Raw genomic sequence first — 60,948 nt, 5'->3', positions numbered from 1 at the left:
CAACTACACCTGAAGATATGCGAGAGAGAATTGTCAGAGTATGTGCTTCGATAAATGCCGACGTGATGAGGAATACCACTCAATCCATGATAAGAATATTGCAGCACTGCATTGATACCAATGGTCATCACTTCGAAATCTTTCTGGAAATGGACGTTCATGTCACCTTTGTGACCTTCGTTGACCTTTGAAGACCTTACTGTTACACATCATTGGATTGGTCTCGATAGCCGCTATCAGAAAATAAGTAGCAAACTATAGCATCCCATTTAAGAAAACAAAGTTGATCCTCTTATCTCTGACGCGATTCCACCCAGCTACAAAAAACCAACGTCATATTATGGCCCCCGTTGTCCCATGCAACTTTTGTCCCGCAAACTTTTCAGTTCCTATCATACTTGCGGAGTTATTCTTTGTGGCAATAGTTAGTGACTCACACTGTATATTTCTCAGTCATGTATTAAAATTTAAATTATCAGGACGTATTTTGTATACACTCCTGGAAATGGAAAAAAGAACACATTGACACCGGTGTGTCAGACCCACCATACTTGCTCCGGACACTGCGAGCGGGCTGTACAAGCAATGATCACACGCACGGCACAGCGGACACACCAGGAACCGCGGTGTTGGCCGTCGAATGGCGCTAGCTGCGCAGCATTTGTGCACCGCCGCCGTCAGTGTCAGCCAGTTTGCCGTGGCATACGGAGCTCCATCGCAGTCTTTAACACTGGTAGCATGCCGCGACAGCGTGGACGTGAACCGTATGTGCAGTTGACGGACTTTGAGCGAGGGCGTATAGTGGGCATGCGGGAGGCCGGGTGGACGTACCGCCGAATTGCTCAACACGTGGGGCGTGAGGTCTCCACAGTACATCGATGTTGTCGCCAGTGGTCGGCGGAAGGTGCACGTGCCCGTCGACCTGGGACCGGACCGCAGCGACGCACGGATCCACGCCAAGACCGTAGGATCCTACGCAGTGCCGTAGGGGACCCCACCGCCACTTCCCAGCAAATTAGGGACACTGTTGCTCCTGGGGCATCGGCGAGGACCATTCGCAACCGTCTCCATGAAGCTGGGCTACGGTCCCGCACACCGTTAGGCCGTCTTCCGCTCACGCCTCAACATCGTGCAGCCCGCCTCCAGTGGTGTCGCGACAGGCGTGAATGGAGGGACGAATGGAGACGTGTCGTCTTCAGCGATGAGAGTCGCTTCTGCCTTGGTGCCAATGATGGTCGTATGCGTGTTTGGCGCCGTGCAGGTGAGCGCCACAATCAGGACTGCATACGACCGAGGCACACAGGGCCAACACCCGGCATCATGGTGTGGGGAGCGATCTCCTACACTGGCCGTACACCACTGGTGATCGTCGAGGGGACACTGAATAGTGCACGGTACATCCAAACCGTCATCGAACCCATCGTTCTACCATTCCTAGACCGGCAAGGGAACTTGCTGTTCCAACAGGACAATGCACGTCCGCATGTATCCCGTGCCACCCAACGTGCTCTAGAAGGTGTAAGTCAACTACCCTTGCCAGCAAGATCTCCGGATCTGTCCCCCATTGAGCATGTTTGGGACTGGATGAAGCGTCGTCTCACGCGGTCTGCACGTCCAGCACGAACGCTGGTCCAACTGAGGCGCCAGGTGGAAATGGCATGGCAAGCCGTTCCACAGGACTACATCCAGCATCTCTACGATCGTCTCCATGGGAGAATAGCAGCCTGCATTGCTGCGAAAGGTGGATATACACTGTACTAGTGCCGACATTGTGCATGCTCTGTTGCCTGTGTCTATGTGCCTGTGGTTCTGTCAGTGTGATCATGTGGTGTATCTGACCCCAGGAATGTGTCAATAAAGTTTCCCCTTCCTGGGACAATGAATTCACGGTGTTCTTATTTCAATTTCCAGGAGTGTATTTTGCCAAGGGAATTTAGTAATGACTGACAACGTGTCTGGAGTGTTGATAATGACTAATATTTGGTAGACATACAAGTGCCCCTCGTAATGCGGTTTAGCTCCTAGCAACAGAGGTTAGGGGCGTGGCTCCTATGGACTAGCCTACAGGTGTGTAAGGCGTGCTGAAGGCTCAGTTTGTTCAGCCTATGGGTGCCCTACTGACCTCCACATCATCTTCACTTTCCACTGCTTACGACGAAAGGTATCATCGGAGTGGCTGAACCTCTGTTACCGAATATCAGTCTCTGTATCGCTCTATTGTGCTTAGCTGTATCGTTAATCAATGTTTAATATTGGTATTTTAACAGTGTTGAAGTTAATTTTCTGTTCATGCCATTGGTAGTTCTCTCCGACGTAGGAAGCTACTTTAAAAGCTAAGAATAAAAAGAAAAATAAGAAATTGTGTTGTGCTCAAGGCGGATCCTCTCCAAAAACAAATCTAAGTTAGCAACGTTTCTTCTTGTAAATTCATTGTGTCTGAGTTATTGTCAATTTTATATGCTTGTGAATAATTAAAACATTCCGTTAACCTGAAACCGCACATTATGGAGTAACACATTTAACTAATGATGTCACATTTCCCGACAATTAAGGACGTCAAACGTCACTAAAAGGGAAAGTGGCGGCTGCTCAGTTTGCCCCTGTCACCCAATTACAGCACAAGATCCGTGACGTCACGGAAACATCACGGTTTTGTCGAACGAACTGGTAAATACCTCATATTGAATATACATTCAAGAACCTGAAAACTCTGCACCCAGAGGGAATAAGGGTACAAACGCGAAACTTGTAAATAAGTACAGTGAGATCCGATATGAAAATGACCCAAGTTTGGTGCCAGTATGCATGGCCACAGACCCTGTAGTGCAGCTGCAGTTTTACAGGTGATTCCATTTAAAAGGTGCATAGTAGACGAATCATACAGTGACGATCATATCCCGACTCAAGGAGGATGTTAGTAGCAGCAGAATGCCAGGCAGGCGTGTTATGCGACATCTATGGATAGTTTGAAAGAGGTCTAATCATCGGCATGAAAAGCACGGGCTGATCGACACACCATGTGGTCCGCCAGGTCGATCGTTCAGAAAGTTCCATCAGATGATGTTGGGAGCGGTGGACACTAGATGGCACCCACATGAGACTTACTGGGTCTGGAGCGACCAGAAAGATGACGAGGCGAGGGGATCGAATGATCCTGCAGCAAGCGATCAGGGATCCTACAGTGACTCGCTCCACGAAACAAGCAGATGTATGGGTGCCAGTTGTTCCACAGACCATTTCCAGACACCTTGCCGATGCGAATTTGCAGCCGAGGTCAGCTTGTCGTGTACCACCGTTAACAACCCGACATCGGCGACTCCGACTACGATGGTGGCCAGCCAGATCGAAGTGGACTGCCACAGTTTGGCAAAACGTGGTGTTGAGTGATGAGTCCCGATTCGTTTTTGGGGACGGATGGTAAAAGCATACGGGTGTGGAGGCAGCGTCATGAACGGTACTGTTCCACCCATGCTCTCAAGCGCCACACCAGACGCACAGCCTGCGCATTGGTCTGGTGGAGCTATAGAGTATGACAGCTGATGAACTCTAAATCACGTGGAACCTTAACAGGGCAGCGTTATGTTGATGACACTCTTCAACCCCATGTGGGACCTATATAATATGGAGGTGGCTATTCAGGATTTGTGGGCCATTCTGCCTCAGGACAACTTCAGACATCTAATCAACTCGATGCCGGACTGTGTTGCAACATGTATTGCAGCAGAAGGTGTTCGAACTCGGTTTTAGGAAACAGCGGCCATGCGAGACACAGCTCGCCCTCTTTGTGCATGATATACAACAGGCTCTAGATACCAGCTCCCACGATGATGCCATATTTCTCGACTTTCGAAAGGCGTTCGACTCAGTTCCGCACTGTCGCTTGCTACAAAAAGTGCGCGCTTAGGTCTCTCCGATGACATATGCTGTTGGATAGAAAGTTTTCTAGCAGACAGGAAGCAGGATGTCGTCCTGAATGGGGTGACTTCAACAGAAAAAAGCGTAACTTCAGGTGTGCCCCAGGGCAGCGTAATAGGTCCTCTGCTTTTTACGATGTACATAAACGATCTGGTTGATGCTATTGACAGTGGCCTTAGACTGTTTGCCGATGACGCTGTAGTCTACAGGAAAGTAGTGTCACACGAAAGTTGTGAACAAATCAATGAGGATTTGCAGAAAATAAATGCGTCTTGTAATGACTGGCAGTTATCTCTCAATATTAGTAAGTGTAGCCTACTACGTATAACAAGGCGAAAATCTCCATTAATGTACGAATACAAAATAAATGCCCAGTCTTTGGAAGCGGTAACGTCCGTCAAGTATCTGGGTGTGACTATTCGAAATGATCTCAAATGGGATGATCAGATTACACAAGTAACGGGTAAGGCGAACTCTAGACTGCGATTTATTGGTAGAATCCTGAAGCGATACAGTCCTTCAACGAAGGTAATAGCTTACAATACGTTAGTTCGTCCAGTCCTGGAGTATTGTTCGTCTGTGTGGGACCCTTACCAGTTGGGTCTGATTCAAGAGATTGAGAAGGTCCAAAGAAGAGCGGCAAGATTCGTGACTGGTACATTTAGCCATCGCGAGAGCGTTACAAAACTCATAGAAAGTTTGAAGTGGGACACTCTTGCAGATAGACGGCGCGCTAAGCGGAAGGGGCTCCTCACTAAATTCCGAAATTCGATCTTCGCCAAGGATGTAGAGCATATATTAATACCACTAACTTTAAAATCGCGCAATGATCACGATTCAAAGATAAGGGAAATAGGAGCTCGTACTGAGGCGTTCAGACGTTTTTCTCTCGCGCGATTCGCGAGTGGAACAGAGGGCGGGAAATATGACTTTGGCGCGAATTGTGCCCTCCGCCACAAACCGCTCGGTGGCTAGCGGAGTATATATATAGATGTAGATGTCGATTGATGTTGCACTAGATCTGTCTACATGTACTCACTGCATTCGTTTACAAGTCTTAATTTTGGGATCAAGTGACTCTGTCATCTGTATCATTATGTCTAATAAATTTCATTTCCATCGGTGCTCCCCTCTTGGTGCGCTAGTTTCAATGTTCTTGAATGTATACAGAAAACAATGACATCTAATATTCGTAATCGAAAACAGAAAAAAAGTATTAGGCATGCAATGAATGTAACACACACTGTCTTAAAGATCTCCCTTTAGTGCGGTTTGTCGTCATAAAGCGTCGAAAAATAAGACTTCGGCATCTAATCATGCTACTTTTATATTTTAGCTTGGAATTAGCTTTTGGTATTATTTAATGGCTAGTTATGGAAAGGAAAGGATTTACAATGTGTAAACTTTTTAGAGGACCTCGGCACCATACCTATTGTCGATAAATGACAGCCTTCGAAAGTTTACAAACCTCGAACCACACCTGTTGACTGTATGTGATGTATCTGGGCTGAAACTGATGATAGGATTAAAATAAAAGAATGTTTATGTATAAAATCACCCTGTTATTACTTAACATCACAATACATTAATTAGTTTTAAATTATTAATTTGTGTACAACTTAAAATGATGAACTATGACGACACAGAATTTTACCGATACGATGTACTTGATTATATGAGAAGATAATTAAGTATTTTGTTGCATTTCACCAGATAAGCACCAATTTTATGTATGTCTACAATGCTTTCCTTGCCCTCCTCAGAGGAAGCACAGCAGGAATAGTTCACACTTAGCCGAGTGATGCCAACACCATATACCTTACTACAGGAGAATTAGGATTGTTAGGTAACTGACAGTTCAACAAATCGGGCAGAGGTGAATAAAGCCTATCGCTCACGGAGTCAGATTCTCTGGAGGGTTACTCGCTGTCTTGCGCGAGAGCTACTGAGCAGGGTCAATCGACAGCTACGCTGCTTCCTTGCAGGAAGTTTCACCCGTGATTGCTCCGGTGCTATTTCTCTTGCAGGGTTGTCTGAATGCTACCTGCAACGGCCGAACAGGAGTCCTGTGGGCGCCTGACGACACAGCCTGGAAGGCGCTGCCTCACCGCAAGAGTGTGACCACGTTAGGGAGAAGCTCGACGGGAACATTACCTGAAAGTGCCTTTTAGTTACCGCAGGTACCTCCACTGTGGAGCAAAGAAAGAATTAGTCCTTTAATTGATGTATCGAGTTCTCTTGTGGGAACTTCCACGGACGGTTTTCTTGGCTTGGTAAGCTTTCGTTTTTAATGTTAGAATCACTCTATCCAACGTGCTTCATGTGAATATTCCTAGAAGAGTTACTTTGTTCTTAGGCAGCTGTTTAGTGGAGCTTGATGTCGAATAGAGTGACGAAAAAGTACTGATAAAAGCATGACAAGTCTTGTTGTATCGTGGTGCTTCCGTTATTAGCCAAACGATAAGTCCTCAAACTTGAAGTGCTATATATCACAGATCATTTTACTGAGCTACAGTTTGAGTCTAGTTTACCCATTTGGGAGGTTAACGTGGTGTTGCATGAACCACCTAGCAAACTTGGGCGGATCATACAACGTGTCAGACGGATTTAACGATTGATGTCACCACTGTTTCCTATCTGCGAATGTCCACAGCGTTGCCTTTTAGCGACAGAGGGTAAATTACAGATTTTGTGCAATGTGGGCGCTTTGGTGACGCTTCTTTCACCGCCTATATAGCTGTCAGTCACAGTATCATAGCAACAGCAGTCACTCTCCAAAAAAATTCAAAACCGATACAATGTAAAAACACACACAGCTTTGTGATTGTTGAGGTTTTCCAGGCGTGATGCACATTCCTTACGATTTCGGGCTTGCAGCCGGATGACTTCGACAACTTGCCACTATATTTCGGCTCACAAACATTCTGCCATCTTCAGGTGAATTTTGCACTGGAGACTGCTGGTGCGCGTCGCTGAATTTATGCTAAAGAGTGGTATACGAGCGTAGGTTTTCTCTGCTTAACAGTCTTTTGCCGAATTTAGCGCCCTCTCTCGAATATTGCTCCATATGGAGAGCGGAAACACCTGCGGAATGGTGGTCAATTTCACTCCCTCTGTCGAATTTCTGGTCTCCAGAAATGAAATTCAGTTGCCAAAATAATAAAATTAACTCTCGCTTGACGTGTCATTAGGCGTGAAATTTTGTCTTTCTGATCGGAGGAATCACCGGGTCCCAAGTCTTACCACGTTAAAGCAGCCATCACGATTGATAAGGTCTTCCAGCAAACATATTTCTACAGATTCCTTGATAACTGAATCTCTGAACGATCTCGTGGCCAAGATTTATAGCACGTTCTATAAATTATTCTGTTACAAAAGTCTTGGCCACGACGAAATACTTCTGGGTTTAAATTATTAAGGAGTCGGTATGGAAATACGGTTGGTGGAAGATCTTAATAATATTGCTGGCGAATTTCAACTTGCTAAGGCTTCGGATATTTTCAGAAAGACAAAGATTCACTCTGACGCGTCGAGCGACTGTTAGTTTTAGAATTTTGATAACTGAACCTTAACTCTACATGCCAGCAGTTCGTGCGTGCGGTATTGCGTCGATTTTCGTCATAGAGTCAGCGACATGCACCATCAGTCTCCACTGTAAAATTCACTTGAAGATGGCTGAATGGTTGTCAACCGAAATATCGTGGCAAGTTGACGTCACCAGGCTGCAAGCGCGAAGCCCCATGGAATAAATAGACCTGTGTTCGTGACGTATTTCAGACGAGTATGAGGGCAGAGCACAGTGTCCAGGTACAGAGGGGGGCGTATCGAACGCGTTCTAGGTCGGTTCGTCGCAGCAGCGGCCGTCGCTGAGGAAGCGGAATCCCGGCGGGCAGGCGGCGTCCAGCTGCTCCCTGTAGCAGGATCCGCGGGTCTCCTGGTTGGGCACGAACCAGCAGGTGGCTGTGCGCCCGCTGGGGCCCGTCACTGAGAACTCGTACCGTTCCGAAGGCAGCCCTTCTCTGGAATCGCAGCCCACGTACGGAAAGGACACATCGGGAGGGCTCCAGCCGGACGGGTCCTGTGGACACAGAAAGGTTCCAGCTCTAACATCGCCCTCAATCAGCTCACACACAGGATCTCTCAGACCTTTTGGTCCAATAGAAACAGATGATAATGGGTCCACCACCGAATGCACTGAGATGACAAAACTCAGGGGACATCAATGTCCACATACACAGATGGTATAAAATGGCACTGCATTGACGAAACTGTCGTTTATACTCACGTGTTTCATGTGAGAAGGTTTCCGACGTGGATAAGGCTGCACGATGGGAATTAACACACTTTGAACGCGGAATGGTTGTTGGAACTAGACGCATGGGACATTCCGTTTCGGAAATCCTTAGGGAATTCAGTATTCCTAGATCTACAGTGTCAAGTGTGTGTCGAGAATACCAAATTTCAGACATCGCCTATCTCCTCGGACAACGCAGTGGCAAACTACAAAACTGGCTATTAAAATTGCTACACCAATAAGAAATGCAGATGATAAACGGGTATTCATTGGACAAATATGTTATACTAGAACTTACATGTGATTGCATTTTCACGCAATTTGGGTGAATAATAACGGCCTTGATACGCCTGGGCATTGAGTCGGACAGAGCTTGGATGGCGTGTACAGGTACAGCTGCCCATGCAGCTTCATCACGATACCACAGTTCATCAAGAGTAGTTACTGGCGTATTGTGACGAGCCAGTTGCTCGGCCACCATTGACCAGACGTTTTCAATTGGTGAGAGATCTGGAGAATGTGCTGGCGATGGCGGCAGTCGAACATTTTCTGTATCCAGAAAGGCCCGTACAGGACCTGCAACATGCGGTCGTGCATTATCCTGCTCAAATGTAGGGTTTCGCAGGGATCGAATGAAGGGTAGAGCCACGGGTCGTAACACATCTGAAATGTAACGTCCACTGTTCAAAGTGCCGTCAATGCGAGCAAGAGGTGACCGAGACGTGTAACCAATGGAACCCCATACCATCACGCCGGGTGATACGCCAGTATGGCGATAGCGAATATACGCTTCCAATGTGCGTTCACCGCGATGTCGTCAAACACGGATGCGACCATCATGGTGCTGTGAACAGAACCTGGATTCATCCGAAAAAATGACGTTTTGCCATCCGTGCACCCAAGTTCGTCGTTGAGTACACCATCGCAGGGGCTCGTGTCTGTGATGCAGCGTCAAGGGTGACCGCAACCATGGTCTCAGAGCTGATAGTCCATGCTGCTGCAAACGTCGTCGAGCTGTTCGTGCAGGTGTTTGTTGTCTTGCAAACGTCCCCATCTGTTGACTCAGGGATCGAGACGTGGCTGCACGATCCGTTACAGCTATGAGGATAAGATGCCTATCATATCGACTGCTAGTAATACGAGGACGTTGCGATCCAGCACGGCGTTCCGTATTACCTTCCTGAACCCATCGATTCCATATTCTGCTAACAGTCATTGTATCTCGACCAACGCGAGCAGCAATGTCGCGATACGATAAACCACAACCGCGATTGGCTACAATCCGACCTTTATCAAAGTCGGAAACGTGATAGTACACATTTCTCCTCCTTACACGAGGCATCACCACAACGTTTCAACGGGCAACGCCGGTCAACTGCTGTTTGTGTATGAGAAATCGGTTGGAAACTTTCCTCATGTCAGCACGTTGTAGGTGTCGGCACCGGCGCCAACCTTGTGTGAATGCTCTGAAAAGCTAATCATTTGCATATCACAGCATCTTCTTCCTGTCGGTTAAATTTCGCATCTGTAGCACGTCATCTTCGTAGAGTAGCAATTTTAATGGCGAGTAGTGTATCTTCGCCCTACGACCGAGAACAGCGGCATTTGCGTAGAGATTTAAATACTAACAGACAAGCAACACTTCGTGAAAGAATCACAAAAATCAGTGCTGCAGTGTCGTGATACGATAAACCCCAATCGTGATGGGCTACAGCCCTACCTTTATCAAAGTCGGAAACGTGATGGTACGCATTTCTCCTCCTTACACGAGGCATCACAACAACGTTTCAACAGGCAACGCCGGTCAGCTGCTGTTTGTGTATGAGAAATCGGTTGGAAACTTTCCTCATGTCAGCACGTTGTAGGTGTCGGAACCGGCGCCAACCTTGTGTGAATGCTCTGAAAAGCTAATCATTTGCACATCACAGCAACTTCTTCCTGTCGGTTAAATTTCGCATCTGTAGCACGTCATCTTCGTAGAGTAGCAATTTTAATGGCCAGTAGTGTATCTTCACCCTACGACCGAGAACAGCGGCATTTGCGTAGAGATTTAAATGCTAACAGAGAAGCAACACTTCGTGAAAGAATCACAAAAATCAGTGTGGAGTGTACGACGAACGTATCTGTCAGAAGAGTGCGGCGATATTTAACGTCAGTTGGCTATAGCAGCAGACTACCGACAAGAGTGTTTTTGCAAAGAGCACGATATCGCCTGCTGGTGACCATATCGGCTGGACGCTAGACGACTGGAAAACAGTGGCCTATCAGACGAATCCCGATTCCGGTTGGTAATAGCTGATGATAGGATTCGAGTGTAGTGCAGACTCCAGGAATCCATGGACCCAAGTTGTCACAAGGCACAGTAAGCCGGTGGTGCCTCCACAATTATGTGGTCTGTGTTTACGTGGAATTGAGTGTGTCCTCTGGTCCAGCTGAATCCATCATTGACTGGAAATGGCTATGTTCGGCTACTTGCAGACCATCTGCAGCCGTTCATGGAGTGTACGTTTCCAAACAAGGACGGAACTTTAATGGATGACAATTAACCATGTCACCGGATCTCTGTTGTTCCCAAGTGGTTTGAGGAATATCCTGGACAATTCGAGCAAATGATTTGGCCGCACAGATCTCCCGGCATGAATCCATTCGAGTACTTATGGAACATAACCGATAGGAAAGTTCGTGCGCAAAATCCTGCATTGGTAACACTTCCGAAATTATGAACGGCTATAGAGGCGGCGTAGCTCAATATTTCTGGAGGGCGCTTCCAACGAGTTGTCGAATCCATGTCAGGTTGAGTTCTCGCACTGCCTCGGGCAAAACAGGTCCGACACGATATTAGGACGTATCCCATGATGTGTCACCTCAGTCTATTATGAGATAGGTAACCAATAGTCCGAAATGCATATTTACTGTGTTATGGACATACAGAGCACACAAAGCATAACAACAACGAAGCTCATAGGAACTGTTCAAAGTGTCGTTCGCCAGTCTCAGTTCATGCATGGCAACGGCGTATGAAGTTCTGCTGCATTCTCTCGAAGATCCCTGGCGTCTGTCGTATCAGGAGGCAGGAAACTTGGGCCCAGCAAGCAGGTCTTCATCCGTTTCCATCGTCTTGACCCAACCCCAGAGGAAAAGGTCTATAGATGTGAGATCCACCGGTGGCGCTGGCTGTGGGACAGGAGCTCCTGTTCCAGTTCAACGATGATGGTACTTGTTGTTCAGGTGCTTGCGGACATTAACATCAAAGTGGGCTGGTGCACCGTCGTGCTGAAGGCACATCCTTTCGCGGAAAACGAGGGGTACAGTCGGCGATAACTGTGGGAACACATCTCATGGACAGTTCGAACGGGGAGGCAGCAAATAAGGTCCTATTTACACAGAGAATCGTTGCTGGTGGACACCGATGTGGGTGATGGGGATTGTCCTCACTCTAGACATGGCTGTTGGGCTGTTGAAAACATCACGGGTGAGTGAGGTCTCGTCCGTGAACAACACAAACTCTACGAAGTTGGGCACTGGAGTACGGCGGTAGGTAATCCATTGACAGAAGTGAATGCGGGGCTCAGAATCCTTTGGTCCCAGAGCTTGCACACGTTCTTTATGATGGGGGTGTAGTACCAGTTCCACCAGTACTCTACGCGGTATCCTTCGAAGTGAGCGTTTCACCGATAAGTTCAAGGGTACTTATTGCTGGGTGGTCGGTCACACGATCCAACATCATCCCCTTAAAGTCTAATGTTCGGACATGTCTTTGGCGGAACCTTTGGCCTGCTCTCTATGACGTGAACGATCCCGTCTCTCCTAAGTTGGTATCCAGGGGAGGTAAACTTCTTCCTGTTAGGATGACGCCTGTTGGGAAAGCGTTCTCTATACATTCGAGCTGCTTTAAGAGCACTACCCCTGCCACACCGCACATTAAATGCATGTCTGCAAACTGTCGCCACAGGTAACGTTCCATCTTTGACTACGTGCATTGTACACAGTGAAACACCTCTTCAAGGACATATCACAAGCTGGCACCAGGAATGTGTGCTACCGGTGCGATGCGTTCGGTCGTCACGTGATACGCCGGCATTAGCTGAGTTGTATATGGTACGTCTGTGTGGTGGTCGGGTGTGTGCGCTGTTTGTCACCCGCTGCCTGCTTCAGAACACGGCACACAGCCGGGACCTTTGCGAGAATGCAGAAGAACTGCGTGCGCAGTTGCAATACATGCGCTGGGACTGGCGGTACTCACTTTGAACAATTATATGAACTGCGTTGTCAAAAATGTTCAAATGTGTGTGAATTCCTAAGGGACCAAACTGCTGAGGACATCGGTTCCTAGACATATACACTATTTAAACTAACTTATGCTAAGAGCAACACAAACACCCATTCCCAAGGGAGGACTCTAAACTCCGGCGGGAGCGGCCGCGAAATCCGTGACATGGCGCCTCAAACCGGGCGGCCACTCCGCGCGGCAGCTGCGTTGTCGTTGTACTGTGTACGCTGTGTATGTCCGTAACACAATGAATATGTAGTTCGACCCTTTTTTCCGTATCTTAATATAATCGGTTGTGGACCCACTATCACCTGTTTCAGTTTGACCCAAAAGCTTTGAGACACCCTGTATGGAGGATGCACCTTGACTACTCCAAATGCGTATCATTTCTAGTTTTCCTTCATTGGTATACTTTGTACTCACACAAAAATTCAATTGAAGGTGTCTGACTGAACAATCTGTGTGTATTCCCATTTGTTTATCGAAAAATGCGGCAAGTGGACGAGTTATGCTAGTTCGCATATCTGCACTGTTTTCTACTACCGGACAGTCAATGTCAGTTTTCTGTTACATATTTAATTACGTCGTGTTTTGTTGAAAAGTACAGGGAGTGGACCAAGACACCTTCCAGCAGTCTCCGAGCAGATAAATACACTCCTGGAAATGGAAAAAAGAACACATTGACACCGGTGTGTCAGACCCACCATACTTGCTCCGGACACTGCGAGAGGGCTGTACAAGCAATGATCACACGCACGGCACAGCGGACACACCAGGAGCCGCGGTGTTGGCGTCGAATGGCGCTAGCTGCGCAGCATTTGTGCACCGCCGCCGTCAGTGTCAGCCAGTTTGCCGTGGCATATGGAGCTCCATCGCAGTCTTCAACACTGGTAGCATGCCGCGACAGCGTGGACGTAAACCGTATGTGCAGTTGACGGACTTTGAGCGAGGGCGTATAGTGGGCATGCGGGAGGCCGGGTGGACGTACCGCCGAATTGCTCAACACGTGGGGCGTGAGGTCTCCACAGTACATCGATGTTGTCGCCAGTGGTCGGCGGAAGGTGCACGTGCCCGTCGACCTGGGACCGGACCGCAGCGACGCACGGACGCACGCCAAGACCGTAGTTTCCTACGCAGTGCCGTAGGGGACCGCACCGCCACTTCCCAGCAAATTAGGGACACTGTTGCTCCTGGGGTATCGGCGAGGACCATTCGCAACCGTCTCCATGAAGCTGGGCTACGGTCCCGCACACCGTTAGGCCGTCTTCCGCTCACGCCCCAACATCGTGCAGCCCGCCTCCAGTGGTGTCGCGACAGGCGTGAATGGAGGGACGCATGGAGACGTGTCGTCTTCAGCGATGAGAGTCGCTTCTGCCTTGGTGCCAATGATGGTCGTATGCGTGTTTGGCGCCGTGCTGGTGAGCGCCACAATCAGGACTGCATACGACCGAGGCACACAGGGCCAACACCCGGCATCATGGTGTGGGGAGCGATCTCCTACACTGCCCGTACACCACTGGTGATCGTCGAGGGGACACTGAATAGTGCACGGTACATCCAAACCGTCATCGAACCCATCGTTCTACCATTCCTAGACCGGCAAGGGAACTTGCTGTTCCAACAGGACAATGCACGTCCGCATGTATCCCGTGCCACCCAACGTGCTCTAGAAGGTGTAAGTCAACTACCCTGGCCAGCAAGATCTCCGGATCTGTCCCCCATTGAGCATGTTTGGGACTGGATGAAGCGTCGTCTCACGCGGTCTGCACGTCCAGCACGAACGCTGGTCCAACTGAGGCGCCAGGTGGAAATGGCATGGCAAGCCGTTCCACAGGACTACATCCAGCATCTCCACGATTGTCTCCATGGGAGAATAGCAGCCTGCATTGCTGCGAAAGGTGGATATACACAGTACTAGTGCCGACATTGTGCATGCTCTGTTGCCTGTGTCTATGTGCCTGTGGTTCTGTCAGTGTGATCATGTGATGTATCTGACCCCAGGAATGTGTCAAGAAAGTTTCCCCTTCCTGGGACAATGAATTCACGGTGTTCTTATTTCAATTTCCAGGAGTGTACAAGTCCTGTATGGTTTTCAAGGGAATCTTATACTATTCGTCGTAGAAAATAGTGTCAAGTCAGGTAATGATAATGGAGGCGGATAGCGATCACCGAGGTGGCTCTCCAAAGAAGACTACAAAAGCTCAACAATATTTAATTCCAGTAATTGGGGTGACTAAGGAAGATGCGATACTTCACCCCGTTGCTCAAAAAACCAGTCCACGACGAAATGAACTCTGTAAACAGGGTCCCGTGCGTCTTGGAACACAGTATCAAAACATGAAAAAAAAAATTGTAACATGAGAAGGGCCTGATCCACCAAAATCGTCACATAATCCCTGGCAATAATGTGACCTTGCAGAATACCACTGGGGAACGTGGAATACCACGATATGGCTGCCCAAATCTTCACCGAACCCCCGCCATGTTTCAGTCAGTTTGCATTGTGTGTCTGAGATGGTGTACGCCAGACGTAAACTCGGCCAGTTTGAAACAAGACGCATCCGCCCAGATGAATTTCTCTCACTGCTCGGAACACCTCTGTGACTTCAGCACCAGGTTTTAATGTTAAAGGTATTTGATTCACTGATGAGCTGTCGCAGAATTCTTGCTGTCCCTGCAATTCCATATTAACGGTGCTGAGAGTGTTTGCGAGTGCGACATTCAGCTGTCGTACTCATATATCTCCACACAATCCTCTTCAATGACTGTCCGTCACGATCACCCAGCGGAAGATGTTTTTTCGTTTCACTGCGGGTGGTATAAATTTAGATACGGTGCTTCTTGAAACACCAAACCCTTCTGCTACATTGCTAACGGAAGCACGTAGCAGTGGGCGCTACCAATTTGCCCGCTTTGGAATGCACGTAGCTCCGACATAATACAATATCTTCGTAATGAAGAAAGTTACAAAAAAGGCAACCTTGCTGGTTACTGACCCCTTGGTAGCTGCAATACATTTGCTTGCCACATGTGTTGTTTTGCTTCTGGATGAAAAGTTATATGAGGTGGTCCCGATGAATGTTGTTGTTGTTGTCTTCAGTCCTGAGACTGGTTAGATGCAGCTCTCCATGCTACTCTATCCTGTGCAAGCTTCTTCATCTTCCAGTACTTACTGCAACCTACATCCTTCTGAATCTGCTTAGTGTATTCATCTCTTGGTCTCCCTCTACGATTTTTACCCTCCACGCTGCCTCCAATGCTAAATTTGTGATCCCTTGATGCCTCATAACATGTTCTACCAACCGCTCCCATCTTCTTGTCAAGTTGTGCCACAAACTCCTCTTCTCCCCAATTCTACTCAATACCTCCTTATTAGTTATGTGATCAACGGGTCTAATCTTCAGCATTCTTCTGTAGCACCACATTTCGAAAGCTTCTATTCTCTTCTTGTCCAAACTATTTATCGTCCATGTTTCACTTCCATACATGGCTACACTCCATACAAATACTCTCAGAAACGACTTCCTGACACTTAAATCTATACTCGATGTTTACAAATATCTCTTCTTCAGATACGCTTTCCTTGCCATTGCCAGTCTACATTTTATATCCTCTCTACTTCGACCATCATCAGTTATTTTGCTCCCCAAATAGCAAAACTCATTTACCACTTTAAGTGTCTCATTTCCTAATCTATTTCCCTCAGCGCCCCTGACATAATTCGACTACATTCCATTATCCTCGTTTTGCTTTTGTTGATGTTTATCTTATATCCTCCTTTCAAGACGCTGTCCATTCCGTTCAACTGCTCTTCCAAGTCCTTTGCTGTCTGTGACAGAATTACAATGTCATCGGCAAACCTCAATGTTTTTATTTCTTCTCCATGGACTTTAATACCTACTCCGAATTTTTCTTTTGTTTCCTTTACTGCTTGCTCAATATACAGATTGAACAACATCGGGGACAGGCTACAACCCTGTCTCACTCCCTTCCCAACCGCTGCTTGCCTTTCATGCGCCTCGACTCTTATAACTGCCATCTGGTTTCTGTACAAATTGTAAATAGCCTTTCGCTCCCTGTATTTTACCCCTGCCACCTTTAGAATTTGAAAGAGAGATACCAGTCAACATTGTCAAAAGCTTTCTCTAAGTCTACAAATGCTAGAAATGTAGGTTTGCCTTTCCTTAATCTATATTCTGAGATAAGTCGTAGGGTCAGTATTGCCTCACGTGTTCCAACATTTCTGCGGAATCCAAACTGATCTTCGCCGAGGTCGGCTTCTACCAGTTTATTCGTCTGTAAAGGATTCGCGTTAGTATTTTGCAGCTGTGACTTATTAAACTGATAGTTCGGTAATTTTCACATCTGTCAACACCTGCTTTCTTTGGGATTGGAATTATTATATTCTTCTTGAAGTCTGAGGGAATTTCGCCTGTCTCATACATCTTGCTCACCAGATGGTAGAGTTTTGTTAGGCCTGGCTCTCCCAAGGCTGTCAGTAGTTCTAATGGAATGTTGTCTACTCCCGGGGCCTTGTTTCGACTTAGGTCTTTCAGTGCTCTGTCAAACTCTTCACGCAGTATCATATCTCCCATTTCTTCTTCATCTACATCCTCTTTCATTTCCATAATATTGTCCTCAAGTACATCGCCCTTGTATAGACCCTCTATATACTCCTTCCACCTTTCTGCTTTCCCTTCTTTGCTTAGAACTGGGTTTCCATCCGAGTTCTTAATATTCGTACAAGTGGCTCTCTTTTCTCCAAAAGTCTCTTTAATTTTCCTGTAGGCAGTATCTATCTTATCCCTAGTGAGATAAGCCTCTACATTCTTACATTTGTCCTCTAGCCATCCCTGCTTAGCCATTTTGCACTTCCTGTCGATCTCATTTTTGGACGTTTGTATCCCATTTTGCCTTCTTCATTTACTGCATTTTTGCATTTTCTCCTTTTATCAATTAAATTCAATATTTCTTCTGTTACCCAAGGATTTCTACTAGCCCTCGTCTTTTTACCCACTTGATCCTCTGCTGCCTTCACTACTTCATCCCTCAGAGCTACCCATTCTTCTTCTACTGTATTTCTTTCCCCCATTCCTGTCATTGTTCCCTTATGCTCTCCGTGAAACTCTGTACAATCTCTGGTTCTTTCAGTTTATCCAGGTCCCATCTCCTTAGATTCCCACCTTTTGCAGTTTCTTCAGTTTTAATCTACAGTTCCTAACCAATAGATTGTGGTCAGAGTCCACATCTGCCCCTGGAAATGTCTTACAATTTAAAACCTGGTTCCTAAATCTCTGTGTTACCATTATATAATATATCTGATACCTTTTAGTATCTCCAGGATTCTTCCATGTATACGACTTTCTTTATGATTCTTGAACCAAGTGTTAGCTATACGACACTCTAAAATATTTCTACTAAAATCTAGTCACGCATACACACACACACACACACACACACACACACACACACACACACACACACATACATACATACACGCACACACACAAAACATCTACATCTACATCTACATGGTTACTCTGCAATTCACACCTAAGTGCCTGGCTGAGGGTTCATAGTACCATTTGCATACTACTTCGCTACCATTCCAGTCTCGAATGGCGCGTGGGAAAAAGGAACACCTAAATTTTTTCGTTCGAGTTCTGATTTCTCGTATTTTATTATGATGATCATTTCTCCCTACGCAGGTGGGTGTCAACAAAATATTTTTGCATTCGGAAGAGAAAGTTGGTGATTGAAATTTCGTAAATAGATCTCACCGCAAAGAAAACCGCCTCTGTTTCAGTGACTGCTACCAGAACTCTCGTATCATATCAGTGACACTCTCGCCCCTATTCCGCGATAACACGAAACGAGCTGCCCTTCTCTGCACTTTTTCGATATCCTCCGTCAATCGTACCTGGTCCCACACCGCGCAGCAGTATTCCAGCAGAGGACGGACAAGTGTGATGTATGCCGTCTCTGTAGTGGATTTGTCGCATCTTCTAAGTGTTCTGCCAACAAAGCGCAATCTTTGTTTCGCCTTCCCCACAATATTATCTATGTGGTCTTTCCAATTAAGTTGCTCGTAATTGTAATTCCAAGGTATTTAGTCGAATTGACAGCCCTTAGATTTGTGCGATTTATCGTATACACAAAATTTATCGGATTTCTTTTAGTACACATGTGGATGACCTCGCACTTCTCTTTGTTTAGTGTCAATTGCCACTTTTCGCACCATACAGAAATTCTCTCTAGATAATTTTGTAATTGGAATTAATCGTCTGATATTTTGCTAGACGGTAAATTACCGCGTCATCTGCAAACAATCTAAGGGGGCTGCTCAGATTATCACCTAAATCATTTGTGTAAATCAGGAGCAGCAGAGGGCCTATGACACTACCTTGCGTAACGACAGATATCACTTATGTTCTACTCCTACTCCTTGATTTACCGTCTATCACTACGAACTGTGACCTCTCTGAGAGGAAATCACGAATCCAGTCACACAACTGACACGATACTCCATATGCACGCAATTTGAATAATAGTCGCTTGTGAGGATCGGTATCAAAAGCCTTCTGGAATTCCAGGAATATGGAATCGATCTGAGATCCCTTGTCGATAGCACTTGTCTGCGCGCTACTTAATGCGTTCAGAAACGTCGACTGCGGAATATACAGATAATGGGCAAACTAATATATGCCGTAATTTTTTTATTTGGCCAACAGATAAATTAATCAAAATTTTTTTGTATGAACAATATAATACACACTCTACGATAAAAGTATGCACCCTCACGTAATGCAGAACTGAGTGTCAATGTAAAAGAAGACGTGGAGTATTGCGTTGGTAGTAAAGAAACAGTAACAGCAGAGTGAAAATGTCAGGAGAGATCAGTAACTTCGAACGTGGACTACTCACTGGATATCACATGAGTAACGAATTTATCAGGGACATTTTAACCCTTCTAAAGCTGCCCTGCCCCAATCCACTGTTGATGATGTGATTGGAAGTGGAAACAAAAAGCTACCACAGCTAAATCAAGACCAGGGAGACATTATGTACTGATGGATAACGACGATCCAGCATTGCGGATGTTTTTTGGAAAAAATTGCATTAAGTTAATAAAAGGAATCACTTGTCAGTTCCAAAATGCCAAAAACCATATATGTTGGTTAGGCTGTTGTCCGTTATTGCGTTTTTTTTTTTTTCATCAGCTTCTGATTGGTTTGAAGCGGCCCGCCACGAATTCGTCTCCCTTTCCAACCTCTTCATCCTAGGGTAATACATGCAACCTAAGTCCTCAATTATTTCCTGGATGTATTCCAATCTCGGCCTTCCTCTACAGTTTTGGCCCTCTACGGCTCCCTCTACTACCATGGAAGTCATTCACTGGTATTTTAACAGGTATCCTATCATCCTGCCCCTTCTCCTTGTCAGTGTTTCCCACGTATTCATTTCCTCTCCGATTCTGCCCTGAACCTCCTCATTTTTTATCTTATCAGTTCACCTAATTTTCAACATTCATCTATTGCAACACATCTCAAATGCTCCGATTCTCTTCCGTTCCGGTTTTCCCACAGTCCATGTTTCACTCCCGTACAATGCTGTGCACCAAGCGTATAATCTCAGAAATTTCTTCCTTAAATTAAGGCCTATGTTTAATACTAGTACACTTCTATTAGCCAGGAATGCCCTTTCTGCCAGTGCTAGTCTGCTTTTGATATGCTCCGTCCGTCACTGGTTATTTCGCTGCCTAGGTGGTAGAATTCCTTGACTTCATCTACTTCGTGATCAGCAATCCTGATGTTAAGTTTCTCGCTGTTCTCATTTCTGCTGCTTTTCATTACTTTCGTCTTTCTTCGATTTACTCATTACATATTCTGTACTCATTACATTGTTAATTCTATTCAACTGATCACGTAATTCTTCTTCACTTTCACGCAGGATAGTAATGTCATCAGCGAATCGTATCATTAATATCCTTTGGCCTTGAATTTTAATCCTACTCCTGAACGTTTCTTTTATTTCCATCATTGCTTCTTCGATGTACAGATTGAACTGTGGGGCCAAAAGACACTACTACCCGTCTTTCCCTGTACCTTGCCCTATTTATCTCAGAGTCTCGAACATCTTGCACAATTTTACATTGTCGAACGCTTTTCCCAGGTCGGCAAATCCTATGAACGTGTCTTGATTTTTCTTTAGTCTTGGTCCCATTATTAACTGCAACATCAGAATTGCCTCTCTGGTGTCTTTACTTTTCCAACAGCCAAACTGATCGTCATCTAGCGCATCCTCAATTTTCTTTTCCATTCTTCTGTATATTATTCTTGTAAGCAACTTGGATGCATGAGCTGTTAAGCTGATTGTGCGGTAATTCTCGCACTTGTCAGCTCTTGTCGTCTTCGGAATTGTGTGGATGATGCTTTTCCGAAAGTCCGATGGTATGTCGCCAGACCCAAACATTCTACACACCAACGGGAATAGTCGTTTTGTTGCCACTTCTCCCAACGATTTCAGAAATTCTGATTAGATGTTATTTATCGATTCTGTCTTATTTGATCTTAAGGCCTCCAAAGCTCTCGTAAATTCTGATCCTAATACTGGATCCCCTATCTCTTCAAAATGGACTCCTGCTTCTTCTTCTATCACATTAGACAAATCTTACCTCCTCAAAGAGGCCTTCAATGTACTCTTTCCACCTATCCGCTGTCTCCTCTGCATTTAACTGTGGAATTTCCGTTGCACTCTTGATGCTGTTTTCACTTTCCTACATGCTGAGTCAGTCCTTCGACAATAATTTCATTTTCGATTTCATCGCACTTTTTCTGCCGCCATTCCGTCTTAGCTTTCCTGCATTTTCGGTTGATTGCATTCATCAGTGACTTGTATTTAAGTACTCCTGAATTTTCTGGAATATTTTTGTGCTTCCCTTGCTGCGCTTAAGGAAACGCTAAATGCGGATGGTTATTTGAACACCTCTTATGGCATTGTGTAAATTGTGTAGAAGAGGAACAATTCGGAGACGGTAATTGTATCAACATGAAAATACTCCCTGCTGTAAAGCAGCATCTGTGACGCAATAGCCTGTGGGCAATAACGTTCCTGAAGTGGGCTGGCGTGCCCAGAGTGCTGACCTGAGCCCGATGGAACGCCTTTGGGGTGAGTTAGAACGTCGACTTCATTACAAACCACAGCGTCCAGTATCCCGATACGTTCTCTAGTTTCTGATCTTGAGAAAGAACTGGTTGCTATTTCTCCACAGACATTCAGATACCTCACTGCAAGTGTTCTCAAAAGAGTTCAAGACGTCGTAAAGATTAGGGTGGGCACATCTCACACTAATGTGCACTAAGAGGCGTCGGGACACTTTTGATCAGACAGTATACACCTGGATGGGAAACTTAATGGCCCGTGTTGACAATAAGCATTGGATACATGTCAGGAAAAGTGTGCCACATTCGGTCGACGACATTCGGGAAGCAGATCTTTTGGTGAAGTCTGGAGGAAGTACGATGTTTCCAAAGCTACAACCTTGTTCCTCTTAGTTCACAAGTGGAATCATTCCATTTCACATTCATTATCACGATGGAAATGCGTGCTTGTTTAGATTGAGTTGATCCGTGAAATCTTTATAATGTGGTCAATTTTGTGCCAGTTAGTTTTATTTTCTACTGATTTGTGCTTCTAAAAATACTTCCATTAGCTTATGTTCCCTACAACTGATCATGAGTGAGTGAATATCAGTGTGTCTGGAATTCCAGTGTTCCGATGGGCAACCACAGTTAGTGTGTATGTAGTGTGCAGTTACTGGCAATCTAACCCGGTTGGGTAGTTTAGCACTGAGCGAAAATTGAGGGTAGAGCCAAAGATAAACTTCAGGTTCAAACTTTGTCGCGTGGTAATGGGTCAGACTACGGATCTCACTTCCCCTCCAATAGGTTTGAAAGCCATCCGTTTTTCAGCTAAGTGCCATTCTCGCCACTCGGACGACATCTGCGTAAGTGAATGGTGACGCTCTTCTGAGCTCGCTCGTTCAACTGTGGATACAGGTATTTCAGTGCGTTAATTTGACTTATAGGAGTTTTTAATCTGTTCTGTTTAATAATGAGTTATATTAGGCTGCAGTGTCTACGTTCAGTATTATAGTACTCTCATTTCATTTCGTGCATGAGATAACTTGATGGTCATCGTTTTGTTCGGACTTCAGCTATCACACCGCGTAGCCAGAGTCCGGTGCTTTAAGCACTGTGGGCTCTATCTTTTATTAAATGTGTTTGCTTAGTAGTCTATGTATCGTGTGGAGGATTTTGTGTGGAGTAAAACTATTTTTCATTGGTCACTCTTTGTGTTTAACATCGATTCGGTTGACCATCAGGACTCCACGTGTTCGCGATTTCGCAGATTATGAAGAACACTACTATGCACTTTTTACTGTGTGAGATTCTGTCCCGAACGAACTCCTATATCCAGGGAGAAAAACTGTACGTTATTCGTTACCGACTTTTCTGATGTTTAGTAAAATGCTTGACCTTATGTGTATTTGAGATAATGGCAGGTACTGATCTCTCTATTCGCTCTCTGGTTGCCTTAGTAGTGGTAGTAGGGGTAGAATAAATCGTTGCCTGCCTTTACATTGTAAGAATTTAATTGAAAGGACGTGTTTTTTTTTTTTTTTTTTTTTTTTGCATCCTAGTTTGGGACGTTGGTATTTCTGATGCGAATCTGAATCCAGCCTCAATGATCCTTGAAGCCATACCCCGCCCCCTCCAAATGTAATTTCGTATTAAATGACTCCTATGTAATCATCATTTACTTTTATCTGCTCTTATGTGTACCGTGAATTTTGTTTAGTTAATGTACTTCAGTATTGGTGACAATTCCGTATATTTACCTAAACGAATCCTCACCGCTCCTGACGAAAGGATCGCCCTGACTCCGTAAAGAATTTGCCACCACCGATTCCGCTGTCCAATTTCACACATGTACTTACTTCTGAATGATCAATATGCAGGTTATATTAGAACAGATCAAAAGACAGAAATCAGCGGAATGAGAACCCCCTTATTCAGCAACTAGGTTCGTGTGTTTATTAATAATAGAGGACGTACTAAAACAGATGTCATACCTGTCACGTGCCGACCCTGGTCGGGAACTGTCGTGAACAGTGGTCGCTAATATTCACAATTGCTTGCTCCGCTATTTCAAGGTTACTTCTCAACCACGATATTATTGCACTTGGCTCCTCTCGGGAACACGTGGTGACATTGCAGTGAACAAGTACGCCTCAAACTGTCAAAGCTTTCAGATTAGTTGTGCATATACTATCAATCCCGATTACACGCTGACTCATTGTAAGCCGACCGAAACGCCCTTACTCCCCTATGCAATAATATTGTGGTGCACTAATGCTGTTCTCACAACTCATACGAATATCGGTGCGTGCAAACAAGCCTAGCAAGGATAAGTGTAACTACTTCTCTGGCCACAAGGAGGGTTGGTTTCGCCTTGCGTTTAGCGCCGATGGCAGTAGTGGTGTTGATCGGCAGTATCGTTGGGGTGCCGTCGTAATTAGCGATTGTACGGATCGGTTGCAAGGATTTGACCTTGAGATGATTCGGCTGTGGATGAAAACGAAGTCGGTTGAGCGAAATGGCAAATGGTTCAGTTTCACAAGCTGTAAACACGACATTGTGTTACGTGTTAATGCTAGAATTGAAAAAAAAATGTAATTATTGGTAACTTATGTAATCAGTATTACAGTAATTATGTGATATTCATAACAGTAATGATATTTTAAAAATGATCAAAACACAATCGAACCCTACTGTTTTTACTCCTCAGAAAATTTAATTTTACCTCCCAGGTGTGATTACCCCAGGCTGGAAACACCTACAATAAAGATAGGGTGAACGGCCGAATTTCCTGTGGCGGGCCTCGGCCCCTGGAACCTTTCTGTATTGTTTGGTCGTTTACCGATCGGTTCGGTAGTTGGGCGCACCGAGTGGTAGAGTTAACGCAACCCAGCCTCCGTACACTTCCGTAAGCCATTCAGTGTGCTCATGCGGTGTTGTCTCCCCTAGCAAATCAAAGACACGTGAACACAACTACGGGGGTGCTTGCCCCAAGACTGCACTCCTGGCACGGCGCACCACAGCGCATGCAGTGCCCCAAACGCGAAGCCGCCAGCCTACACAACTATCAGGCACGTAATCCCGTTATTGCTTCCGAAAAATGTTTTCACAGTTGAAGTGGTGGAAGAAAATGAGAAGGTTGGTACCTTCACTTCCCAGTATCACCTAAATGGCTGTTGTTGTTTATGTGTGCTACGTCTGCCTGCTTATGCCAGCACAGTAGCTCAGTGTGTTCGGTCAGAGGGTTATCTGCCCTCTGTACTAAAGAAACTGAGTCAACGGCTCACCACTGAACTTGAACGGCTGTCATGGGACATCCGCGCCGAACAAATGCAGCGAACAAAAAGAAAAAGAAAAAGAAAAGCTGAGTGGTTACGTGCTTGCTTCCCATGCAGTGGGGCCAGTTTCGATTCCTGGCTGGGTTGGAGGTTTTCTCCGCTCGTGGAGTGGGTGCTGTGTTGTCCTCATTATCATTTCATACTCATCAACGGCACGCAAGTCGCCCCACCCAATGTTGCATCGACTGAAATAAGACTTGCACTCGGCAATCTTCCACGGACGGGGACTCCCGAGCAAACATGCTATACGCTCATTTCTCAATTCCATGTGTGTTATATTTGAAATGAAGCCGGGATGCAGTGTGATACTTTACTACTGACAGAATTCGACTAGTGTGTCTGGCCTTCCTTGGAATAACTACGCAAAATTTGATGTCCGATAAGGATTGTTCGACTGAGTTAGTCATTTCAGGACTTGCTAAACAAATGTATCTTCAGGTGAAAAGGTTTGGCTGTAGCTCTTTGATGGACTCTCACGCCGCAGTTCCACAACCACATTGATGGATTCTCACGTACGGCCGCAGTTCCACAACCAAATTAAGGGCTACCTTCCTGATTACGCAGTACCTCGCCACAAAGTTGCTCTTGCGCATTTCAAAAGAGTTCGCCTCGTCCTGCAGATTATTTTGACAAGTCGCATGGTCCTTAACAGTACCATGCACACCGTTCCATTTCCATGATTCTCGGCTGAAATGCATTCATAATAACATTTACGAACTCACTTTCCACTTGGGTATCTCTCGGTAATTCATCAATGAAACATAATCATTACATCCAAAACTAAAAGTCGCTCATTATTTCTATAACTACAAATTGCTTTCATACTCAAGGCACACTGAAACGACCGAATTTCTCTTACCGACACCTCATCACCTCCTGGCACAGTAGACGAAAAATCAGCAAGCAGACGAATTAGTAACAGACCGCAGTAGCATACAGAATTGCAACTTCGGCTACTGAACCCAGAATGACGTCACTACCGAGGCTAACCTACGGAATTGAACGGTATGGACGATACAGAGTAGGGCTACAGCTACTGGAGTGGCAGATCGGGTGTATTAGTACATTAGAAACTAAATACGAGGGGACTTCAAAAAGTAAGTTACAAATTATTACGGCAGGGCAGGTGACTTTTACTGACTGCTGCAATACGCTTCACAGTGACACAAATACATGATATTTTCTTTCCAGCATAGTCACCAAGTTTCTGTCACCAGTAGTCAGAACAATTTACCAACCGTTCAATTCCTCCTCGGTCCCGGAGCCATTCGAGAACTGCTGTGTGAACGTCCTCATTACTGGAAAATCTTTCTCCCCGGACGTTGTTTCAGCTTCCCGACAATCTGGAAATCGTACATTGGAAGATCTGGACGCTATGGAGGATCAGCATCACCATCGTCTCTGGGGCCTTGGTGAAACTGTTGGCACCATTTCATGACAGATGGGCGCGACATTGCTTTTGGTCCATATATCGCCAGTATTTCACGGTAAATCCGTGTGCAGTTTAGAAGTTTTGCCCACAATAACCGCACTGATACGCGTGAAATACGTTTCAATTTCCAGCATAATTTCAGTCCTTCACTGTGAAGCATGTGTTATCCATTCAGGAGTAGAAGTGTCTCGTCATGTACACATGTACTCTCTTTTGACAATACGCCACTCTCGTTGTACAGCGGTCTTAGCTAGGACCAACATGAGCAACTTAGTCTGAAGCCCCTACATACCTCGTTATTGACTGCCAATTTTCTTTTTTGTTTAAGCTGTATAAAGTTATGATTGTTTTGTCAGTTGCGCTCGACTCCTTCCACGATGTCGAGAGTTGTCTTTGGACCTTGTTGTTTAACATACCGCTCTCACGTTAACATGGATCAGTGAGATGAATATCACAAATTTTACTTTCCGACGATTCTGTCTTACATACCGAGGACTGGGGCCGTGGCGCATCCTGCAGAAACTGGTAGTTCTCAGGGTTGCAACCAGTCTGTGTCCACGGGTGGCGAGTTTTCTGTGTGAGTGATAACTAATCGACCTTAGGCCGCAATTCGTCACTGGAGACCGGCAGCTGGTTACAGACAATGCGCGTTCCTTTCGTCAGTAACTTTCTAGTTACGCCCGTGAAAGCGTTATCTTGTTGAATATGGGGCAATACAATACCCAAAACGGATCCCGACTGCCGAACTATTGGCTTGGGGCCCCTTTGTTCAATAGAATCGAGACACTGAAGCACATTCGCTTTCTCGCGAACGTCTATGAAACTGCGTACATGCGCGCCATGCTTGACATGTCACCTCAAAGACTATCCGACTCTGGACGACTGTCTGTTGGAGCGGTGCATCTTTGCCAAGGAGTTGGCTAGTATCTCTTAGTGGTACGCGTAACCCTTAACTGCTGCCAGTCAGAGCAGTGGCCGCTTATATTTCGGTTGGGAAGCTTCATGGAGCTACACAGAATGCACTCTTGTTCCTGGCAGTACATCGAGCGGACTTGATGTAGACACATTTCATGTCTTGCAGAGATAAGCGCATTCAACAGACAACTTTCACCAGTATGGTGAAATTGCAGGAAGAGACAAGTACTCCAGCTGCATACACGTGGTAGAAATTCTACACGTGCTTTAATACTGTTCGGAATTGTGTTGCTTTCCGTATTGCATTTTTCATTCTAACTTTCTATGGGGAGCGTAGTGCCTTAGTTCTGTCTTTTAATACCATCAGACCACTTGGTGTTCAGTTCCCATTTCTACTATAACAATCCATGCATTCAAGTGTCATAAAAACAGATTCTGTCACCCGAAAGAATATATTCAAAAAAGACTTGGAAACTTATGTTGAATTTTCTTTGTGGTATGGCGGCTGGTGGGGATGTTAAATGTTTTGATCTGATACTTGTATTTGTCCATTACGAATAAATTTGTAGATGTTGCTTTTTTGAAACATTTATTGTATATCTGATATGTTTGATCTTTCTGAATTTATTATCTTGGACCTCTTCTTTTGTTGAAAAGTTTTACTAGGTGTTCCAAATCTCTAGATGCGGACACTTAAAATTTGGCTGAGGGAAACGTGTCCCATTGACTTTCCGTGGGTAAAAGGCGGCAAAAATACACAGCGCTTGACTTCCGTGGAAGTATTACAGCACTACAAGTAAGACTACATAATGCAGTACTTCGAGACACTCGGCAGCAGAGACAGCGCCATCAGGATTTATTTCTTGCAACACACCACTTCGTAGATTTACAGGTTCTTCGACAGCATAGGTCACAAATGACAAAGATGTTTGTCCTGCAGACACTGAACTTACTACACGTGAAGCACTCTATTACCATATTTAAAGCCGATGTTTTAATTTAAATTTTGTCTGCGTTACTTCCGAGTATCCTACCCCTTTCGTTGCACTTTGCGAACTTTTGTCACCTTCGGAACTTCATCACAACAGTCAAATCGTGTTATTAATGGGTGATGTTCAGTATTTGGAAATATACAGGGCGTTCCTTTTAACTGGTGACATTGAAATATCTCGAAAACTACACTTCGTATCAATAAAAGACTGAACCCTCCACCCCACCCCGTGCTTGGGTGGTGGGGGTCAACTTTGAAATCTTCAATGGGAACCCCCATTTTTTACTGCAGATTACGATTCTAAAGCAAAATCAACATACGTTTTGCCTGAAGCATTTTCTTCATTTCGCCACACATGGCTCTGTAATCGGAGGAATAGAAATCGGTAGACAATCGTAATTTGCGACGTGCTACTCAATGATCTTTGAATATACAACGGCACTTGGGACCCCAGTTCCATTCTGCGAGGATAAGACAGGGCAGCATTTCATCACTTCTAATTATGGAACCCATTTGCAATGTTGCATTCCTCCGACATAGCGAACAGGGGTCTACTCGACGTGCCACCGGTGGCCATGTAGCGAACTACGATGTATCATGACAGGCGCTACACTGTGGCCAGAGCTCATGTATCGTGCAGACGTAGAACAGATAGCGGCTCTAAATTATACAGTATTTGCGCAGTGGTTACTGCTTGCACACCTACCTGCCATTTGGAGAACAGATGATAAATGTTGGAAACACAGGAGAAAAACTGAAATGATCCTGATTTACGGAGAATATAGGAGAAATGTGGAGGCTGCTGTTATATGCCGAGCGTTTTCCACAAAAAGGTCACTCTCGTTTGTTCTTTTGCTAGGCTGTGAACGCCTCTATGCCTCATGGCAGATTGTAGACCGGCGAAAGGAAACGAAGCAAACCCCTTACAGAAGAAACTAATGAAATAGCTGTACTAGCGGCAGTGCGCCACAAAAAGGCTCAAATGGCTCTGAGCACTATGGGACTTCACTTCTGAGGTCATCAGTCCCCTAAAACTTAGAACTACTTAAATCTAACGAACCTAAGGACATCACACACATCCATGCCCGAGGCAGGATTCGAACCTGCGACCGTAGCGGTCGTGCGGTCCCAGACTGTAGCGCCTAGAACCGCTCGGTCACCCCGGCCGGTGCAGTGCGCCACAACCCACGGATAAGCGCCCGACAGTTATACCGCAGTTCCGGTATGTCCGTAGGTGGTATTACCACAGTACGGCATAGTCATAAGTATCATCCATACCACGTGTCACTGTACCACAAACTTCATGACGCCCATTTCCATAACCGGATAATACTTTGTGAACGGGCACGCAAGCCAACTCAAACGACCCCCGCGTTCTTTGGCGAGGTTCTAATTTCCGATGAGTCTGCATTCACGAACCATGGTAACGTTAAGTAGCAGAATATGCATTAATGGGGAGTATACAATCCCTACTGGTTACGGGAAGTTGAGCATCAAGATCCTTGGTCGGTAAATGTACGGCTTGGCGTTATGGGGACAAACTCATTGATACGTATTTTATCGACAGCACGTTGAATTGATGCAAATATCGAACATTTTTGGACCAGAAAATGCCGGTACTACTGCAGGATGTTGACCTGGATGTTCGACAACGAATGTGGTTTTAGCATGACGGTTGCTCAGCTTGAAGCACGGGAGGCATTAGATTGTGTTTACAGTGGTCGGTGTATTTGCCGAGGTAGCCCTATTAATTGTCCTGCGAGGTCCAAGGATTTGACGTCATCGCATTTGTATCTGTGGGGATATTTAAAAAATAAGGTGTACCAGCAAGTGCCAATAGGACGTGAATACATGGTCGACCGCATCACAAACGCCTGTGCTGAAATTCCCGCAGATATGCTTCTTCCTTTATACAGTCATTTGAGAAGCGGACCACTAACTGTATTAAAGTTGGCGGTACTACGTTTGAATACTTATTTTAACTGTAAAAGCAGAACAGCGTTCGCCTCGAGCCATGGCCACGGTGGTGGGACGAGTAGTCCACTGTTCGATCTGTCGGAGGAATACAACGTTGCGAATGGGGTTTCCAGTTACAAGTTATGAACTACAGGCCTGTCCTACTCTCGCAGCATGGAGGTGGAATCCCACGTGCCATTGGATATTCAACGGCCACTGAGTAGCATATCGTAAATTACGATTGTTTACCCAGTTCTATTCCTCCGAATACGCCGCCATCTGTGGCGAAACGAAGAAAATTCTTCAGACAAAAGGTATGTAGATTTTGTCGTAGAATCGTAATATGCAAGAAGAAACTGAGGTTCTCGTCGAAGATTTCAAAGTTGACCCCCGCCACCCACGCGCAGGGTGGGGTGACGGGTTTAGTGTGGTATCCTTGGATGTCCCCTTCCGAGACAAACAAATTGAATTACAACTTTGTTTGATACGATGTGTAGTTTTCGAGATATTTCAACGTCTCCAGTTAAAATGTACACCCTGTATTTAAGGGCGGAAACCAGGTTCAAAATCTGACATGAAGTTACAGGTTCACTTTTAAAAGGAGTGGCAGGCTTAAGTCATTAACATACCAAAATTGTAGTGTTACAAGACGATGGGCCGAATTGTGACAGGAGCAGGTTACATTAATTTCTGAAGTGCAGTAGAGGTGAAGGAAGAAGAAAGTGATGGTGATTACAGAAAGCTACATACTGTGTCATCGAGTTTAGATGATATGCTCCGAGGGTGAGTCAAATGAAAGCCCTAAATACTTTTTAAATATTATTTATTGTGCAGAAGTGGTACAAAGCTGTATCACTTTTCAACATAATCTCCCCCAGCACTTACAAAGTGCATCAATTTCTTCAGAAAAAAAATTCTTTTGGTAGTTGGCGCAACCACTCCTGTGCCGCGTGGCGTACCTCTCCATCAGAACGGAACTTCTTTCCTCCCATTGCGGTCTGCTGAGTATGGTGGATGAGGAAGACACAAAAATGCAGGTCTATGATTGTTGCAACTTGCAACTGTTGTACGGGCAGTATAGGGCCTTGCATTGTCATGTTGCAAAAGGACACCTGCTGATAGCAATCCACGTCGTTTTGATTTGATTGCAGGCCGCAGATGGTTTTTAAGGAGATCTGTTTATGATGCACTGGTGACAGTGGTCCCTGTAGGTATGTAATGCTCCAAAATGACGTCTTTTCCGTCTCAAGAGAGGGTCAGCATAACCTTCCCTGCTGATGGTTCTGTTCGAAACTCCCTTGATTTTGGTGATGAGGAACGGCGCCATTCCTTGCTCGCTCTCTTCGTTTCTGGTTGGTGGAAGTGAACCCAGGTTTCGTCCCCAGTAACGATTCCTGCAAGGAAGCCATCACTTTCTCGTTCAAGGCGCCGAAGAAGTTCTTCACAAGCAACAACACGTCGTTCTCTCATTTCAGGAGTCAGCTGCCGTGGCACCCATCTTGCAGACACTTTGTGAAACTGGAGCACATGATGCACAATGTGGTGTGCTGACCCGTGACTAATCTCTAAACGTGCTGCAGTGTCATTCAGTGTCACTCGGCGGTTTTCCTTCAGTATGGCTTCAACTGCTGCAATGTTCTGTGGAGTCACAACTCGTTGTGCCTGACCTGGACGAGGAGCATCTTCCACTGAAGTCACACCATTCGCGAAATTCCTACTCCATTCGTAGACTTGCTGCTGTGACAATCATGCATCACCGTACTGAACCTTCGATCGTCGATGAATTTCAACAGGTTTCACACCTTCACTACGCAAAAATGGAATAACAGAACGCTGTTCTTCCCTGGTGCAAGTCGTAAGTGGGGCGGCCATCTTTATACTGATACTGCGACGGTATGTGCGCATCTGCACTACGCTGCCTCCTACAGGCCATTCTGCACGCTGTTTGTAGCACGCTTACCAACTTACAGGATAACGGCGCGAAATTTCGATTTGTTATTACAAATTTAAGGTTTTCATTTGACTCAGCCTCGTACTTAGGGACAGGCACGAATAATTTTGCCCTCTGAGCGCGTAGGTTAGGGGTGGGTACGCCTTCGCTAGCGGCGACTTACGTAGTCGCTGACGGTGACGTCGACATGGCGGGCGAGTGCGTCGAGCAGGGCGTGCGTGGAGACGCCGCGCAGCCACGCGTCCCAGTCGAGGCGGAACTGGCAGACGAGCGGCACGTCTGCGAGGCGGTGGGCGCGGAACGCGGGCTCGAAGAAGTCGGCGTCGCCCTGCTGGGGGGCCGGCTCCTCCAGGGGGCGGCACACCGCGTCCGGCAGGCCGCGCAGCCCCACCTCCAGCGCGCCCGTGTGCGGGGGGCGGCCGGGCGAGGGGGCCGGCGGGGGCGACGCCGGCGCCGGCGCCTCGCCAGACTCCTCCTCCCTCTCCCCCTCCTCCTGAGGTATTCGAGGACACTGACTTCAGTCAAACGATTTTAAAATACACTGCTCGTTAAAAAAATTTGAAACGTGCAGGTCAAAATGGTTCAAATGGCTCTGAGCACTATGGGACTCAACTGCTGTGGTCATCAGTCCCCTAGAACTTAGAACTACTTAAACCTAACTAACCTAAGGACATCACACACATCCATGCCCGAGGCAGGATTCGAACCTGCGACCGTAGCGGTCTTGCGGTTCCAGACTGTGAAACGTGCAGGTCGACACGAATTTTAAATTATTAACAGAATTATTTTATTTTATTTTTATATTTATTTATTTTGCTAAAATATTGTCTAGATAGCTTAATGTACCACGTCTGCTATGCCATCCCCACGACGTTATTGTGAAAATTTACGAAACTAGCGCGACGATATAAAAAACAATCGTTGTTGTTGTTGTTGTTGTTGTGGTATTCAGTCCAGAGACTGGTTTGATGCAGCTGTCCATACTACTCTATCCTGTGCAAGGTTCTTCATCTCCCAGTACCTACTGCAACCTACATCCTTCTGAATCTGTTTAGTGTATTCATCTCTTGGTCTCCCTCTACGAATTTTACTCTCCACGCTGCCCTCCAATTCTAAACTGGTGATCACTTGATGCCTCAGAATATGCCCTACCAAGCGATCCCTTCTTCTAGTCAAGTTGTGCCATAAATTCCTCTTCTCCCCAATTCTATTCAATTCCTCCTCATTAGTTACGTGATCTACCCATCTAATCTTCAGCATTCTTCTGTAGCACCACATTTCGAAAGCTTGTATTCTCTTCTTGTCTAAACTATTTATCGTCCATGTGTCACTCTCATACATGGCCACACTCCATACAAATACTTTCAGAAACGACTTCCTGACACACAAATCTATACTCGATGTTTACAAATTTCTCTTCTTCAGAAACGCTTTCCCTGTCATTGCCAGTCTACATTTTATATCCTCTCCACTTCGACCATCATCAGTTATTTTGCTCCCCAAATAGCAAAACTCCTTTACTACTTTAAGCCTCTCATTTCCTAATCTAATTCCCTCAGCATCATCCGATTTAATTCGACTACATTCCATTATTCTCGTTTTGCATTTGTTGATGTTCATCTTATAGCCTCCTTTCAAGACACTGTCCATTCCTTTCAGCTGCTCTTTCAGGTGCTTTGCTATCTCTGACAGAATTACAATGTCATCGGCGAACCTCAAAGTTTTTATTTCTCCTCCATGGATTTTAATTCCAACTCCGAATTTTTTTGTTTCCTTTACTGCTTGCTCAATATACAGATTGAATAACAACGCGGATAGGCTACAACCCTGTCTCACTCCCTTCCCAACCGCTGCTTCCCTTTCCTGCGCCTCGACTCTTATAACTGCCATCTGGTTCCTGTACAAATTGTAAATAGCCTTTCGCTCCCTGTATTTTACCCCTGCCACCTTCAGAATTTGAAAGAGAGTATTCCAGTCAATATTGTCAAAAGCTTTCTCTAAGTCTACAAATGCTAGAAACGTAGGTTGGACTTTCCTTAATCTATTTTCTAAGATAAGTCGTAGGGTCAGTATTGTCTCACGTGTTCCATCATTTCTACAGAATCCAAACTCATCTTCCGGAAAGTCTTTATACTTACTTCAGCAAAAGGAATTATTGTATGACATTACTCTTTTCTGATGATCATGTCGTAATTGGCGATAACAAAAACACAATTCAAAGTGCTGCTCACATTTCTTCCACAACAGCTAAATTATATAATCTATTAGTATTTTCAAAGAAAACAAAAGTTACGGTTTCAGTTGGCAGGACCCAGTTCGCAGCAAAATACGAGGGTTGCCCAGAAAGTAATGCACGGCATTTTTTTCCTCAGCCAATACACAATGCCACGAACGTGAAACGTCACGTATATCTTATCTGAAGTCTCCTGAGTGAGCGCGCAAAGTTTCCGCCACTTCCAATAGATTGCGTAGCTGCAGGACACTCTCAAAATGGCGTCTGTAGGTGATGCACATTACAAGCAACGTGCCGTCATTGAATTTCTCAAAAAAATGTGCAAATGTGTGTGAAATCTTATGGGACTTAACTGCTAAGGTCATCAGTCCCTAATCTTACACACTAATTAACCTAAATTAACCTAAATTAACGCAGAACAGGGAATCAGCGATCATAAAGCGATTACGGCATCGATGATTTCAGCCGTAAATAGAAATATTAGAAAAGGTAGGAAGATTTTTCTGCTTATCAAAAGTGACAAAAAGCAGATTACAGAGTACCTGACGGCTCAACATAAAAGTTTTAAGTACAGATAGTGTTGAGGATCAGTGGACAAAGTTCAAAACCATCGTACAATATGCGTTAGATGAGTATGTGCCAAGCAAGATCGTAAGAGATGGAAAAGAGCCACCGTGGTACAACAACCGAGTTAGAAAGCTGCTGCGGAAGCAGAGGGAACTTCACAGCAAACATAAACATAGCCAAAGCTTTGCAGCCAAACAAAAATTGCGCGAAGCGAAATGTAGTGTGAGGAGGGCTATGCGAGAGGCGTTCAATGAATTCGAAAGATCCCTGAATGGCTAGGGACCCACACTAGGTACTCCCTATTGCTTCCCCTTAGCTCCACCAGAGCCCTGTGGCAATTTGCAACAATCTTACATCTTGTTGCAGGAGCTGCCAATGATTTCAGGGCTGCCTGTCTGTCTGAAGAGATGTAGATGCCATGGTTATTATAGCACCTACTCATATTCTCCTCCACACATGCCCTGTCTGCAGTAATTTCGGCTTGGAATACAGAGGCCAGTTCCCTAGAGAGATGCTGCTCTCCAGTCTTGGCTGAACCCCGTGCAACCTTGCCCCAACGCCTTGATCTATTTTCGACCCATCGGGGAACCAAACGATGTCCCCTGTACGGTGTCGAACTGTTTTCTACCACTGCTCCCTACTTCCAATTATTATGTTGTAAGGCTTTTCGAAGCACGAGTTATTATATAGTCAGCGGGCATTTCCCCAGCCATACCTATATTTACCTCACTCACTATGTTGGTGTGTGATTCTGGATATCCAAATGAGACCCAGTTTTGGCCAGTTTTAAGTCTGTATGCCCCAGCTGCTGCCTCCATCTTATCCCAAAGGTGAAGTGGAGGCATGTCCAGCATGGCTTCCATTTTCCAGCGGTTGGTGTGCTGCTAATTCCGCCCGTTATGGCTAAGCAGGCCAATATCTGCACCTTAGGAAGCTCTTTAGCAGCAACCCGCTGTTCTACCTTCTTCCACCACACTACGGCCCCATAGGAAATCTTAGGTCTAACCACTGTGGTGTATATCTAGTGCATACCCCTGGGGCTTAGGCCCCAGTTTTTTACACAAACCCTCCTAGTACTCACTAAAGTGCTTTTTGCCTTGGAGCAGATACTCTTAATATGAGGGGTCCAAGTTAGCTTCTCATCCAAAGTTACCCCTAGATATTTCACTGTCCCCTTCACAGGTAGAGTTTCATCGAAGAGCTTTAGATTCCAACTTGCATGCTGAATATGTCTCTTCGTAAATGGCACCACAACAGTCGTCTTAGGATTAACTCTCCGATCCTGTTTAATGCACCAACCCTCCTTGTGCCATATTCCTGACTGTGTCAGTGAATTTGCCAAGTATTACTATGACAAGATCATCTGCGTATCCTTGACAGAAGCATTGTCTGGAATTTAGTTCCTCAATGAGTTCGAGGTTTTATTGTTAGTGACACTGAACTTGTTTTAGAAGTTCTAACTACTGTTGAATGAACTTTAGAAAAAATTTACCTTTTAATTTTTCATATTTTGTTGCTTGATAATGTGTAGCAAACGCGTCGTACTCTTCTTTATGCTCCTTTAATCTTAGTTATGGGTCTAATGACGATAGTGGCCGAAACGACGTTATAAATAAAGACATGTAATAAGCAATCTAGACAGTATTAATCACAATGATCTCCGAGTCACATAGGAGATTAATTTTGTTTCCATGGTTTCCATTGGTGGTTTTAAAGGTGAATAATGTCACAGTTATCTTTGAAGTTATTAAAAATAACACTGCAGTGCAATGAATAGGAAATACGTGGACAGGAAAAATATAAATGTATTAATGGAAAGATTGATTATTTTATAGAATCTTAGGAAGTTAGGATATGGGGGAACTGATGGATCAGGTGAACTGGAACACAAGAATAGGTGTAATGGGATAGAAAGACGCGCGATTTGATGTAGGAATAAACTTGGTGGTTATGTGCGACCCCCATCTTCTGTTGACTAGTCATTTTGCTAGTTGGTCATGCCTATTTTGTCTTAATTGTTATATCATACCCTCGTCCCATGGGGATAAGCGTGGGTGTCAGTGGAAGAATACTCTGCTCTTCCAGAAGAGCTTCAAAAACAAGAAGATTGAAAAAAACTACATACAGATATTTTAAAATACATTCGTGATAGGCAAAAGTTGTCTGCTGTTTAAAAGCTGTGAGCTACAGTACGTTAAAACACACACTGTACCGTATTCTACTTCAGTAGCACTTGGCGGGAGGGACTGTGGGTTCAAATGGCTCTGAGCACTATGGGACTTAAAATCTGAGGTGATCAATCCCCTTAGACTGTGGGGATAAGTATGATGTGGGAGGATGGTTAGTAGGAAAAGGTGAGACTCGGGCCCCAGATAGCTAAGTTGCAGCTGGGTTAAGGTGGAGAGAAGGAACGAAGGGAGGGGTAGAGGATAGACCTGAACTCGGAAAGGGGTAGGAGGAAGGAACATTGGGTTTAATGTCCTGTGGAGATCGAGGTCATTAGAGATGGAGCACCAGCTCGGATTAAGTCAAGGTTGGGAAAGGAAATCGGCAGCTCCCTTTCACAGGAATCATCCCAACATTTACCGGAAGCGATTTTGGGAAATCACGCAGAACCTAAACCTGGACGGTCGGACGCTTGTTTGAACCGTCGTCCTCCAGAATGTGACTCCAGTGTGCTAACCACTGTGCCCCCTCGCTTGGTGGTAGGAGATAGGAAGGACCAGTTTAAATCTATATGAGGGTTAGATGTCAGAGTGGCTTTTGTTGTCAGGGAGAGGCAGTTTGTTAAAACTGCAATGGGAGAGGACATTGAAAGTGTGTAAGTTTAGAGTGGGTGGGATGTATTTTGATAAGCGTAAGCACAGCAGGATTTATGATGAGCGAGGAAACAATGGAGTTTTTGCGGTCGAGTGTACAGATAGTACAAGATATTCAGAGGTGTTTACTGTAGGCAAGGAAGTGGAGAAAAGAGATGAGCTGGTAAATGTAATGGTATCGGCAGTGCAGACACCACGAGTTAGCCAGGAAGGCCACTTCTGAACCGGAATGGTGTGTGTAAAGAACTATGTGTTCTGTTCTACTAGTACCATGGGGAGCGACGAGTCAGAAGAGCCCAGACTACAGTGCAAGAGGTTGTTGTCAGTGTCTCGGTGGAGCGCTAGCTCAGCAGAACTCTGACACCGTTCGCGTGTGTCTTAGGCAGCCCGGTACTGCCTCAGTGAAAGAGCAGCCGTCGCCGAGGCATACTTGTTGATGTTAGGAAAGCAAACCTGGCAACAGGCGAGCTTACACTGTAAACAGCAGGCTAGGTGTGCAGATGTCCTGCGCCAAACCCAGTAACACTTGGAGTCATCCAAAGCGCCGGACGAAGACACCCTAGAGGTCATCTTCAACTGATGGCACTAACTGGAGACCCGTTACCATCAGGTAAAGCGGATGGTTCTAGACCAGTGGCTAGGCGAGGATACATCTGCCCGGCCTCACACTGGGCCAGCAGCTAGCATGGAGATCGTCACAATGTTGGCTGTAGATAGAAGTACCAGAACCAATAGAAGGGCAAATACACGTGCTGTTAAGAACTGAGCTGCAAGTATTTATAGTCATTCTGGCCAGCTATGATGTGGTAGGAGCCCACCCCAAATCACGTTTCTACAGCTAGAAACGTAGGTTGTTACGTAGGAAGTGGGGCGTTGTGTGACAACATGTGGAAGCCCCGCTCTCTGACACGGCAAACTGCGGTACTGTAGCCAGCGGTATTCTAGGAACCACTAAAGGAATTCGTAAGCGGCTCTCGTGCACGCTTCTCGAAGGGGTACGAAGTCTGGTCTGCACTTGTTGCCGTAATAAAGGACGCGTGTGAGGGAGGGCAAGCGAAGGTCTTATGCTCTTAAGACGACCATATCGGTTTTTGGTTTGTACGGAGGGTTCCCTGTCTTCTAGTTCTTTTATGTGTTTTTATATTGGTTTGGATTGGAACTTTTCCATTGCTTGTGTTTGCGGTCTCTGGCTCTGTATGCCGGTTTCTCTGGTTCCGCGCATGCTCTGCTGTGCGTTCTTCCAAAGATGGAAGCCGCTTATTCAGCGTATGTTGCACTAGTGGGCTGGTCGCTGTTCCTAGAAGACTTACGGAAGATGGCCTTTTGGTTGGGACTTCTGTTGCATATGTATGACGCCGGTTTTCATTCAAAAATTTTAATTTCCATGGTAACGCTCTGTCCTTGTTTCTGATCACTGACAACAAAAGTCACTCTTACATCTAACGCTCATATAGATTTAAACTGGTCCTTCCTTTCTCCTACCACGGAGCGAGGGGGCACAGTGGTTAGCACACTGGATTCACATTCTGGAGGACGACGGTTCAAACTAGCGTCCGACCATCCATGTTTAGGTTTTGCGTGATTTCCCAAAATCGCTCCCGGTAAATGTTGGGATGATTCCTTTGAAAGGGTACTGCCGATTTCCTTTCCCAACCTTGACTTAATCCGAGCTGGTGCTCCATCTCTAATGACCTCGATATCTACAGGACATTAAACCCAATGTTCCTTCCTCCTACCCCTTTCCGAGTATATTTTATGGCGCTAATTTTGTGCAGGAAAAGAGGGACCTTTTGTTATTTACCTTTACGAAGATTTTAAGGACATCATGTATATATAAAGGTCGGTATTCCTCACTTGTTTGGTATCAACTCGGTACACGCTGGTTTCAGATAGTTCTAATTACGGTTTTAGTATCTTCTTTTGGTTAACAGCTTGCCATCTGACGATATGACAACAGTGTTATGAAAGTAGTCGTTATTAATAAATCATTGTGACGTAGAAGCTGCTTTAGCTGCTGTTCTTAATGTATTTCGGGAACATTTGGTGAGAATCTTCTCTTATTAATTACCTCGACTTCCAACTTCCAAACTTCACAGAAGCTCTCCTGCAGACCTTACAGAACTAGCACTCCTGAAAGAAAGCTGGAAGAATGGATATTGTGGGGACATGGCTTAGCCAAAGCCTGGGGGATGTTTCCAGAATGAAATTTTCACTCTGCAGAGGAATGTGCGCTCATATCAAACTTCCTGGCAGATTAAAACTTGTGTGCCAGACCGAGACTCGAACTCGGGAAAGGCAAAGGTCCCGATTTCGAGTCTCGATACGGCACACAGTTTTAATCTGCCAGGAAGTTTCATATGAGCGCACACTCCGCTCCTGAGTGAAAATTTCATTCTGGGCTAGTCTTACAGTCGGTACATAGGCGGATGGACTAGGGTGGTATACGTACCTCTTCTCCCTCACTCTCAGCTGACTCCTCGAGCAGAGGGAGCGGTCGGAACAGCGGGAGGACGAAGTTGCACCGGGAACGCGTTCCTCCGGCCTCCTCGACGATGACGAAGTCGAAGACGGTCTCTGAGATGTTGGTGCGGTCGACGCAGTCGAAGTCGGGCCAGTCCATGCGGTAGACGAGGCCCCCATCCTCGCCGTCATACTTGACCGGCGACGGAAGTCCGTGTCGCAGCGACAGCTCTCGCAGCAGGCGGCCCACGGGCGTCCTCTGCAGGCGGCCACGCGGCAGCGACACCTGCCGGGCATGCGGCCGTACAGTACCTGCCGTCGCACCTCCGTGCCGATACCTTTTGACGTGACACTTGTCAGCTGATAGCTGAGCTCATATCGGTACTTTACAGCAAGGACCGTATCGAATCTACATCTACATCTACATACATACTCCCCTAGCCACCAAGCGGTGTGTGGCGGAAGGCACCATTCGCGCCGAAATATTTCCCCCTGTCTGTTCCAATCGCAGATCGCTTGAGGTAAAAACGACTGTCTGAACGCCTCAGTAAGAGCTCTAATTTCCCTTATCATTGAATGGTGATCATTACGCGATTTGAAAGTTGGTGGTAATAATATATGCTCTACTCTTGAGTTTCTCTCGGCGTATTTGATACTCAAAATATCCACAGGTGTACTGCCGGTCTACAGTGTCCAACGGGCACAATATTTCGGCGATTATACATGTCGCTATCATCAGGTGAACTGACGGGCTGAGCTCCTGTGAACGTGCCGGCACGGAGATCCGTACGCTATGGCTGCTCAGAGAGAAATGGGTTCGATCGCGGCGGCGGCCGATTTAAATATCCTCCGCCAGCGGCGCGCTCCCTCTGCTGTCCGCGCCCCGCGCCACAGTCGCGCGGTGAAACAAATTGCCCGCATTTTGAAGAAACACCGGGTCGGAACTGTGTTTTGTCCTCCGAATAAAACTCGTGCACTGGTGGGGAGCGCCAGAGATGACCTCGGTTTGAGGAAGGCCGGCGTGTACCAGATTCCGTGTCAATGTGGCAAGTCGTATATTGGTCAGACGATGCGTACCGTCGAGGATCGATGCAGTGAACACCAGAGGCACACTCGAATGATGTACCCGAGAAAGTCGGAAAATCACGCTATGGAGTATGAACGCACAAGGATTCTGGTACAGACGTTGAAATACTGGGACAGCGTTGTTAGAGAGGCCATCGAAATTCGCACCAATGACGAACGCATAAACTGTGACTGTGGCCATAATTTTAGCAAGGCTTGGGAACTAGCGATTGGCTTAATCAAGAGTAAATCGAGCAAACGTATAGTTGTGACGACCACGGTGGACAGAGCCATCACACCGACGTCATCTCAGACGCCATCGCAATCTGTTCCACCGCGCTACCGTGCCGCGGGGCGCGGACAGCGGAGGGAGCGCGCCGTGGGCGGAGGGTATTTAAATCGTCCGCCGCCGCGACCGAACCCAGTTCCTTCTGAGCAGCCATAGCGTACGGATCTCCGTGCCGGCACGTTCACAAGAGCTCAGTCCGTCAGTTCATCTGATGATGGCGACATGTATGATCGCCGAAATATTGTGCCCGTTGGACACTGTAGATCGGCAGTACACCCGTGGATATTTTGAATATATGCTCTACATTCTTGGCGAAGATCGGATTTCGGAATTTAGTGAGAAGCCCCTTCCGATTAGCGCGCCGTCTATCTGCAAGTGTGCCCACTTCAAACTTTCTATGAGATTTGTAACGTTCTCGCTAAATGTACCAGTCACGAATCTTGCCGCTCTTGTTTAGACCTTCTCAATCTCTTGAATGAGACCCAACTGCTAAGGGTCCCATACAGATGAACAATACTCTAACACTGGACAAACTAACGTATTGTAAGCAATTTCCTTTGTTAAAGGACTGCATCGCTTCAAGATTCTACCAATAAACCGCAATGTAGAGTTCGCCTTGCCTGTTACTTACGTAATCTGATCATTCCATTTGAGATAATTTCGAATAGTCACACCCAGATACTTGACGGATCTTACCGCTTCCAAAGACTGGGCATTTATTTTTTACTCGAACATTAATGGGGATTTTCACCTTGTTATACGCAGTAGGTTACACTCACTAATATTGAGAAATAACTGCCAGTCATTACACCACGCGTTTATTTTCTGCAAATCCTCATTGATTTGTTCACAACTTTCGTGTGATACTACTTTCCTGTAGACTACAGCATCACCGGCAAACAGTCTAATACCGCTGTCAATACCATCAACCAGATCTTTTAAGTAAAAAGCAGCGGTCCTATTACACTGCTCTGGGGCACACCTGAAGTTTCTGTTGGAGTCACCCCGTTCAGCACGACATACGGCTCCCTGTCTGTTGGAAAACTATCTATCCAACTGCATATGCCATCGGATAGGCCGTGAGCGCGAACTTTTTGTAGCAAGCGACAGTGCGAAACTGAGCCGAACGCCTTTCGAAAGTCGAGAAATATGGCATCAACCTGGTAGCCGGTATCTAGAGCTTGTTGTATATCATGCACAAAGAGGGGCAGGTGTATCTCGCATAACCGCTGTTTCCTAAAACCGTGCTGGTATCTGCAGGTGAGCTTCTCAGAGTCTAGAAAGGTCATTATGTATGAACACAAAATGTGTTCCATGATTCTACAACAAATCGATGTCAGTGAAATTGGCCGGTAATTATGTGCATCCGATTTTCTATCCTTTTTATAGATTGCTATGGCCTGGGCCTTCTTCCAGTCCCGTGGAAGTTTCCGCTGTTCCAATGATCAATGATAGACGATGGATAAGAATGGTGCTATTTTGTAGCATAATCAACATAAAATCTTACGCGGATACCGTCTGGGCCAGATGCCTTCCTGGCGTCTAAGGATCTTATTTTACAATGGTCCTATATCGGTACTTTGCAACAAGGACAGTCTCGAATGATCCTAGTGCTTATTAAATTTTTATTATGCTGCTGCCCATCCAAAAAGCAACACCAAGAAGGATTTGAGGGATAACACTTTATACAAAGCTCACATGATTGAAAATACAGCCCCATGTGAAGTGAGGAAGATGATAAAATCAGTATTGAGTGTTTCCACTATTGCTCGTTATAACCGCTGCTACACGCCTCGGCGTTGAATCAAAGAGGCGCTGGATGTGTTTTAGGGGTACAGCAGTCCATACTGCCGTCACATATTGCCAAAGTAATCTAGTGTAGCAGCGGGTGGTATATCCCGAACTGGTCGTTCAGCAGTCATCGACCAGACGTTTTCGATAGGTGAGAGGTGGGGAGAATAGGGAGGCCAAGGCGACAGTGTAATCTTATGGACGACGAAGAAGTCGTGAACACTGCATGCCACGTGTGGTTGCGTATTATGCTGTTGCAATGTGGAAGTCGGCAAGCTTCGAAGGTACGGGAGGACAATAGGATCCAACAGTCCAGCGATGTAACACTGGCTGGTTAGTGTATTGGCAGTGTGTACTAGGGGATGCGGGAGTGGAAAATAATACCACCCCAAACCATATGTCGGGTACAGGACCAGTATAGAGATACATAAGGTAACAGTTCTACAATGTCTTACGAAAGTGTCTCCAGACTTCAATCCGACCGTCGTGGTGATGCAAACAGAACTGGGATTCGTCGGTAAAAACGGCGTCGTTCCATTCGGTTGTCCATGTCCGTCGTACATCACACCGCTGCCGGCGCAAACGCTATCCATTGTCTCAGTGGTAAACGCAGCAATGGACGCCTTGCGAACAGTCCACTCTGCTCCAAACGACGTCGAACGGTATGGCATGGACACTGCTTTTGCGCAACCGGCCGGATTTGTTGCGATATAGTTTTTGATGTGGCAAAGCGATCCATCACTGCTACTCACTGCTACGCACACACAGTGCCTGTCATCACGTGTAAAGGTGCAAGGTGGGTGCAATCGAACCCGTCGGTCCGCCGTTCCGTCCTGCATCCAGCGATTACAGATCTTTATCGCAGTTGCTTGGTTCCGTCCGACACGATCACCGAATTCTCTGAAGGGTTTCCCACAATCCCTATTGGCAACTATTCTTCCTCAGTCGAACACCGAAACGTGCTCGAAAGACGCTCGCAGTCTTTTACGGGGCATACCGAAGCTGCTTACAAAGAGCAATAGCACGAGCGAACAGCGCCAGTACGTCCACAAGGCCATCTGTTCCCCGTTGCAGATGGCGCTACTGGCTCCTGTGATGTGCGCATGCGCTGAAATGCTAATCATGTGCATCTCTCAAACGCATGCTGCAGATTTCACCTGATTTGGATGCTTCGCTCAGGGTGTTGCATTTTGTGTGGTCAGCAGTGTATTTACCCAAAAGTTTGGCCGATTACTCAGTTCAAGCACAACAACTGAACGGGCGAGGAGCAAGAGGTCGACAGCTAAACGATCTGTGTGTACGGGGGTGACAGGGATAGTGTAGGACAACATTTGCAACATTTCGTTTGCAGTTAGTTCACTTAGTGTTCCCTTGTTTTACCGGTTCGACTGACTTCATTTTTTTATTGTTGTTTAAAACAATTAGGTGCAAGAATGACGATTGCCAGAAGTGAAACTTGGCAAAATTTTGATAAATGGGTGATAATGTACTGAGGTTCAAGAAATATTTAAAAAATTTGACATCTTCGCGAAATACTTCAGACATGAAAAAACAATTAAGAAAACACTACCGCCACCGCAAGGAAAATTTATTTATTTAACACAATAATAAGACTGAATAATTATCCGTAGAATGTTATCTGTTGTGACATCATCGTACAACTGTACCACGATATCAGTGCAGAGTAAGACGCATCTGTCATGCAAATGTGTAATTTATTTCAGAAAACTTGTTTCGGGACGACATGATCCCATTATCATATTCTTATTATTAATATGCCACTAGGCACAGCCAAAAATGATAACTGAGCAACAAACATGCCTTGTTAAACATACAGGGTGTCCAGAAGCAGTGATCATCCTTTAGCGACAGGAACGATCAATCGAAGCAAAAAGTCAAGTAAACGTTGGCTCTAAAATGCATACCTGAAGAGTTGTGAGCACTTCTTCATCTTCGATACTGTGTAACAAATGTATCCTACAACAATCTCTTTGCTTTCCATATTTTCAGTTTCGCAGCGGAAGCAAAACACTCTGAGGAAATTCATTCCCCACAGTGGCCAAACCAATGGACATATTGACAACACAAAAAAATTCTCTATTAAACGTGGGCTCTAAAATGTATACTTTAAGAGCTATGAGCACTTGTTCAGAGGATGAAATGTGTTTGGCAGTAGCGAAGAGGAATTAAGCATTAAGCTCTATAACGCACTCCCTCAGTACATTAAAGATTTAAAGGACAATACAAATTTTAAATTGGAGCTTAGAAAATTTTTAGTTGATAAATGTTGTTACTCAATAAATGAATATCTTGAAGACCAAGAAAATGACTTTACAAAGTAACCTCCAAAATTTTCTATATTCGTTTGTTTCAGCTTTTATTATTCTTTGCCACCTATAGTACTAGTTATATATTGTTACTGAGAAACAAATTACTATAAACCACTTGCCTGGTTGCTGTAATTTATTATAGACAATTTCATTTTGTACATTCTATATTTTAACTTCTGTGTATGATAAATTCAATTTTAGACAATTTCATTTCGTAGTTTCTATATTTTTAATTTCTATGTATGACAAGTTCAATATCGTTTGTACGATGACACGGATGCTAAATAAATCAATAAAATAAATAAATAAAAGTGCTCATAGATCTTGAGGTATGCATTTTAGAATCCATGTTTACTAGAGTTTATGCTTCGAATGATCGTTCTCCTCATATCTTTGAATATTGACCATTCCTCCTGGAACACATTGTACAAGAATCTACGTTATACATATCATGGTATAACCTTTGCAATTCCCAGTGGCGCTTAATTTGTACATTTGGAAAACTAGTGCACCTTAGCCCGTACTGACAGAGTGTTATATTTTTGGCAGAATAAATAAATGACGAGATGGATGGAAGAAGAACGCAGCAGCAAAGCAAAGAAAAGATTTTTTCCGCCTCTCGTTGTCTGTACATGTGTTATGCTTCTGAAAGCTTTCAGGTGTTTTGCAGAGTTTTATTAGTTTCATTCGAGGAAACTTAATATCATCCAGCTGTCGAGCTTAGCCCCAATCAGCTTGTCAGTTCTCTCAACAGTGGACTCAACACTAACATCGTTCTTTTCTAATAACTTTTTACATGTCACTCGTTTCTTCCTCCACCACAACTGGGTATGTCTGGTAGACCATTCGCTTTCAGTAATCTTTTGTGGGGAGTAAGAGATAATGTTTACCAAACATTGTTGACACTGCACCAGAATCCCCTGAGCGATGTTTATATTTGCGTTACACTGTACTCCAACCTCTATTCCCACATTTCCGCTTCTGGGAGTGCTAACGATGATTTACCGTCATACAATTTTCTCCCGATATTAGGTGACATTGTTGAAATTATTCTAAGATTTTCGGAGCTATACACGTTTTTATGTGTCACCGTCTAATCATATTAGTTCCCTTACCAAGATTCCTAAGAGTACTAGAGTATCTGACACACATAATTTTTGTTCCATGCATCGAGTAGTCTGCAATTCAACATGGGTTGGAATTGCTCCAGGTATGTTTTTCAAATTCTTAGAAATGAAAGTGAAACCTACGGATTATGGCCACCATTGCTTAAAACTACTCGTAAATAGAAAGAATGCCCTTCTTTTTGACAGGTATGGATATAACTTACATTTTGCTTCTCCCATCGTTACATGCAAATGTTGAGAGGTCCCACGCCAGCGGGAAAAGCTGCGTTGTTGAGGTGGAAATGAAATGGAAATGAGCGTTTGGCGTCATTGGCCGGGAGGCCCCTCGCGGGGCAGGTCCGGCCGCCATATCGCAGGTCTTATTACATTCGGCGCCACATTGGGCGACCTGCACGCCGGATGGGGATGAAATGATGATGAACACAACACAACACCCAGTCCCTGAGCGGAGAAAATCTCCGACCCAGCCGGGAATCGAACCCGGGCCCAGAGGACGGCAATCCGTCACGCTGACCACTCAGCTACTGGGGCGGACGTTGTTGAGGTAAGGCAATGGTCTGTGTGTGGATTTGCCATTGCAATAGCAATGTCCTTCCAGCCTAGCCTTAACTCTGGACATTTACAAGGCCGCTTTCCTGGTCCTTGGGATACAGCTAGGCACAGCCGCCGATTACTTAACTTCATCTGTTTGGAGCACAGCGAGACGACATATACTTCGTGCGGATGCACGACCACGGTTTACAAGTGCAGTGGCTTTTAAGCGTAAAGTGCGACTTTAATGTGGTGTTGATAATGCAAATTCGAGTAATTTTGGAAAAGCGTATTCTGGCAATATCTGGTTAGTAGAAAGTATCACTGAATTTCTCCTCACGCGATACCGCTAGGCCAACAATAGCACGAACCCTAAAACATTTTCGTAACTTGATCAGAAAAGAAAAAAAAAATATGTAAATTCAAGAGCGTTGGGACTGAAAGACAGTTGTTGTTGTTGTTGTGGTCTTCAGTCCTGAGACTGGTTTGATGCAGCTCTCCATGCTACTCTATCCTGTGCAAGCTTCTTCATCTCCCAGTACCTACTGCAACCTACATCTTTCTGAATCTGCTTAGTGTATTCATCTCTTGGTCTCCCTCTACGATTTTTACCCTCCACGCTGCCCTCCAATGCTAAATTTGTGATCCCTTGATGTCTCAAAACATGTCCTACCAACCGATCCCTTCTTCTAGTCAAGTTGTGCCACAAACTTCTCTTCTCCCCAATCCTATTCAACACCTCCTCATTAGTTATGTGATCTACCCACCTTATCTTCAGCATTCTTCTGTAGCACCACATTTCGAAAGCTTCTATTCTCTTCTTGTCCAAACTAGTTATCGTCCATGTTTCACTTCCATACATGGCTACACTCCATACAAATACTTTCAGAAACGACTTCCTGACACTTAAGTCTATACTCGACGTTAACAAATTTCTCTTCTTCAGAAACGATTTCCTTGTCATTGCCAGTCTACATTTTATATCCTCTCTACTTCGACCATCATCAGTTATTTTACTCCCTAAATAGCAAAACTTCTTTACTACTTTAAGTGTCTCATTTCCTAATCTAATTCCCTCAGCATCACCCGATTTAATTTGACTACATTCCATTATCCTCGTTTTGCTTTTGTTGATGTTCATCTTATATCCTCCTTTCAAGACACTGTCCATTCCGTTCAACTGCTCTTCCAAGTCCTTTGCTGTCTCTGACTGTCTCTGACAGTACGAAGTCGTTTATCAGAAACGCACCCTCCAATAACGATGGATGGCAACTTGCTATGAATGTAGAAAAATATAAATTCATGCTGCTGAACTTAAAGTACAATCGTCATGTTCCAATACAGTATTAATGCGTTTCTTGTAGTGGCCATTTTCGCAGCAGTTGCATATAAATAGAAGTTGTTTCAAAGAAAATGCCTTTTTGCATGCTGCACATCGAAATTTTTATTTTTATTTATGCACCCAGACGCGTTTCGCCTTTTTTGCAAGGCCTCTTCCGTGGGTGTCCTGAAATATTACATGATTTGTCCTTTTTTACACATAGGTTTTGGTTTCGCATCTAGGTTATAGATTTAAAAACGGTTCCTTAACGTTTTTTATGAAATGGAAAAGTACTTACAGGTAACTTCTAATTCATTGCATCTAAGCAAACTGCTTTTTATTATCTGGCATAAAGGTGGATACATTACAGTTCCCTTTCAGTTCACTGTTTACGTTACTCATCATTGTAACTGCCATCTTTTTAATACAGAGTTTCATTTGTTTTTCTAAGTGTTACCAACATTCTCAGTTTTCTGCATTCAACTCTTTTGTGAAAGTGTGTGTGTGTGTGTGTGTGTGTGTTTATTAGAGAGGGAGAGAGATTTTTTAATAAAATAAAAATTAATATTATTTATTTTATTCTTATTACTTTTTTTATTAATGGTGTGCTGCTTGACACAGTAACGTCAATTAAATATGGTTCAAATGGCTCTGAGCACTATGGGACTCAACTGCTGTGGTCATAAGTCCCCTAGAACTTAGAACGACTTAAACCTAACTAACCTAAGGACATCACACACATCCATGCCCGAGGCAGGATTCGAACCTGCGACCGTAGTGGTCGTGCGGTTCCAGACTGTAGCGCCTTTAGCCGCTCGGCCACTCCGGCCGGCTAATTAAATATCTAGGGGTAACGTTGCAAAGCGTTGTGAAATGGAAGGAGCACATAAGGTCCATGGTAGGGGTAACGAACGGTCGACAACGGTTTTTTGAAAGAAATTTAGCAAAGTGTAGTTCATTATGAAAGACACAGCGTATAGCTAAGTATTGCGATCCGTTCTCGAACGTTCCTCCAGTGTTTGGCATCCCAACCAGGTCGGATTAAACGAAGATATTGAAGCAATTCAGAGCGGAACTGCTAGATTTGTTACCGGTAGATTCGATCAGTACTTGAATATTACTGAGATGCTTTGTGATCTCCAATGAGAATACCTGGAACGAAGACGACGTTATTTCCGCGGAACACTATTGGCAGAAAGAGAGAACGGGCATTTGCGGCTGACTGCAGAACGATTCTACTGCCGCCGACGGCCAGTTCGTGTAAGTACCACGAAGGTAAGAGAAATTAGGGTTTGTACGGAAGCGTATAGGGCGTAACGATTCTACTGCCGCCGACGGCCAGTTCGTGTAAGTACCACGAAGGTAAGAGAAATTAGGGTTTGTACGGAAGCGTATAGGGCGTATAGACAGTCGTTTTTCTATCACTTCATATGCGAGTGGAACAGTAAAGGGAACGACTATTTGTGGTAGGATACGGTGGCTTGCGTGGTATACAGGGTGTCCCATTTATCTTGACCACCCTAAATAACTGTTTGTCCAGATGCAAATTACAAAATGTTTCAACTAAATGTTCTCTAGCCGTCAGGGGGCATCAATCAGCATGATTTCCTTCCTTGTAGCTTTGTTTTTTTGCAAAGATATGAACAGCAGTTCTACTTTTTTAAATGACACCCTGTATTTTTTATTCGGTAATTCATTTCCTCTCCTAATGACCTATTCAAAAATGTATGACAGTGTACCATTCACTGAAACACAACGCTATTAATTACATAACACAACATTGACGTTGACGCTCTCAACGCTTTGTTGAGGTACTCGGGGTAATGGAACACATCCACGTGCTGAAGTTAACAGAGGGCAAATGTAAACATAAGCAGAATGCACATCCGTGATTCTGTCAACCATCGTCAGTTGAAGAGTTGTGTGAGTAGAACGTGCACCAACGAAGAGAAGGTAGAAATGCTACTCATCTATGGGGGATGTAACTTATCAGCGCAGTAATTGCAATACTGTTTTCTTATGTACTGGTACATTTAGTACAGTAGTTTAGTCCTTTTAAATAGTATTGTCTAGAGTAGGCATACAGTAAAGGCTGTCCTTTCTATGAAATGCATCGACATATCGTTTCTTTCATTGTTGTTGTTGTTGTTGTTGTTGTTGAAGGTAGGCGAAGTGCTACGCAGGCAACGGAACTGTACAGAGAGCGATATCCTGACAAGAACCCACCTTCCCGACGGATGTTTTCTCGTCTTGTTGCCACGTTTCAGGAAACGGGAAGTTTCAGCCCTCGACAACGCAATTGTCGTAGCACACGCACAGACGAAGCTGCTGAAGTTACTGTTCTCGTTTCCGTTGCTATGAATCCACATGTGAGCACACGACAACTAGAACACAAGATTGGCATTCCTAAAACCAGTGTAGGTCGTATTCTTACACGTCACCGGTTCCAACCTTACAATGTACACCTACATCAAGAACTGCATGGGAATGATTTCCAGAATCGTATACAGTTCTGTCAGTGGGCACAGCAGGAAATACTCGCCAACCTGAACTTCATCTCCAATGTTCCATTTACCGATGAACGTTCCTTCTCAAACAAAGGAGAGGTAAATACAAGGAACATGCGTTATTGATACAGCGACAACCCACGATGGCTTATACAGCTGGAACATCAGTGTCAATGGAGAGTTAACGTCTGGTGTGGGATGCTTGGTACTCCAACTATTGGCCCTTATTTCATTTATGGTAGTCTAAACGGCACAGCGTATGCCAACTTCCTCAGAAGAATTTTTCCTGCTATTCTGGATGAAGTGCCACTAAGAACCAGAATGTTTATGTGGTATCAAAACGATGGATGTCCAGCATATAATGCCTTGCGTGCACGTCGTGTTCTGAACTGAAGGTATACTGCCAGATGGATTGGTCGAGGAGGAACAATTACTTGGCCTGCTAGGTCTTCTGATGTAAATCCTCTGGACTTTTTTCTTTGGGGATGCATTAAAGACGCCGTCTATCGCGATATTCCAACAACTCCAGAGGACATGCAGGAACGTATCTTGCTTCCTTGTAATTCTCTTCAGCAGGCAACACTGGAAAGCAGTAAATAATTCTTTCATTCAACGAGTGCACCAGTGTAGCGGTGTCCAGGGTCACCACTTTGAGCACCTTTGAATGTTCTACTCCTAGTCAATTGTACAGGAGAGTCAAAGTCAATTTTTTTATGTTTCTACTTGGTTTTCATTTATTTTCTGACAACACCAGAAAGTGGACGAGTTTGTGAATCCGGGCTGAAAGTCAGTGTTGTGTTATGTAGTTAATAACATTGTGTTTCAGTGAATGTCACACTGTGATACATTTTTGAATAGGTCTTTAGGAGAGGAAATGAATTACCGAATAAAGAATACAGGGTACCATTTGCAAAAAAGTCATACTGCTGTTCACATCTTTGTAAAAAACAAAGCTACAACGAAGACAATCATAATAAATGATGTCTCCCTTACGGCTAAAGAAAATTTGCTTCAAATATTTTATAATTTGCATCTGGACAAACTGTTATTTAGCGTGGTCAAGATAAATGGGACACCCTATATCGTTATGTCAATAGTCTGTCCTACCCAGTAGTAAATCATTACATATACAGGGTGGTCAGAATAGTCTGAACAGCTTGTAAAGGCGATATGTGAGTCTCATAGAGTGTCGCTGTTCAAGCCACATGAACAGACATCGAATGATACAGCCACCTATACTGAAAGTGTTCTCATTTATCCATTAAAAGCCGAAAGCAATTTATCGCGCTAACTGGTATATTAATTATGGGAATAATCAAAGTAGGTCACTGAGCAAAACAGTAACCGACAAATATACAGACAGAAACACCACCTGCGTAGCGTATATCAGTAATCAGCTGTCAAAGACTGGAAGCTGTCAAATAAAGTAGTAGTGTAGATATGGAATAGTTATTCCCTGGACTTCTTGTGAACAGCTGCAGACAACACACAATGTCTCTCTTGAAATAATGGAAGAGGATGTGAAGGTATCACCCGTTATAAGGTGAGTTATAGACTACAGATATAGTTGTGGAAGGAGTAAGGCCGATTTCTTACCCCATTCTTGTCCAGTCGGAGCTTGTGGTTCCACTTTAATGTCGACGTCAACGGGAAGTTGTTCCCCAACTTTCTTTAATTTTCCTGGTTAACACTGAACTGCTTGATGCAGGGCTGACTGGGATGCAAGGACCTGCGATTTTAAAAATAAATCTGTAATTGTAAAAAAAGCTTCCAAAATAGACATTTTGTTGTCCAGATCGCAGTTGATACATATCCTGATTGCTAGTTTCAGCAAAGTTATATTGGCATCTTCAGATCATCGCATACGTGAATTATAAGGCCCCTACAGGTTGCATTGGAGTGACTTTTCTGTGAGATTACCTCCTTCATTCCAATGGCCAGACGGTAATGTGCCGCATTGAGGCCCTTTATAATTCACGTATCTGATGATCTGAAAAGACACGTAGGGGCTTTCTAATTATCAGAAGATCTTAAGGTAGCTGAAACTAGTACTTAGGATATATATCAACTGTGATCTAGGCAATAACACTTTCATTTTGGGAGCTTTTTACAATGATATAGATATCACTCTCCTTATGACCATGTCAGGTAATTACAAGATAAATAATTGTGAAAATAAGTCTGCAAATGTTTTCGATGTCGGAAACGCTGATGCTATTTGATTTACGAAGAAAATCAATTAGTGTCTTCCTAGACTCGGCTGATGGGGGTGACATTACCTTATCTTTATCATTGCACGGAATGGCGCGTATGATCCCTTCATCAATTACGGTGGGGGTATTAATGCACTAAATTTGTACTTGTTCCGCATATTCGTGCTGCAGCTGCTATTGATACGGTAAAGTTATGTTCATCGAAAGTAATCACGTGATAGTTAGAATCATGTGGAGTGTTCGGGTACATGCTGTAATACCATGAAACTATTTCTAAATGTGCCAAAACACTTATCAAGTTTCCGTATCATGGTACTGTTTTCATATGTGCTAATATACTCTGTACGGTCAGGCAATGGTACCTGATGTCAACACAATGAGTAGTAAGAAATTAAGTTTCTTTCCCTTTTTAAACAATAATTGGGGTGATGAGTTTCATATAGCTTAAAAGTCTTGAATGTGCTGTGTGCTCTACATTCTTAGATAGCAGTGTAATATAAATACGATCGTATGTGTGCTGCATGTCTGCCAATGAAAGTATCAGATAATATCGGTGACAGTATCAGATTACGAAATTAATGGTGAACTTCTTGAGCGTGTCACAGTATTCCGGGTGGCCGAAATATGTTTCATGCAACTTAAGGTCGGCAACCCAACTCACTTCACCCACACCTGAAGTGGAAGCTAGGTTGCCTTCCAGTTTTGCCCACGCAGTAAAAGTATGAATGGGTAATACTAATAAACGACGTGAAACAGGATATCACGTAAAATAAATATTAAAGAAGGGAAGTGGAGGACTTAGAGTTGCTGAAAGGGCTCTGGAAGAATGCAATGCATCTCTAATGGAAATCACATACAGGAAGTTCGTCTGACAAATTCTACTGTTCCAGTGTTAGGACTCCTTGTCGTGCAGGCACGACAGATATCGACGAATTTACAGAAGCTCTTCAGGAACCTTAACAGGTCTGTAGAAACGATCTCCGCGTCCAAACAGTGAAGAGTCAAGAGGTATCGACCGGCCGCCGTGTCATCCTCTGTCTGGTGGTGTCATACGGATCCGGTATGGAGGGACATGTGGTCAGCACACCGCTCTTCCGGCCGTTTAACAGACTTCCCAGACAGTGGAAGCTCTACTACGTGGTCAAGAAGCTCCTCAATTGACATCACGAGGCTGAGCACACCCTTTACTTGTCCTCCCACCAAGAAAAATTCTTTGGCAATACCGGGAATCGCAACAGTTTCCCCCGCATGGCAGCCATCTACTCTAACCACTCGGCTGCAGAGACGGAAGTCAGGTCTATAATTCCATACGAAAATGTAACAGAAATGCTCGGAAAACTTAAATGGGAATCATTGGAAGAGAGACGACGTAGTCCTCGGGAAAGCCTGTTGGATAAACTTAGGGATCCTGTACTGCAAGAAGACGGTGTGACCATAATGTCGCCACTACAGTGTAATTTCCATGACCATGAGCATCAGTGATTTTTTTTAGCGCTTGGACCTCTGGTACTTTCCCAACACAGCTACGACAATTTACAACTGTTATACCAATGGTTCCTGTATCTACGTTCTTCCTCTGTTCAGCCTGCCCCCTTTGTGACTGAAGCCCTTCTTGTGTTTTCCCGAGACCCTCTGACCTAAAAAACCGCCCAGTACACGCCTCACAGCCCCTGCTACCCGTGTAGCCGCCTCCAGCGTATAGTGGACACCTGACCTATTCAGCGGAGCCCGAAACCCAACCACCCTTTGGCGCAAGTCGAGGAATCTGCAGCCTACACGGTCGCAGAACCGTCTGAGCCTCTGATTCAGACCCTCCACTCGGCTCTGTACCAGAGGTCCGCAATCGGTCCTGTCGACTATGCTGCAAATGGTCAGCTCTACTTTCATCTTGCAGGCAAGACTCGGGCAGCCTTTAGCACTTCTGTTAGCCGCTCGAAACCAGAGAGAATCTCTCCTGATCCAAAGTGACACACATCATTGGTACCGACGTGAGCCACCACCTGCAATTGGCTGCACCCTGTGCTCTTCATGGCATCCGGGAGGACCCTTTCCACATCTGGAATGACTCCACGCGGTATGCACACGGAGTGCACATTGGATTTCTTACATTTCTTGGCAGCCGTCCCTAAGGGATCCCATAACGCGCCTAACGTTGGAGCTCCCAACTACCAATAATCTTTCTCTGCCTCGTGATGACTGGGTGTTGTGTGATGTCTTTAGGTTAGTTAGGTTTAAGTAGTTCTAAGTTCTGGGGGACTGATGACCATAGATGTTAAGTCCCATAGTGCTCAGAGCCATTTGAACCATTTTGAACCAATAATCGCACCCTCTGCGATTGCCCGGATCTTGCAGTCTGAGTGGTTTCCTCTGAAACAGGACAGGCGACAGCATCCGGCTCAGCGACAGTGTCAGCCACAGACAGCACGCTGTATCATGTGGCAGTTCCATGAAAGGGTTTGGGTTTGTCGAATGATTGGAGTCTGTTGCCTGCCATTATGAGTAGTGCCAAGAGTGAAGTACGGAGGAGGTGGTGTTACGGCATGGCTGTATTTTTCTTAGTTAGAGTGTGATAATCTTATTAAGCACAAGAAAATAGTAAATGCGGGAGGATATGAACGCATTTCGTAGTACTGTGTACTGCGTACAGCGGAGGAGCAGTTCGGAGACGATGATTGTTTGCATCACCATGACAGTGCATTCTGTCATGAGGCAGCAACTGTAAGGCAATCGTTCGTGGACAGCAACATTCCTGAAATAGACTGACCTGCCCAGATAAATAAATAAATTAAAAAACACTCCCTTCTTTGGATTCGGCTGCCATTCGTCCGTAGACATGTAGAAGCCACTATTGGTTAAAAACAGTCTTGGTTGCAATTTTAGTTTTTTTATTTTTCAACGACGCGTTTCGCCTTATTTAGGTATCTTCAGGTGCATCTGAGACTGTTTTTAACCAATACTGTTAAGCACTGGTTTGCTGTTATGCCACATATGGACTGGAAGAATTTCTATGTAGACACCACGTTTGTAGTGTCCCCAGCGGAGTCAAGGCGTCATAATGGGGAGGGTGGGCATTCCCCTCATTAATAACCACTAATAAATGTCCGAGTGCTTTTGATGAGATAGCTGGAGAGAAATTAAAACGTTACCGACAGGGTGTCCCGTATTCGAATCTCGCGCTACACAACTTGCTGTATGGACGGACCTCTGACAGCCAAGATGCAAATAAAACACAAAATAGGAACGAGTATCGTACCTTGCAGTACTCCTCGTGGACGCTGGGCAGCCGTACTCGGACCTCTGCCGGCCCACTCCACGGCGACGTCCAGAAGGCGTCCTCGCCGCCGCACAGTATGGGCGGGAACCCGTGGAACAGAAACTTGCGATCGTAGCGGCCGCTGTCGGCGAAGCTTCGCCACACCCAGGCGCCGGTCGGCTGCGCGGTGACGACCGCTGCGGCCATGGCGAGCAGCGTGCGGACTGCCAGTGCGGTGGCCGCCATATTGCTCGACTGCCGATCGCTCACCGTCCGAGTGGCGAGTGGACGCCCCGCTTATGTACTCCGGCCGGAGTGTCGGAGCCGTCGTAATTGGGAGCGGCGTGTCGCCGTAGGTGGGCGACGGCGCGGGCAACGAGGTGCCGCCCACGCCCACGCCGCGGCCCGCGGGTCGCGACCCCTGGAGGTCAGCGCGGCGGCCGCTAACTGCCGCTTCCGGCGGCGCCACGGCGCGACGTAGCCCAGCGTGAGCCGGCAGCGCCGGACACAGCTTCCCGGTTCACCGGGTCACCGCTGCTCGGCGCTGTACTGCATACAAGGCGGGAGCCCAGGCACGGTGGCGGAGATTCTCGGCTATGAAGTTCTACCTGAGAATCGCGAGTTATATGGGGACGTTGTTCTCCATTTATTTCGAACGACTCATTCCACAGGACCAAATTAAGAAGCAAATGGCTCTGAGCACTATGGGACTAAACTTCTGAGGTCATGAGTCCCCTAGAACTTAGAACTACTTAAACCTAACTAACCTAAGGACATCACACACATCCATGCCCGAGGCAGGATTCGAAGCTGCGACCGTAGCGATCGTACAGCTCCAGACTGCAGCGTCTGGAACCGCTCGGCCAATCCAGCAGGCTAAGAAGCAAATCTCCAGCGTCATGGAGCGCATCAAGAAATTAAAATGTAGACCAAACCATTGCAGACGACAACCTGACAATATGCACTGAGGTGATAAAAATCATGGCATACCGATGAGCAGATATACCGATGCAGGTAGTATCGCGTACACAAGGTACACTACTGGCCATTAAAATTGCTACACCACGAAGATGACGTGCTACAGGCGCGAAATTTAACCAACAGGAAGGAGATACTGTGATATGCAAATGATTAGCTTTTCAGAACATTCACACAAGGTTGGCGCCGGTGGCGACACCTACAACGTGCTGACATAAAGAAAGTTTCCAACCGATTTCTCATACACAAACAGCAGTTGACCGGCGTTGCCTGCTGAAACGTTGTGGTGATGCCTCGTGTAAGGAGGAGAAATGCGTGCTATCACGTTTCCGACTTTGATAAAGGTCGGATTGTAGCCAATCGCGATTGTGGTTTATCGTATCGCTGCTCGTGTTGGTCGAGATACAATGACTGTTAGCAGTACATGGAATCGGTGGGTTCAGAAGGGTAATACGGAACGCCGTGCTGGATCCCAACGGCCTCATATCACTAGCAGTCGAGATGACAGGCACCTTATCCGCATGGCTGTAACGAATCGTGCAGCCACGTCTCGATCCCTGAGTGAATAGATGGGGACGTTTGCAACAACCACCTGCACGAACAGTTCGACGACGTTTGCAGTAGCATGGAGTATCGGCTCGGAGACCATGGCTGCGGTTACCCTTGATGCTGCATCACAGACAGGAGCGCCTGCGGTGGTGTACTCAACGACGAACCTGGGTGCACGAATGGCAAAACGTCATTTTTTCGGATGAATCCAGGTTCTGTTTACAGCATCAAGATGGTCGTATCCATGTTTGGCGACATCGCGGTGAACGCACATTAGAAGCGTGTATTCGTCATCGCCATTCTGGCGTATCACACGGCGTGATAGTATGGGGTGCCATTGGTTACACGTCTTGGTCACCTCTAGTTCGCATTGACGGCACTTTGAACAGTGGACGTTACATTTCAGATGTGTTACGACCCGTGGCTCTACCCTTCCTTCGATCCCTGCGAAACCCTACATTTCAGCAGGATAATGCACGACCGCATGTTGCAGGTCCTGTACGGGCCTTTCTGGGTATAGAAAATGTTCGACTGCTGCCCTGGCCAGCACATTCTCCAGATCTCTCACCAATTGAAAACGTCTGGTCAATGGTGGCCGAGCAACCGGCTCGTCGCAATACGCCAATCACTACTTTTGATGAACTGTGGTATCGTGTTGAAGCTACATGGGCAGCTATAATTGTATACGCCATCCAAGCTCTGTTTGGCTCATGCCTAGGCGTATCAAGGCCGTTATTACGGGCAGAGGTGGTTGTTTTGGGTACTGATTTCTCAGGATCTGTGCACCCAAACTGCGTGAAAATGCAATCACATGTCAGTTCTAGTATAATATATTTGTCCAATGAATACCCGTTTATCATCTGCATTTCTTCTTGGTGTAGCAATTTTAATGGCCAGTGGTGTATAAAGGGCAGTTCATTGGTGGAGCTGTCATTTGGACTCAGGTGATTCATGTTTCCGACGTGATTACGGCCGCACGACGGGAATTGACAGACTTTGAACTCGAAATGGTACCTGGATCTAGGCACGACGGAAATTCCATTTTAAATAGCTAAGAAATTCAGAATTCTGAGATCCACGTGCCGAGAATACCATATTTCAGGCATTGTCATTCACCACGGACGACGCAGTGGCCGACGGCCTTCACTCAGCGATTGAGAGCAGTGACGTTTACGTAGAGTCGTCATTGCCAATACGAGTGCAACACTGCGAAAAATAACCACATAAATCAATGTGGGGCATGCGATGAACGTATCTGTGAAATTTGGCGTTAATATAGCATGGCAGCAGACGACCCAAGCGAATGCCTTTGCTAATAAGATGACATCGCCTGCAGCTCCTCTCCTGCGCTGTTGACGATGTCGTTTTGACCCTAGACGACTGGAAGACAACGGCGTGGTCAGATGAATCCCGATTTCAGTTGATAAGAACTGATTTAGGGTTCGAGAGTTGCGCAGAACCCAAGAAACCATGGATCCAATTTGTCATCAGCACACCGTGCAAGCTGGTGGTGGCTCCATAATGTTGTGGGCTGTGCTTACACGGAATGGACAGGGTCTTGTGGTCCAGTTGAACCGAAAGTGGCTATGTTCGGATACTTGGACACCATTTGTAGCTATTCATGAGCTTTATGTTCCCAAACAACAGTTTCATGTACATGGGCCATAATTTTTCGCGACTGGTTCGAGGAACGTTCTGGACAATTAGAGGGAATGGTTTGATCGCCCAGATCGCCCGACATGAATATTATCGGACACTCATGAGACATAATCGAAATGTCTGTTCGTGCACAACATCCTGCGCCGTCAACACTTTCCCAATTATGGCAGAATATCTCTATTTCTGCACAGATTTCCAACGACTTGTTGAGTCCATACTGCGTCGAGTTGCTGTCCTTCGCCGGGCAAAAAGACGTCCGACACGGTAGTAGAAGGTATCTCATGATTTTTGTCACCTCATCGTGTATAACCAGCTTAATTTCTTCCCAGGAACTACCCGACAGAATAGAAGGAGTGATTCATGAGGTAGTTCTTCAGTTTAGACTTGAATGTGTTGCTAAAATAATTTAATTCGTGTGATAACTTACGGAATATGGATGCAGCAGAGTATAGCACGCCTGGTGAGAAGAAAATGTTGATTGGACTTCTGCCTAGTATTAACTGAGTGAAAGCTGCTAGTTCTTGGGAATAAGGTCATATTGTTAACAACAAATGATATTAAAGAAAATAAACATTGAGAGTCCAGTGTCAGAATTCCCGGCTCCCTGAAGGCGGTCGACAAGAGGTTCGTGAACTTATATCACATGTTGCTGTAACTGCCCGTTCCTGAGCCAAAAACACCCCTTGTGAATGGGGAGAGTTACCCCAGCATATAATGCCGCATGTTACAAGCGGATGAAAATAAGCGAAGTGGATTAAATTTCGTATTGGACCTTTACTTATTGTAGATACTCTTCTAATACCTAGAAATCTAAACAGTTCACATGCCCATTCTGTTTAATTAAAATGCCAGTTTTAGTTGAATTGATTGCCAAAAACTGTAAAAACTGAGTATTACTGTGATTTGGCATTAGTTTATTTTCTACAAACCATGAACTTAGGTCATGAACTGCACTATTTGAAACTGAGCCAATGTTGCACACAACATCCTTTACCACCATGATAGTGTCATCAGCAAACAGAAACATTTTAGAGTTACCTGTAATACTAGAGTG

The 60,948-nt window shown here is 45.3% G+C and overlaps 1 protein-coding gene across 1 annotated transcript; it reads right to left on the bottom strand.

Annotated features, from left to right (window-relative positions):
* Positions 1–5,456: 5,456 nt before the first annotated feature.
* On the bottom strand, positions 5,457–57,001 carry LOC126419218 (uncharacterized). Its single transcript, XM_050086352.1, has 4 exons — positions 56,709–57,001; positions 40,271–40,567; positions 32,366–32,695; positions 5,457–7,993 (listed from the first exon to the last, which is right to left on the bottom strand). The coding sequence occupies exons 1-4, from the start codon at positions 56,952–56,954 to the stop codon at positions 7,751–7,753; spliced, it is 1,116 nt and encodes a 371-aa protein (XP_049942309.1). The 5' UTR covers positions 56,955–57,001; the 3' UTR covers positions 5,457–7,750.
* Between the last annotated feature and the right edge of the window lie 3,947 nt (positions 57,002–60,948).

This window comes from Schistocerca serialis, chromosome 9, assembly GCF_023864345.2.
Source record: "Schistocerca serialis cubense isolate TAMUIC-IGC-003099 chromosome 9, iqSchSeri2.2, whole genome shotgun sequence".
Classification (NCBI taxonomy): domain Eukaryota; kingdom Metazoa; phylum Arthropoda; class Insecta; order Orthoptera; family Acrididae; genus Schistocerca; species Schistocerca serialis.
Note: the sequence above shows the minus strand (reverse complement) of the source record. Positions and strands in the feature narration are given on the sequence as shown.

Excerpts from the sequence above, each read along its gene's own strand:
- LOC126419218 (XM_050086352.1), bottom strand. The coding sequence starts at position 56,954 with ATGGCGGCCACCGCACTGGCAGTCCGCACGCTGCTCGCCATGGCCGCA. Across the intron at positions 32,696-40,270 it reads CTGAGAGTGAGGGAGAAGAG|GAGGAGGGGGAGAGGGAGGA; the intron begins GTACGTATACCA and ends CGAATACCTCAG. Across the intron at positions 7,994-32,365 it reads ACGTCACCGTCAGCGACTAC|GACCCGTCCGGCTGGAGCCC; the intron begins GTAAGTCGCCGC and ends CTGTGTCCACAG.